The sequence below is a fragment of the Apodemus sylvaticus genome, chromosome 1, assembly GCF_947179515.1.
Source record: "Apodemus sylvaticus chromosome 1, mApoSyl1.1, whole genome shotgun sequence".
Taxonomy (NCBI): domain Eukaryota; kingdom Metazoa; phylum Chordata; class Mammalia; order Rodentia; family Muridae; genus Apodemus; species Apodemus sylvaticus.
This window is the reverse complement of record NC_067472.1, coordinates 58744399-58796913: the sequence shown is the minus strand read 5'-3', so window position 1 is coordinate 58796913 and position 52515 is coordinate 58744399. Positions and strand designations below refer to the sequence as shown.

Genomic DNA, 52515 nt, shown 5'->3' with positions numbered 1-52515 from the left:
CTTTGGCAAACTGCCTACTCGGTCCTGCCACAGATATTTATTGAGCATCTATTCAGTTCCAAATACTCCTGAGCACTGAAGAGAAAGCAGTGGACAAAGAGAAAGTGGTGATGTTAAAAACTCAGGACTAGGGGCTGGAGAGATGGCTCAGCGGTTAAGAGCACTGACTGCTCTTCCAGAGGTCCTGAGTTCAATTCCCAGCAACCATATGGTGGCTCACAACCATCTGTAATGGGGTCTGATGCCCTCTTCTGGAATGTCTGAAGAGAGTAATAGTGGTGTACTCATATGCATTAAATAAACAAATAAATAAGTCTTAAAAAAAACAAAACTCAGGACTAGAGAGGGGTTAAGGGCAGTACCGCTCTTGTGGAGGACCTAGGTTCAATTCCAACACCCACGTCAGGCAGTTCACAACTGCCTATAGATTTGGCTCCAGGGGACAACTTCTCCTTAAGTCCGATGGTACTTACATGGGCAAATGCACCACACACATAGGCATAAACCCAGTGTGAAGGGAATGAGTCAGGAGCATTGCAAAGGCTGACAGGAGGCCAGCCTGGGGTACATAGTGAAGTCCTGGAACACACACACACACACACACACACACACAAGAATGCTTGCTCAGGATTCAATAGGCCCCAGGTTCAATTTCCATCTGGAAAGAAACCAAGCATGGTGCCACAGGGTGGGAGCAGAAGAGTCCAAGGTCATTCTCCACTACATATTGAAACCAACCTAGCCGGGCATGGTGGCGCACGCCTGTAATCCCAGCACTTGGGAGGCAGAGGCAGGCGGATTTCTGAGTTCGAGGCCAGCCTGGTCTACAGAGTGAGTTCCAGGACAGCCAGGGCTACACAGAGAAACCCTGTCTTGATAAAACCAAATCCAAAAGAAAAAAAAAGAAAAAAAGAAAAAAGAAACCAACCTGCACTACACACACACACAGAGACAGAGAGACAGAGAGACAGAGACAGAGAGACAGAGAACGAGAAAGCCAACGTAGTGGTTCGTATATGTCTGTAATAACAGTACTAGAAAAGCTAAGACAAAACGATTGGGAATTCAAGGCCAGCTTGAGCTACATGGGAGATCCCCTTCCAAGAAAAAAGAAGGGAATGCAGATTCAGTGCAAGAAAGATTTTTTTAAAATCGCTTTAGCTGCTCCATGGATTCTGAATTGGAGGAAGCAATATAAGTTCTGAGCCTCAGTTTCCATATCTGAAAAGTGACAAGAACACCCCTCCATGTGGTGGGTATGGTGGGAAGTATGGAGGAACAGGTCCAAGAGTTTTGATGGCACGGGAGTGCGGGCTCGAATCCAGGCCACCTCACGAGGTTTGCACAGCTGGGCAGAGAAAGCAGCAACACACACACACACACCGACACCTCACGAGGTTTGCGCAGCTGGGCAGAGAAAGCAGTTACACAACACACACACATACACACACACCAGCCCTTACAAGCACAAGCCTAGGTTCTAGGTTCCTGGTCACAGACGGGGCTGTCGCTCACCAAGGTAACCTCTGGGTGGCGCCGCGAGCCCCACTACCCTCGAGACTCTGACGTGACCCGAATCAACTCGGTGCTCTGCAGCTCAGGCCTGCGGAGGAGGAGCGGGTGGGGCGGGGCGGTTGTAGAGGGCGGACCTTCGCTCCCAGGAAGACGGGGCGGGGCCTGTGGGGGCGGGACCTGTTTGGTGGGCGGGGGGCCGTGGCAGGCTCAAATGGCGGCGGCGCTGGGCGCCTAGGCCGGCGGGGGCCATGAGCGCCGCCCGGCCCCAGTTTAGCATCGATGACGCCTTTGAGCTGTCCCTGGAGGACGCGGGGCCTGGGCCCGAGTCCAGCGGGGTCGCCCGCTTCGGGCCGCTCCACTTCGAACGCCGTGCCCGGTTCGAGGTGGCTGATGAAGACAAGCAGTCCCGGCTACGCTACCAGGTGAACCGCCCTGCTCGTCTCACCCTCTCGCCCGGGATAGGGCGGGACCCTAGGTCGGATCCCGGAGAAGTCTAACTCTGGAGCCTTTGCCTAGAGACCCCAGCGGAGCGGAAAACTGTCCCCCAAGATGTGTCTGCTCATCCAGATTTATGTCTTTACTCTCTGAGCTCCGAGTTCGGTTCCAGTGCAACTGTGGAGAGCCGCAAACCCGCACTAGGAACTCAGGCCTCAGCAACAATGGCGAACCCATCTGTCTTGTAGACTGACACCCCTGTATCACTCCTCGGACTTTGGGGAGTACTTCCGATCTAAACCAGACCTTGTCGGTTCTTACAGCCTTCCTTGAGCCCCAGGCCTATGAAGAATGTGCATCCCCTCTACTTTGAGAATCACCCTAAAAGTGGAGGTCTCCACACGGGATGTGTTTGCCCATCTCTTAATTCCAACCACACCTGATAAATCATTGTCTCGGGTAGCCTCCCCCAACTCTGACGTTCTTTGGGACATAAGAACCAGAGGCCTGTGCTATGCTACACCAAATCCAGTCTATATATTGGGTCCCTGAAAACTCCTCAGAGCCCCATTTGAGTAGTTGCTTGCTCCTGGGATCCGTGCTGGTAGCCCACCACCCACTCCTGCTGGCTTCTGTGCTGAAGCCCCCAGCAGCCACCTACTTCCTACCCAGGTTTTGGTTTCTGAATCATCAAACCGGTTACGCTGGGAGGGCAGGAGAGCCGCTGCCAAACACGCCAGGCAGAGGCTATCTGGCTGTTTTTCTCCTTGCCCCAGAAGGGCGTGAAAAGGCCCATTCCTGAAACTTATCTGAACCTTCTGTTCTGGAACAGAACCTGGAAAATGATGAGGATGGAGCCCAGGCCTCTCCGGAGCCCGATGGGGGAGTCAGCACCAGGTCAGGGCCAGGTGGGGACCCACCCTGCATCCCAGACCCCATGTCTCAGACTCCTGTCTGCAAGAACCTGCCCGGTCCCCAACCAGATACACTTATCTGTCCTATAGGGATTCCTGGCCTATTTCCCTCATGGAATCTCCTGTCCACCTGGATCACCTTACCCTGTACCCCGGGCCTCTACCTTATCACTGCCAGGATTTCTATCTTCTAGGAATCCTCGGTTTAACCCAGTCCATGCCCTCCCTTTTTCATTCCTCTTAACACACACCTCATTCTATAATTCACTCTCACCTCCTACCCTTGACCTCTTTCCCCTCTATCCTGCAGGGGTTAACCTCAGTCCCTATATACACCTTGAGTTTGTCTCTCGACTTCTGTCCCTTTACCTCCCCCTCCCCCTCACCATCCTTCTGTCCTTCAGGGATTCTGGGCACATGTCTGTCCGTAGCTCTCAGTGGTCCTTCAGCACCATCAGCAGCAGCACCCAGCGCTCCTACAATGCCTGCTGCAGGTGAGAGCCTCCTCACTTGGGGTTCAGCTTCCAAGTACCTTCTGCCTGCCAGCTAGCCCAGCTCCCCGCCTGCTTCACCCCCCTGACCTCCATCTTGCTCTCCTGCCATCCAGCTGGACCCAACATCCTCTGATCCAGAAGAACCGCCGTGTAGTGCTGGCCTCCTTCCTGCTCCTGCTGTTGGGGCTAGGTGAGTGCCCTGAGGACCTGACCTCGTCCCTCCTGTGAGCAGGCTCTGAAGCTCGTTAGCATCCTAGGCCTCCCTGTTAGAACTGAGCAACTGGAGCTGTGAGGGGATTAGCTCCACAGTCCTGATCATCTGGCCAGAGTCACAAAGGGAGGGAAAAATGGAACCTGGTTCAGTACTTTTTAAATTATTTCCTTTTTTTTTTGTTTGTTTGTTTGTCTGTTTTGTTTTGTTTTCTTGTTGCTGATGTTGTTTGAGACAGGAGTTTCTCTGTGTAGCCCTGGCTGTCCTGGAACTCCCTATTTAGACCAGGCTAGTCTGGAACTCAGAGAGATCTGCCTGTCTCTGCCTCCCTAGTACTAGAATTAAAGGTATTCACTACCACCACCATCATCCAGCTTTTTAAAAAAGTTTTGAAAATTATTTTTTCATATTTTTGTTTTATGTATATGCAGATGTACCATGTGTGTGTGAGCTGTCTCCAGGGAAGTCAGAAAAGGGAATTGGATCCCCTGGAGCTGGAGTTGTAGAGGGTGCCACTGTTCGGGTGCTGAGAACCAACTCTGGGTCCTCTGCAAGAGTAATATGTGCTCCTAAGCTCTGAGCCGTCTCCTCAGTTCCTTACCCCTTCTTAAGTTTTTTTGAGACAGTCTCTTTTAGCCCAGACAGTGAGGTATGCTCTTAAACACTTGTTCGTTCTGCCCCTACCTCCATATTCTGGGATTACAGTTATATGCCATTATGCCCAGCTTACTTTTTTATTATTTATTTATTTATTTCCTTACTAATTTACTTATTGGGTTTTCAAGGCAGGGTTTCTCTGTATAGCCCTGGCTGTCTTAGAGCCTGCTCTGTATCCTAGGATGGCCTCAAACTCAGAGGTCCTGTGCCTCTGCCTCCCACGAGCTAGGATTAAAGGCATATGCTGCCGTGCCTCCCCCAGTTGTTTGTGTGTTTGTTTGTGTGTGTGTTTGTTTGTTTGAGTTCAACCTATTTAGTCTACTGGAGGATGGAGAGGTAACAGTTTGCATTTTTTCTGTGATGATTATTGGCAGGTCCATTTTTTTCACCTTAGAGAGGTAGTATGTGAGAAGCAGGGTTCATAATCTGTGCAGGAAGGCAGGCCAGCCAGGTGCTTGGGATACTAGCGTCCCTGAGTGAGGCCAGGTATCAGGCCTGCTTCTCCTGTGGTCTGTGATCTGATCAGGACCTTTTCCCACCTCACAATGTTCAGTGAGGGAAACTGAGGTCCAGCATTGGCAGATTCCACAGTCATGTATTTCTGTCTTCTTTATGGGACTGAGATACAATGTCCCAGAGCATCCAGGGTTGGGATCAAGACGGGGCCATAAAGACCAACTGTGGCTGCCTCTGTAGGTCCCCTTCCCTTCCTTCTCCAGGAAGGTCAAAACTCCCAGCCTCTAGGTCTCCTGTCCAGAAATCTGATCTTCACCTCCAGGTGTCTGAGTGCAGGAGACAGAGTTGCCGCTTGCTAGCACCGCTTCAGGTGGGCATTGGTGACAACTCCTGCTAGCTGCTCCTCAACCCAGCAGAGCAAGTGTTGATAGCTTCCTGGCTTGGGAAGTAAGGATGCGAGCTCAGGCAGGAGAGCGGGCTACCTCAGCTTGCAGCTGAAGAAGATGGCCTGGGACTGAGACCCACCCATGCCTGCCAAGCTTCGGGGTCACCAGAAAGCCACCAGAAGCTCTAGGGAGTGTTACTCTAAGAGAACAGAACTGAAGTCCCAAACCAGGGTCAGACAATGAGTGTGAGCCCTGCTTTTTGGGGTGCTAGCCCCCCGGCTGCACCCTCCCCCATCAGTGAGTCCTGCTATGACCTCTCCACCACAGCCCTATCCCTGCCTGGGACAACGTGCTGTCCCAGACTTCTCTAGCCCAGGCTCATCGCGTTCAGTCTCATCAGGCGCTGGACTCTCTTAGAGAGCTTCAGGTGCCCTCCAGACTCTGAGCCTGGGCTGTGCTGAATTCTCTCTGCCTGGATGGTCACATCTATGGCTCCTGTGTCCCATCGGGTCTTGGTTTAGTTTATCAAGACACTGCATGGAATGCTTAGCTCGGGGCCTGGCATGCTACATTCCTGCCATTCCTGCCAGGCTCCGAGGCCTCCATCTCCCTGAGCTGACTTAAGGTAGTCGTCTCAAGCTTTTCACACAGAGATCATAGCTTTTGGGATCGTGTTGGTCCGTCCACTGGCAGGGCGGTGGGACAGGGACCTACTGCCCTTCTATCCTGTTGGTTCGTTTGTGTGTGGTGACTGGAGGAGGGTACATGTGCCACAGCTCAGTGTGGTCAAAGGGTCACTTGCAAGAACCAGTTCTCTGCTTCCACCATTTGGGTCTGAGGAGTTGAACTCAAGTGGTTAGGTTTTATGGCAAACTCCTTTACCCACTGAGCCATCTTGCTATCCCCCATATGCCTTTTGCAGGGGGGATTCGGGTCTCTGTGTAGCCCTGGTTGAACTGGAACTCCATATATAAACCAGGCTGGCCTCAATCTAACTCCTGGGAATCTGCCTGTCTCTGCCTCCTGAGTGCTGGGACACCATGCCAGGCCCCTGTCTGCTTTTTGTGGTGGAATTCCCAGTACCAGCCATGCAGAGGGCATACCGTAAGTTTGTGACTGGAAAGGTCATACCAAATGGCAGTAAAAACTCCCATCTCATAGCTGCTTCCCAGGGCCTGCTAAAGTACCCTGCCCTGAAAACTCAGCTTGGTGAGTGAGCTTCCTGGGAGGTATTCTGCCCAGGAAACGTCAATTTAGGTGGGAGATGCATCAGGCGGAAGCCTGGCTGGAAGACCCTGCCCTCACCCCTCCTGTCCTTCCCCTCCACAATCCCATGTGTGCAGTGCTTATCCTGGTCGGCGTGGGACTGGAGGTGGCCCCCTCTCCAGGTGAGTGTCCGTCTTGTCTGGGTCCTCGGCAAACCCTCCCAACTCCCAGCACAAATTAGCCACCTTCCAGGAGAGAGGGAGGCCCTCCCAGGCAGCCGTCGTCCCGAGGGACCCTAGGCCTGAGCTGTCAGTTTCTTTCTACCTTAGGTGTCTCCAGCGCCATCTTCTTTGTGCCAGGCATCCTGCTGCTAGTCCCAGGAGGTAAGAAGGCAGGGCATGGGTGGGGGCGGGGCAGGGCCAGGCCCCTTCACTGACCGACACCACCCCCACAGTCTACCATGTGATCTTCATCTACTGTGCTGTCAAGGGCCGCCGGGGCTTCCAATTCTTCTACCTGCCCTACTTTGAGAAGTGAGCTGCAGCTGGCCAGTGGCTTTCCAGTGATCCAAGGCCCCCACATGTCCACAGGGGATTCCTCCAACCTACACCCGGGTCTGTTCCCTTCACTCGGAATGCAGAGGTCCTCTGGGATCCTCACAACCACCAGGCCCCTTTGGATTTGCTCAGGAATTTTGGGGCATGCCAGCCTGGGGATATTGCCCCTTACCTGATGTGTGCCTTAACTTATTCCTAGGCCCTGGACTCCTGGTTTGGTGTAATTTTGTGCTAATAAAAGGGTAATTACTTCTAGCAAGGACTGTTGTTCTTTTCTGGGCTACTAGGCCTGGCCCAGCACACTAAAGACCACAGCTCCCTTCTCCAAAGGTTTAGTAAAGGACTCACCTGGAGCTCTAGAGGACCAGCAACCTCCCAAGAACAACCTGGATGATCTCAAGTGTGCCCAAGGTCACCATTATGTCCTGGGCAGAACTGGATGAAGTAGTCCCAGCCTCTGCCTTCATCCCTGAAGAGATTCAACACTGCCCCCCCCCCAAACACACACACACACACACACACACCATAACAGTGGTCCTGGTAGCCCTAGCCAAGGGCACTGAGAGGTGATGTGAGCACAGGGCCTAGAGGATGGTACCCTGCTTCCTGCCTGGCTCTATAGCACTCGGCTGTCATAGCTGACTCTAAATGTGGGTCATGTAAAGATAGCAGTGCCCCCGCCAGGTGGTGGTGGCACACACCTTTAACCAGCACTTGGGAGGCAGAGGCAGGTGGATTCAGAGTAAGTTCTAGGACAGCCAGAGTTATACAGAGAAACCCTGTCTGGAAAAAAACCAAATCAAAAAAAGAAAAAACCCAAAAAAAAATCTTTTTAGCCGGGCGGTGGTGGCGCATGCCTGTAATCCCAGTACTCTGAGAGGCAGAGGCAGGTGGATTTCTGAGTTCGAAGCCAGCCTGGTACACGCCTTCCCCTCCTATCTCTGTCCCTCGTGAGTGTTAGAATCCAGGCGCTCAAACCTCAGTCCGGACTGGATTCCCCCGTGCCAGCTCACTGGCTTCCCGAGGCCCGGCTGAGTTCTGGACCACACCTCCTCTCTGGTTCCTTTGGAGATGAAGTTCTGCCCCTTTGCCTAGGCCTTCCATACAGAGGTTACTAGCATGAACCACCACACCACACACCACTTTTCATTTATTTGTTTATATATTCAACGGCAGGAGTGGGATGGGGGGGTGGGTGGACTACCAAACACTAGCCTACCAAAGAACAGCTTTGTGAAGTTGGCTCTCTCCTTCTACCACACAAACTTCAGGGATCCAATTCAGACTTACTACCAAAAACTTTTACCTACCATTACCAGACCCAAGTTCAGTTTTCAAAAACAACCCTTTATACACACCAGTAGTGGGAAGTGATCTAGCTACCCTCTCAATTCACCATGTTCTAAAATTCCCCCCAATGCACCATGCCTCATTTATTTGAATACAGCCAGTGGTGGGGAACTCCCTACCTCTCCAGGATCTAAAGAGATTCAAATCTTGTTCTCCAGTGAGAACTGCAACCAGCTTCAATTTTTTTCCCTCCACAGCTTGGGGGTGGGAGGAGAAGACAGCACAGGCAGACTCTGGAGTCGGGTGTGGTCAGAGGTGAACCAGCCTGGGGGGAGGGGGATCTATCTCTCCCACTGGTGGGGAAGGGTGTGGTAGTCTGGTTCCTGCTGCTGTCTTGGCCCCCGAGGGCAGTAGGTTGTCTGCCTCAGCCTGTAGATAGCATCATTACAAACTCTGCAGGAGAGAGGGGAAGGGAAAGGCCAACCCAGGTCAGGGATTGAAGGAGGTTCCGGCTAGCGGCATGGGAAAGGTGTCTGTAGGGTGACTCACCGTCGAAGTCTATGGTGCCATCCCCATTGAGGTCCATGTCTCGCAGCATCTCATCCAGTTCAGTGCCCTCTAGTGGCTCCCCCAGCAGAGCTGGAGCTGCCTGCCGCAGCTCCGCCACTGTGATCCGCCCATCCCTGTCCTTGTCAAACTGTGGAAGCAGAGAGGCCAAGTGTGGCTTTCCTGCCACGTTGTCTGCATACATACTTAGCTCTACTTGAATTGTTTTCTTTTTTTCTTTTTTTTAATTTAAAACAGAGTCTCACTATGCCATCCTGCCCAGGCTGGCCTCAAACTCACAGAGATTCTCTGCCTCCGACTCCCAAGTATTGGGATTAAAAGTGTGAAGCACTATGCTCAGCCATCTTCGGCTTCAGTTGATGGGTTTGTTTGCGTTGGTGAGACAGTGTTCCGTGTAGCCAGGCTGTCTCAGATGCAGCAGAGCCTTGACCTCCTCCTCCTGCCTTCCCCACCTCCCAAATCCTAGATTACCAGTGCGTGCCGCCATGCCTGGCTTCCTGTGGTTCTAGGGACCAAACCCAGGGCTTTGTGCACACAGCTGTACACTTGATCGGCTGAACTGCATCCTGCTTTTGGCTTTTCTCTCCACACTGCCTGCTGCCAGGCAATGGTGCTCCCCACCAGCCATCTAATCCTCCCCAACTTCAAGAACCAATGTCGTCTGTCTCCTATGGTGGGACGTTTCCCAGATGTGACAACCTGAACCGGGAGTCAGCCAGGCCATCCCTGCCTGACCCTGGGCCTCCTGACAGCTGAGGCTTCCTAGGAAGGATGTAGCCCATGCCACCCGTTTGCTAAACCCCTACACTTCTTACCTCTCGGAAGGCGATCCGTAGCTCCCGCACGCCCAGCATGTGAGCTGTCTCCTCCCTCAGCTTTGGGCTTATCAGCTCCACAAACTCTTCAAAGTCCACAAAGCCCCCCACTGTGGATCCAGGCAGAGCATCACAATCCACTGATGGCAGTGCCACACTCTGTCTTCCCACCAGGGCTCCGGACCCACTAAGGCACACTGAGTTCCTTGTTCATGGAGGGGTTTGAGGGGGGTGGGGGGTGTCAGGGATGCTCCTGATCTCTCCTGATCTCTATGAAGGCCAGTGGGCAAAAAAAAGCAGACAGCCCAAGTTCAAATGCTGTTGCCCTGTGAGACCTTGGGTGGCTTACCAACCCTCCTGCCCTCATCCTGGGATGGGCCTGGAAGAAGCTACTCCATGGGACAGGGCTGTGGCTGCTAGAGATCTAGGGCTGTAGAGCTGAGCGGGAAGCACTGCATTCTAAAGCACTGCCGCGCGTCACCAGACCCCAAGATGCCAATCGGCGAATAGCAGCTTTGGGGGGCAGTTTAGAAGATGAATGACCCAGAGTGCTCATTGTGCTTTTCGTTGTCTGAGGCAGGCTTTCTCTATTTAGTCCTCATGGGCCTAGAGCACACAGAACCTCCTGACTCTGCCTCCCCAGTGCTAGGATTAAAAGAAGGCTCTGCCACTCTGCTTGGGGGTTTTGTTTGTTTGTTTGTTTGGGATTTGGGGATTTTTTTTGTTTTTTTGTTTTGTTTTTGTCAACTTGATATAAGCTAGGGTCATCTAGGAAGAGGGAACTTCAGTTGAAGAAATGCCTCTATCAGATTGGCCCATAGAAAAGTCTGTGGGACTTTTTCTTGATTAATGATTGCTGTAGGAGAGCCCATCCCACTGTGGGCGGTACAGGTGGGAGGTGGTCGTCCCACTGTGGGCGGTACAGGTGGGAGGTGGCCGTCCCACTGTGGGCGGTACAGGTGGGAGGTGGCCGTCCCAGTGTGGGCGGTACAGGTGGGAGGTGGCCGTCCCACTGTGGGCGGTACAGGTGGGAGGTGGCCGTCCCACTGTGGGCGGTACAGGTGGGAGGTGGCCGTCCCACTGTGGGCGGTACAGGTGGGAAGGTGGCCGTCCCACTGTGGGCGGTACAGGTGGGAGGTGGTCGTGGGAGGAATGAGAAAGGAAGCCGAGGAAGAGCCTGGAGAACAAGCCAGTGAGCCACGTTCTTCTAGCTGCTGTTTTAGCTCCTGCCTCCAGGTTCCTGCCCTGAGTCCCTGCCCTGACTTCCCTCAGTGATGGATTGTAAAGCAATACAAAATGAACCCTCATCTCCCCGAGTCCCTTTTGATTACGGTATTTGTCACAGCAATAGAAAGCAAGCCAGGATATGCACATCAAGGGCAAATCCCATGCTTCTCTCAGAAATTGTAAAACTAAAGAAAGAAGCCATTGCAGCAGGTGCTTGCCGCCACGCCCAATGGCCTGAGTTTAGTAGCCCTGGAACTCCCGTGATAGAAGCGCCCACTCCCACTGACAGCTAGCCGTATTCGGACCAAATGCACACTGTGGTACATGCATCCCATCCCCCACTAGTAATAACTAAATGGTAACTTGGTCCACCCAGCCTCCAGGTAAGCAGGCTGGCTCCCAACCCAATCCCCCAGCAGACCCAGCACTGACTGCGCATCTTCACGTGCTGGGACACTTCCAGGAGCTCCATCTCCGTGGGCATGTAGCCCAGCGTCCGCATGCAGTCACCCAGCTCCCGGTAGCCGATGTAGCCATCCCGGTCAGTGTCAAACTCCTCAAAGGCAGCCTGGAGCTCTGGAGGGATTAGCAGAAGTCAGGCCAGGAGGCCGGACCCAGGTCACCTTCCACCTCCCAGCAACCCTGAGGGACACTCACCCTCCAGCTCCTCAGGGCCCAGCTCACGATCCTGTGTAGGAATAAGCCAGCATGTCCCAGTTTGCCACGGCCCCTCCGACCTCTGCAAGTGCACTGGGGAGGGCTGGCCCCACCAAGGCAGCTGGAGACTGTTGAAATCCTACAGACCCCACAGGCAGGCAGCAACCTCCTCCACGTGCTTTTGGAGCTCCAAATGAGCTTTCCCAGATATCTGCTATGAAGTCTGCCTCTGCAACCAGCTGGCCTGAAGCCAACCTTGTCCCACACTGGCTTTCCTGGTCTAGGATACAAAAGGCCACAACTCTACCCTCTCCTATATTTCCCAGTCTGAGGCACAAGAAGCAGGAGGCCTTGGCATGTAGGAGCAAGAAAGGATAATGATGAGAACTACCCTCAACCACCCACCCCTAGACCCCCACCCCTGACCTTTCCAAACATGCGGTTGAGCAGGGGCCCATAAGTCCTTTGGGCAGCATCCTGCTGGGGGTCAGAACGGTGTCGGTGGGACTGTCGGTGAGAGGCTTGCCCAGTGGGTACTGAGGATAGTCCCTCCTGTCCCACTTTGGTCCTTGGGGAGTCCTTGGTGCTTCCTGAAGCCGCAGAGCCCTGGCTAGAGGACCGCTCCCCAGAACTGGCTTTCTGAGACCCTGGGCGCCAAGTCTCCTTCTTGCTCCTTCTCCTGGTCAAGGCAGGGCCTTGAGCAGCACTCCTAGGAGAAACAGCTCCTTTAGGGATCTCCTGGGAGCCAGCAACCAGCTGTTCGCTATGCTCTGTCGCCATGTAGAAGACAGCAGGACTCGGCAGGCTGCGAGGCTCCCTGGAATGCCCTTGCTTCTCAGGGCCCAGAAAGCTGCTTATGGCCCCCAAGGCTTGAGGTGATCACCTGGGATCCACAGTGAGGGGGATTAGGGTAAGTGAGTCAGGCAGTCAACCTAATCCCTGCCCTCTGCCCCAGGGTGGCCTGGCAGCACCAGACGGGTCTTGAAAACTGTTCTCAGGAGTGAAGGTGCCAGGGCGCAGCAGCTTCAGCAAGCTCACACTTAAGCTCAGCTACTTCTTGCCTAGTAGAAGCAGCCAATTCATCGTTCCAAGTCTCAGTTTCCCCATCTGTGAAATGGAAACACATAGCTGCATTTATCCCAGAGTGCACCATATAGCTGAACTTCGTGTGGCCAAGAAGACTAATGAAGGCCCCTTAGGCAGGAGGAGGCATCTAGAAAAGGCTGAGAATTGTTACCTTGAGTCCCCTGTGGAGTAACATCCTGACTGGGGTATAGGACATATGAAACTTTAAAAAGAAGCCAAACCGGAGACCTTGGATGCTGATGGGGAAATGGAGAGGACACAGCCTGCTCGGAGCTGGAGGAGCTCCGAGCAAAGGGTCTCCACTGTCTGACCTTGCTGTCATGGGGTCCCTGCTGGCAACTTGGCCCTATGGGGCCACGGTTAAGGTTTCCAGGAGAGCAGACCCATGAATGATTGATGCTCCCTCAGCTTGGGTTTCCTGCCTGTCTGCCTCCAGATCGACACTGGGTACCACGTGGCACGCTCCATCCTGGGACCGGTTGGCGGCTGGACCTTGGGCAAGCAGGCGGCACCTGCTCCTTCTACCTGGCCTGCACCTCCAGGTAAGCCAGGCCCTGAGAAAGAGGCATCCACGCTCTGAGGCCAGAGGGGGCTGGGATTCATAGAGGGGAATCCGCCAAGAAAGAGGCTGAGGTGGGGAGCCGTGGGCTGCAACCACAGGTTCCAGGCACGGTCTAGGTGTGTTCCAGGAGCCAATCCCTCTCCATCCTCAGAGGGACGCTTTCTTTCCTCCACCAGTTGTATGAGATAGAGTAAGATCAGCAGAAGGCACTGGGTCTCCCCCCATCCCTCATACTGCTCTCCCCCCCAACACCACCACCCCACCCCCTCCACAACCCTCCCACCTCATTGTTATCACCCTGCTGAGCCACTGCCTCTCCTACACAGAACCTCCGGGGACAAACAGGGCCACCTTTGCTGAACTCTGAGGTGCAGGGAAGAAACAGACAGCAGTGCAAGACACTGAAGGGTCACGAGCTGCTCACAGGACCCTCGTAGCCACAGCCTGCCAGGGCCTGGAGGCTTAGCCCTCATCCGGTGGCCACTAATGGCACTTTCCTTCCTGGGATTTTTAAACATTTGGAAGAACAAAATATCAGGATCTTGTGAAGGGATAATACTGTACTTCTCTTTCTTTCTCTCTTGGGATAATGGCTTATGTTTATGAGTCTGACTTCAAACTCCCAAGAAGAGAAGTCTAGCCTTGAACTCCTGACCCCCTCACCCACTTCTCCAGTGCGGACATGCAGGTGTGCACCAGATGTTGTCCTTTTGTTTGACAGAAGCTTTTAAAACTCTGTAGTGTAGGCTGACCTTGAACTCATGGCAGTTCCCCTGCTTCCACCTCCCAAGTACTGATAGTAGCAGCATTACTACCTTTAAGAGGTTTTAAACTGTCTTGTGGAATACTAGGGGTTACCCCTACAGTCTTAATTTGGAGCACCATCTCTGCGCTCACACGGATGTCCCACTATCACTCTTTGTCCTAAAACGGGATTTACAGCTGAATCTGGACAAGACAGTGCACTCTCATGATCCCAGCACTGTGGAAGCAGAGGCAGGAGGAACTGTGGAACCCTGGCAGGCTGTGGCTACGAGGGTCCTGATCTGCATAGTGACACCGTGTCCGAAAGAAATAAGAGGCAAGGGTCAGGAGATGTGGCAACGTTGGCAGAATGCTGCCAGGCACTCAAGAGGTCTTGGGTTCAATTGTCAGTAGTGCATACACTGAAGATAGTGGTGCACGGCAGTAATCCGCCCACGCACTCGGCAGGTAGATTCAGGAAAGTCAGGAGTTCAGGGCCATTCTCAGCTCTGTAATGAGACTGAGGCCAGTTTTGGCTACACGAGATCTTATTTCAAAAATGTTAAATCAGGGCTGGACGAGATATACGGTTCAGCTGTTCAAAACAGTTGTGGCTCTTATAGAAGAGCGAGATTCAGTTCTCAGTGCGTATGTGGAGCTCCTAACTGCCATTAACTCCAGTTCCAGGAGACCTAACACCCCTTTCTGGACACCGGAACACACTCTTGGCTGGAAATCTCTATGTAGACTAGGCTAGCCTCATAATCAGAGAGTCACCTGTTTCTGTGCCTCCTAAGTACTAGGATTAAAGGCATTTGACACCATGCCTGGCCCCAGATAAATATTAAGAAAAAAAAAAAGTCAAAGCTGGTAGCGCAGGTTGGTAATCCCAGCATTTAAAAGGCTAACACAAAAGGATCACCTCAAGTTTGAGACCATTCTGGTCTATGCAGCAAGTTCCAGGCCAGCCAGGGTCCCACAGCAAGACCCTGTCTACAGACACCATTTAATAATCTCCCCAGTAAGGGCACTTGGGCACGTGGATTCCACATGGCAAAATGGTGTTAAGTTTAGTCTGAGTTGTTGACCATATCTGTAATCTTCACCAAAAACAGAGTTAGTGGACAATCATCTCCTCACTGGTAAAATTGATATAGGGGGACCACATGAGATTATCTAGTTAAGTGCCCTGCACAGGCTAATAAGACTCAAAGGTAATAATACTGGCCCAGAGAGGGGCAGTGACTTCCCTGAAAGTGCACAGCACCATCTCTCTCATACCAAGCCATCACAAATTTGTTGATTCAGCAGACTGGCAGCCCATGTCCTGCACTACGCTGAGGACCCAGAATGGACACTACTGTGGAAGCCGACCTGGGCGCTGCTGGCCACGGTCCCCGCACAGAGCTCAGTGATGGGGACTACTACCCTCAGGGCAGCTGGGACACAGTCTTTCTGGTGGCCTTGCTGCTCCTGGGACTGCCAGCCAATGGGCTGATGGCATGGCTGGCTGGCTCACAGGCCCGGCACGGGGCTGGCACAAGATTGGCCTTGCTCCTGCTCAGCCTGGCCCTCTCTGACTTCTTATTCCTGGCAGCAGCGACTTTCCAAATCCTGGAAATCCAGCATGGAGGGCATTGGCCACTGGGCACTGCCGCCTGCCGCTTCTACTACTTCCTGTGGGGTGTGTCCTATTCCTCCGGCCTCTTCCTATTAACAGCCCTCAGCCTGGACCGCTGCTTGCTGGCACTGTGCCCTCGATGGTACCCCGGGCGCCGCCCAGCCCGCCTGCCCCTCTGGGTGTGCGCTGGGGTCTGGGTGCTAGCCACACTCTTCAGTGTACCCTGGTTGGTCTTTCCTGAAGCTGCTGTCTGGTGGTATGATCTGGTCATCTGCCTGGACTTCTGGGACACCGAGGAGCTGCCTCTACGGATGCTTGAGATCTTGGGGGGCTTCCTGCCCTTCCTCTTGCTGCTGGTCTGCCATGTGCTCACCCAAGCCACCACTTGCAGGACCTGTTGTGGGCATCAGCCTAGGCGCATGGCCTGCCATGGCTTTGCCCGTGTGGCCAAGACCATTTTGTCAGCCTATGTGGTCCTGAGGCTACCTTACCAGCTGGCACAGTTGCTCTATCTGGCTTTCTTATGGGATGTCTACCCTGGGTACCTCCTCTGGGAAGCCCTGGTCTATTCTGACTACCTGATCCTGCTTAACAGCTGCCTGAGCCCCTTCCTGTGCCTGGCAGCCAGTGCTGACCTCCGGGCCCTGCTGCGCACCGTGCTGTCCTCCTTCGCAGCTGCTCTCTGTGAGGAACAACCTGGGAGCTTCACACCTGTCGAGTCACAGACCCAGGTGGCCTCTGAGGGCTCGACTCTGCCAGGACCAACAGCTGAAGGCCAGTCACAGTTGGATCCTGTGGTCCAGCCTGAGGTGAATCCTTCTGTCCAGCTACAGTCAGATTCTGTGGTCCAGCCTGAAGTGAGCCCCTCAGTCCAGCCACAGTCAGATTCCGTGGTCCAGCCTAAGTTGGACTCCCTGATCCAGCCACCATTGGATACTGTGGTTCAACTTGAGGTGAACCCTTTGACCCAGCCACAGTTGGATCCCATGGCACAACCTCAAGTGAACCCCTCAGCCCAACCACAGTCAAATTATGTGGTCCAGCCTCAAGTGGACTCCCTGACCCAGTCACAGTTGGATCCTGTAGTCCAGCCACAGTCAAGCACAGAGGCCCCGACCCCTGCCTGTGCGGCTGAGTCAGCCTCTAACCCTGGTGAGGAAAACTCCCATAGCCCATCCCAAGATCCCACTCCTGGGGCCCCTGAGAACCAAGACAGACCAGCTGCTCCCCAGGAAGAAAGCCCTAGCAATGGTCCCCCAAAAGAAGCCCCCAGTGCAGGACCAACTTGAGTGGCGGGAAGCCCAAGCCTGCCAGGGCAGTAGAAGAATCAGAGAGAACCAATGAAGCAGCTGGGCAGAGGTGAGAACCTGAAGAAACCCAGCAGTGAGAACCCCAGTGAGTCCCTGGAGCCCGCTGGGAAGGCTGAGGGGAAGTGAAATCAGTCAGCCAAAAGTCCCAGGCAGGGTGCCGTGAATGGCTCCTCCCCCCTCCCCCCCCCCCCTCCGTCTCACCAGGCTTTTCCATTACTACCCCAACCACATATAGCCACCCAACATCCCTGAGCCACTGACGATGGTCCTGCTGGGTTCTATTCTCCAGTTTCCCAAGATCCACACTTCCTTCCCCTTATTGCCTCTATCCTCCCGGTGGAAGACAGCAGGAGACACTTTCTCTGGGCTTGATCTGATCTCCTTTTAATCTTTTCCTAACTTTCCCCATTCCTGTCTGGTTTTCTGGCTTGTGCATACAAAACAACAACAACAACAACAACAACAAAATCCTATGGAGAAGAGAGGTTTCCAGGAGCCCACAGTCTCCAGTAGGAGCCAATTGGCCTGGCACAGCCAAGCTGTCTCCCAATGCTCACCTACCCCCATCACACAAAGAACACCAGAGACAGGATTTCCCTAGTAAGGTGTAACCAAGAATGAGGCATCCAGGCAAGAGACAGGAACAGCCAGGCCTGGATTCAAATCCAGCCCTGGCGCACCCTGGCTTGGTAAGCCACCATGCTCCTGCTCCCAGGGCCCTTTGAGGATTACATAAGAAGGTGAGTGCGGCACATGCTGGAGCCTGGCACACAGTGAGGCTCTGGAGCAGATGCCACTGACAGAAAAATGGCCCCCAGGGGCTGAGACTGCACAGCAGGAGGACAGCGCCACCATCTGACTGGAGTACCTGAGATCCCCTAACTGCTTGGGTGGCAGACAGCCAGGTGTCCTGAGGGTGCCTTGAGGGTGAAAGACTCAAGAAATCTTCAAGGTCTGATTTCATTCAAGAGCTGAACTAATGTCACCTGGCACTAGCCCTCAGGGAGGGCTGGGCAGGCTCTGGGAAGCTGCAGGTGCAGAGGGCACTAGGATTTGAACCCCAGGACACAGACGAGGAGCTGCCTAAAGGCACAGGCAAAAGCTCAGAGCTGAGCCTGCTCTTCCTCTACAGCTGCAGATGCTGTGAGGGAAAACCACAACAAACAGGAAATTCTGAGGATGGTTTCCCACATGTCTCTCTCCAGTCACCCGCCTCCTCACCCAGACCAGTTTTCTCCTCCCAGCCTCTGGTATTCCCAGATCAGGCCTCCCTCCCTTATCCTACCATCCTCTCCTTTAGTGATCAAGTGGCTGAGGAGAGGCCCTCAGCCCAGACATCCACGACGGTGGTGGTTTATGTGAAGCGGTTCCTGGGAAGCTTGCACCTTAAAAAGGCAAGGTGGCGGCTGTGCCGGCAGCTGTGAGGGTGCAGGCGCATCTGCATTGTCATTTCCTAATGTCATTTTTTTCTGATCCATATGATAGGGGAAATGTGCTGGGCATGGTTTACTCCTGTAATCCTAGCACTTGGGATGGATGCCAAAGCAAGAGTCTCATAAGTTCAAGGCTAGCCTACAAGGCCAGGGTGAGACCCTGGATCAAAAAATCAAGGGCTGGTGGGACAGGAGCGATGGCTTAGCAACTAAGAGAATATAATATTCTTGTAAAGGACCAACATGGGTTCTCAGCATCCACATAAGCTCCAGCTCCAGGGGATCCAACACCCCCTTCTCATCTCTGTGGGCATGTACACATATAGACAGATATACATATACATTAAACTAAATAAATATAAAGAAAAAAAGGCTAGTGATACAGCTCCGTAGTAGGGTGCTTGCCTAAAACACTCGAGGCCCTGGGCTCAGCCACCAGCACTACAAAATAATGGAGGCTGTGTTCTCTTGCTTGTGGCTACACATAAAGGCCACAGAATGGCCAAAGTAGTTTCAAAGCATGCTGGTAGCACGGAGGAACGGTAGGCCGTGTCTCAGTCACTAGTCTATTGCTATGAAGAGACACCATGACCAAGGCAACTCTCATAAAAGAAAGCATTTGACTGGGGACTGCCTTACAGTCTGAGAGGCTTTATTCATGATCGTCATGGCAGGGGATCATGGCGGCAGGCAGAGTGCTACAGAAGTAGAGAGCTACATCCCCCTCCCCCACTCACAGGCAGAGAGAATGAACTGAGCCACATGTGGACTTTTGAAACCTCAAAGACCACCCCCAGTGACACAGTTCCTCTCACAAGGCTCCTCCTCCTAATCCTTCTAATTCTTCTAACAGAGTTCCACTCCCTGGTGACCAGGCCTTCAATATATAAGCCTACGGAGGCCATTCTTATTCAAACCACCAGAGGCACTAAAGTCAGTGGGAGAGAGATTTCTGAAGTATTTGTTGAATTAATTCCTCTAACAAATATTTTTGTGAGCATTTACCAGATAGCTTTCTGGACAGCCTTTTGTTTTAGAAACATGTATAGGGTTCAGGGCGTCTCTAAGGGTTATTGGGCCCTGTCTCCACCACTCACTCATTCACTGTGTGGCCTTCAACAAAGTTATTTGGGGGACTTGCTTTGCCCATTTGTAAAGTGGGTATAATAATGATTGCTCTTTGGTAGAAAATAAGTCTTCAGTCACTGACTGTCATGATTCAATACGCTAATGGGCACCCTGAGACCAAATGAGACCTAGGCCAGGTAGCCTGGGAACCAATTATGGGTCCTCTTACACTGCCGTGGTGTCTCCTCTACAGGAAGTGTTCCCCTCCCCCCACCCTGTGCTGGACTTCACAGACTCTAAGGGCAGAGCCGAGATGCCTGTCACCCTTGGGGCTCTCTGCTCCCTTCTCCTAACAGGGGCCCCAAAGCCTTTTCAACAGGGCAGATAGATCAGAAAACAAAACTTCCCGGTGTCCAACTTCAGCCCACCCCATCTCTCAGCGAGTGAACCGGTCCTCAAAGGGAGTCTTACCCATGTGGGAGAATTGCTACTCAAAAGGAAGGTTTTCCAAGATAAGGAGGAGTTTCTTAGTGGCTCACAGAACCACTAAGGTTTCTGTTAGAGTTTATGTTAGAGTATCTGTTAGGGTTTATGTTAGAGAAGATAGAGCCAGAAGGGGAGACCTCTGTCTCAAAACATCCCTCAGCTCAGGCAGCTGTAGGGACTAGGTCTTGCCTTCTGAGGGACACCTGTCTTCTCCCTCCAAGTGAGATCCCAGTGTTTCTTCAAAGGAACCAGGTGCTGTTTTTGAGAGCTGTGAATATGAATATTTTGCAATTCTATATTCAGGCCTGCTCATTCACTCACCCAGCATGATGTGATTTCACGCTGGGTGCTCGCTGGGGTCTCCCTGGGTGGGCACTGGGCCGCAGGGCGGGGGTGGGGGTGGGGAGAGTGTACAAGACAAAGTCCCTGACTTTTGTTTGCTGGCATGAATCTTAGCAGGGTGCCAAATAATTACACAGTGTAGCATCTGGGACTGAGAACAACTAATGGGAACAAGGAACCGGGACTGGGTGAGAGGAGAGCTCAGAGGGAAGTGACACTTGAGGCCTGGGGTCACTGAGGGATGAGGCCTTCTCAAGGCCAGGAAGAGCTTTCAGAAGGAGGGAGGGAGCAGGACATGCTAGCCTGAGGTGAGAATTGAAGTTTGGTGTCACTGGGACACATGCTGAGAGGGGACAGTGGTGGGTGTCCTGGGGTCAGACAGGAATTCTGAGAGAGGAACATGGGACTGTGAATTTTATTTGAAGCGGGGTGATGTGGGAATGTGGGGGTAGGGAGTGGTATAAGGAATGCAGCCACCTGGCCTCATATGGGCTTCCTTTGACATCTGCCACCCAAATCAAGCCATCCTGCCCGCCTGGCTGCAGGGTTTACAGTGAGACATCCAGAGACCTTGGAAATATCAACCTAGGACTGAATCCCAGCTGGGAGGTCTCAACCAGGCACCTGTCCTCTCCAGGCCTGTTTCTTCAGAGTGTAGCGACCACTGAGATGGGACACGAGGCCACTAAGCCTTCCACACACAGTTGGGGCTTCATGGAGGCTGAACAAAGCACCGCTTACTCTGCTCTGCCTCTTCTCATGACCCTCTTCTCTTTCTGGGAAACACGGCCTCCTGTTACCACTGGTTACTGGAGGTAGACACAGAGGAATAGTGTTCTATTACTATTGTGGGTCCTAACAGGGGCACATAAGTCCTCCAGGAGAAGAGGAGATCCGGTGAATCTGGGGAGGCAAATCAGACTCTGATGAGATGGAGGGAAGAGAGGAGGGTTCACTGTCCTCCTCTCCTTCAATTTTCTCTAAGCCGGAGCAGGAACCACTGGAGTCCATCGAGACACACGAGATTGCCTTTCACCTCTTCAATGTGCATATTTAACTGACATGAACCCCCAACTTTAAAACCCGTACCAATGGCAAGGCATGGTGGCACATGCCTTTAATCCCAGCACTTGGGAGACAGGTATCTGTGAGTTCTTTGCTAGTTCCAGGCCAACAAGTGTACAGAATAAGATCCTGTCTCAAACACAAAACAAAAAACACGTGAAAACGTTGGAGGCGGAGCGAGAGAATCCTCTTGGGTGGAACTGTGTAGGGAAATCGGAGGTCAGGCTTCACCCCACCCCAAGAGACTCCCACAGTTTGTACCAGCGGCTCCAACCAGGTCCGCCCCTTTCAACTAGCTGCCCAGGGCCCTGAGACAAGGCCTTGCCTCGTGGGCGGGGCATTCCAAAGCCCCGCCTTCTGCGCGTGACCTTGCCCCGCCCCCCGCCCCACTCGTCTGTCACTTCCTGATTCCCGCTTCCTGCTTCCCAGAGGCCGGGATCCGAAGCCGCCTGAGGTCGCTGCCGCAGTCCCCGGCGCCCCTGGGGAGCGGAGAGCGGTGAGCGGTGAGCGGTGAGAGCGGCAGGGACGGACTAAGGGCGCGGACGTGGGCCTGGGGCGGGGGGGCGCGAGCCCGAAGAGCGCCGCGCCCCACCCTCATTCCCAACTCCTCCCTCCCCCCAGCCGCCCATTTCTCCCTTTCTGGGCAGGGATCTTTGGAAATTGGGTTCCTGGTTCACCTTGGACCGTGCTCCGAGGCCACTTTGAGGACCTGGCAGCATCCTCGACCCCTGTTCTGCCACGGTCCTAGGCTGGACTGCCTGCAGCTCTTTGCACAGTCCCTGGGACTCAGCTGCGGCCTAGTAGGAAGACCAGACAACCCCTTTTGCTGCCTCTTCTCCCCATCACCCAGCCTTCAAACTTTGGGCGTGGAAAGCTCCTTGGAACCATCTGGGACCTACAGAAGATCTAAGCTCTGTCTCCCTTTCAGCAGCACACCCCCCCACACAAACACACAGGGAGGGGCTTGAGGGGAGAGTCTGCTGGTCTGCACCAATGAACCCATTCTATAACTGGGGAAATAGAGACTCCCAGCGTTATCATGACCAATTCCCTGGTGACATGCGCTGTGTGTCTCTTTGGAGGGCAGAGCTGATTCAGGTGTCTCTGCCCTCACAGACATGTCCTTCCGAAAAGTTGTGCGGCAGAGCAAGTTCCGGCATGTATTCGGTCAGCCGGTCAAGAATGACCAGTGCTATGAGGACATTCGAGTGTCCCGAGTTACCTGGGACAGTACCTTCTGCGCGGTCAACCCCAAGTTCCTGGCAGTGATTGTGGAAGCTAGTGGCGGGGGTGCCTTTATGGTGCTTCCTCTGAACAAGGTGGGCCTCAGCGGGTCAGGGCAGAGAGGAGGACTGAGGACACACTGGCCACACCTGTGGGCAGGGCAGTGTGTGCCCTTTCTTGACCTGTGGCTACTGCTGGATTGTTGGTGCAAGTAGAAAAGTGTTTATTGCCACCAAGTGTGGATAAGAGGCTGCAGGCATTTCCTCATATGCTGGGTGGGGCAGAGTCACATCTGGGCCACCAGGAACCAGGGTAGTCACATCATTCTTGCACCTTGGAGGGCCCACAGATACTGGGAGGACTGGAGATCAGGACGATGGGTTCTTTTCTGACTGTCCTTCATGCCTACAGACAGGCCGCATTGACAAGGCCTACCCGACAGTGTGTGGGCACACAGGACCTGTTCTAGACATTGACTGGTGTCCCCACAATGATGAAGTCATTGCCAGTGGATCAGAGGACTGCACTGTCATGGTGAGCAAGGGATTGTTCAGCCAGGGTCTCAGGGTGTGGCTGAGGGATGCTCAGCCTGACTAGAACATAGCCTGAGCCCATCGTCCCTCTCCCTACCACAGGTGTGGCAGATTCCAGAGAATGGGCTGACCTCCCCTCTGACAGAGCCAGTAGTGGTGCTTGAGGGGCATACCAAGCGTGTGGGCATCATCACCTGGCACCCCACAGCCCGAAATGTGCTGCTCAGTGCAGGTTTGCGCCATTCCGTACCCCTTCCTCGCTGCCCTTCTCCAGGATGAGCCTGGAGCGTTCAGCAGCCTCTCACAGGCCAGGCTCACAGGGGAAGTGACGCCTACAAAGATGGTGACCTGGTTCAGTACAAGAGGCGGGGGCAGAGTGGGCGAGTGGGCTGATGGTCTTGCGAGTGTATGCCTGGCTGCCTGAGCTGATGACCGCTTGCCCATCAGGCTGTGACAATGTGGTGCTTATCTGGAATGTGGGCACTGCAGAGGAGCTGTACCGCCTGGACAGCTTGCACCCTGACCTCATCTACAACGTGAGCTGGAACCACAATGGCAGCCTCTTTTGCTCAGCTTGCAAGGACAAGAGCGTCCGAATCATCGATCCCAGGCGGGGCACCCTCGTGGCAGTAGGTATCCCCAAAAGGCAAAAATTACCATGTCCAGACTTAGGGTCTTGATCTGCACTGTACTGACCGCCTGTCCATCCTACAGGAACGGGAGAAGGCTCACGAGGGCGCCCGGCCCATGCGGGCCATCTTTCTGGCTGACGGGAAGGTGTTCACCACTGGTTTCAGCCGCATGAGTGAACGGCAGCTGGCACTGTGGGACCCAGTGAGTGACGTAGCAAGCCTAAGGCTTGAGACCTGGGCCTCACCCTGGGCCAGGCAGACAGATTAGCATGGAGATGTCTGTCTGTACTGCTTAGATTCCCAGCCTGGCTCTTGAGACTTCCCGGACCTTGCCAGCCCCTCCCTTCCCTGTTTCCAGCTCCCTGGCTCTCCCTAATGCTCCCCCAGTGCCTCCCACATCCTTATTTTTTGCTTGCACAAACCATAAAGGTACCCTTCTCCTTAGAGCCTCCAGTCCCTGGGTAGTCCCTCAACAGAGTGCTCCTGCATGATGAATTCAAGGGTCCTTTTGAGGCCTGGGCTGGCACCACCTGGGCCCCCACCCTTCCTGTGGCCAGATGTCTTCAGCACTTGCCCATTAGTTTGGGAATAGTCTTAAGGCCTGGGAAAGTGGGACATGGAAATAGAGAAAACCATTAGCATGTTGAGTGCTGCTAACTGGTGTGAGACTGGCGGAGGCCAGTCCAGCAGTGCTTGGAACAAGAGGATGCTGACTTGGCCCAATTGTCCCTCATGCACTTAGGAAAACCTTGAGGAGCCGATGGCCCTGCAGGAGCTGGATTCAAGCAATGGGGCTCTGCTGCCCTTCTATGACCCAGACACCAGCGTGGTCTATGTCTGTGGCAAGGTGAGGCCGGGTGGCAGCAAACCTGGGCTGAGCATACAGGAAGGACCTGGCCAAGTGCTGAACTTCCTTATTCCCACAGGGTGATTCCAGCATCCGGTACTTTGAGATCACAGATGAGCCCCCCTACATCCACTTCCTGAATACATTTACCAGCAAAGAACCCCAGAGGGGTATGGGTAGCATGCCTAAGAGGGGCTTGGAGGTCAGCAAGTGTGAAATTGCCAGGTATGAAGGTCTCTGAGGCAGCCATCTGTAGGCAGACTTTATTCAAGGACCCCGTCTGGTGGGGTGGTCAGACAGAGCAGGAGCCAGCTTGTCAGCATCCAAGGTGAAAGTTCAGATCTCGGAGGCTAAACTGGCTGTGGTGCCTTATACCTGTCATCCCAGCACTTGGGAGGTATGAGGACTGCCAGCACGGAGGCCACCGTGGGCCGAGTCGTAAGTTCAGGGTCAGTTTGAGTTGTATAGCATGACCCTGTCTCAACATAAACTCAACCACAAAGCAGAACTGGCATGCTGCTCGGTTGGTGGAGTGCCCGCCCAGCTAAAGCCCATGGTTCCCAGCACTGCACAGCAAAGGCCGTAACACATGCCTGTGATTCTCTCAGGAGGTAGACCTGGGGGGAGCAGAAGTTCAGGGTCATCCTTAGCTCTGAAGTAAGCTTAGTAGGCTCAAGGCCAGCCTGGAATATATGAAACCATGTTTCAAAAAATAAAGGGAATAGCACACTCCTTTAATCCCAGCCTCTTGCAGAGACAGGCTGATCTCCATGAGTTTGAAACAGGGCTGGTCTACATAGTGAGTTTCAGACTTGTAAAGCTACACAGTGAGACCCTTTCTCAAAGAGGGGAGGAGGAAGAATTTCAATCATAGCGTTGCCTGGGGTCATGCTCTAGGGGCCTTGGGGACAGGGAGGCCAGGCACTCACAAGGCAGCCTGTGTGCATGGTCTCAGGTCTACCTGTGGGAATGTCCAGATAGCCAGGTGGGGACACTGGGAAACTGTAGGAGGTTCCACCATGGCTCCCCTCCCTTTTCCAGGTTCTACAAACTGCATGAGCGCAAGTGTGAGCCCATAGTCATGACTGTGCCAAGAAAGGTGAGGCTGCAAGTAACCCTGTCCTCCCACTCCCTTCCCCAGCAGAAGGGCCACACCAAGGCAATGGGTGAGGCTGGTGGGTGGGTGTAGCCTGTGGGCTGTGCTGATGCCAGGGTGGCCTGAGTTCTAGTGAATTATTGGAGGAATGGCACAGGTGAGCCCAGCAGTGATAGACCAGGCACTTAAGAGCAAGATGGCAGGGGGACAGAGGGCTTCTCCTAGGAGGCCAGACTAGCTGTGGGGCTGGGATGGTGTTCTGTGGGAGGTGGGGCTAGAAGGACAGGGGCTCTGGTCATGAAATTCATGGGGAGGAGCCTGGAACACAGTCCCACTGTTCTCCAGTTGGTGTTTACAGTCTGCCAGCCATGTCCTGCAACAAAGCTCATAATCTACGGGCCATGGATACAGCTCACAGGACTCCACTGAGCCACATAGCTGGCCCTTGTGGTTTGCTGGAGATGGTGCCAGCAAGGGCTGTGCCAGGAAGGATCAGGCATTTGGAGGATGGGTTGGCAAAAGTACAAGTCAGGAGGGTGTTGAGGATGCAGCCACCCAGAGACCAGATGTGAGACCCTGGATAGGGACCTCCAACTGATTCTGACCTCCTCTACCTGGTGCGCAGTCTGACCTCTTCCAGGATGATCTGTACCCTGACACAGCCGGACCTGAGGCTGCTCTTGAGGCAGAGGATTGGGTGAGCGGTCAGGATGCTGATCCAATCCTCATCTCACTACGGGAAGCCTATGTGCCCAGTAAACAACGGGACCTGAAGGTCAGCCGGCGCAACGTGCTATCGGACAGCAGGCCTGCCAGTTACAGCCGTTCTGGATCCTCCACAGCCACTGCAGTTACCGACGTCCCCAGTGGCAACCTTGCTGCGGCTGGTGTATGTGCCCTACATTTGGGAGTGCTGGACCTCAGGCCTCTTCCCTAGGGTTGGGTTATGGCTGATGGCCTCTGACTTCCATGTCTTTGTAGGAAGCTGGGAAGCTGGAGGAAGTGATGCAGGAACTTCGGGCGCTCCGGGTGCTGGTCAAGGAGCAGGGGGAGCGTATCAGCCACCTGGAGGAGCAGCTGGGCCGCATGGAGAACGGGGACACATAGGACCACCAGGGACCTGCTCCCGACACTGCCTCCTCCTCCAACCCTTCCCACCTAGCTTCTGTGGCCAGGCCACACCAGGCAGTGTGATGCTCAGTGCCTCTGTGGTGGGTCATGGCCAGTTTGCCCCTCTCCACAGCCTGGGGCCCAGGCTGGAAGCACCACCTGGCTTTTGGAAGATTTTTGTACCAAGGCAAATTCCCAAGTACTTTAAGGGACCATCTCCTCAACCTGCCCAACCCACTGCCCCTCACCAGAAAAAGCAGAGATGGGTTCTATATTTTCATTCCAAATAAAATGCTCTTTCTAAAGCCAGGTTTGACCTTCTGTTGTGGAAGGATAGGGGTGGACGCTAGGAAGGGGAACTGCGACCCTTACATGGAAAGTAGCCCCTGCATGCCAGAACACCACACAGAGAAACTGAGGCAAAAAAGGCTAGGGCAGGGTGTGGGAGATGGGTTGGTGGGTAAATTCACTTGCTAAGCAAACCTGGTGACCTGAATCCAATCCCTGGGACCCACAGTGGAGAGGCATCTGCCATCATATGTCCCCCCACAGGCAGACATGTGCACAGTTTTGGTTTTTTGTTTTAAGGCTAACCAGATACCCACTTTTAGTCCCAGCACCAGAGAGTCAGAAATAGGAGGATCTCCAAGTTCCAGTCTGCCAAAGCTACATAGTATATAGGTGGATTTCCTGCTTTGGGTTAGCTGCATACTTCCTCCCTTTGGAGTTCTGGTCACAGATCCTGTGGCCCAAGCCTCACCTAGAGAGGCATGGGAAGATCTGGTGTGGGTCTGGGTAATCCTAAGAGGCTGAGACCCCGCAAGGGTCCTGTGATAGGCAAGAGTGGGTGGGGCATTTGGGGCAGGAAACGGAAGTGTCAGTAACTCCTGCTAGCTGCTGTACTGAGCGCTCCGGGGTTCACTTCTCACTGAACAGCCAGAGTCAGAGGCGGTGCCCGAACAAAGGCCATCGGATCAATGGTGAGTTGTGGGACCCTCTGGGTTCTTAGGGTGATGTGGGCTGGGGATGGAATATCGGTTCCAGGAGTTAAGGGTCTCCTTCCATAGCCTTGGGTAGCAAGACCCAGGACTAGGATGGGTTGGAACTTAGCCGTTACCTCAGATCTGGGCTCTCTGGGACTAAAGGCGGGTCCTCAAGCTCCTCACTCTAAAGGCATGACCCTATTCCAAGACCCTTGGGATTAATCCCCCATCTGGTCCCCTCATGAGCTGAGTTTGGGTGTAACTCCTTCCCCAGAGCTTGGTGTGCAACAGGGGAGCCTTGTGCCCAGCACCCCTCCCCCCCCTGCTACCACACACCCACCTGCTTTGTTCCAACCGCAGGCTTCCTCTGATAGCTACACATGCTCCCCCCAAGCCGGGTGGCCCTGCACCCCTGAGGCCCTTCAGGGTAGCGTGGGGAGCTGAACGGAAACCCTGCAGCTGGGGCAGCCCCAGGGTTGAGAGGAGGGGCCTCAAAGACCCCTAGGACCAGTCAACCTGAGGTGGTCTATATATCTCCATCATGGCCTCCAGAAAGCCACCTGCCACCAGCCTGAGCTCAGGCCCTGCAGGGCAGGCCACATATCCAGCTGATATCCACTAAGCATCTATGGGTTTAGGTGCTTCTCTCTAACCCCCACCCCCCCACACACCCCAGTCCAGGCACTTATGCTGGTGGGAAATGTAAGGCAACAGACTAGATCAGCAGATGATTCTCCAGTGTGGGATTGGGTGGGAAAAGAGTAATCAAGGGACCTGAGGTTGGTGAATGGGTGGGCTGAGGCCAAGTTAGCTTAGAAGTCTTGCAGGTGTGGGAGGAGGCCACCAGGAGGGGGACAGTGATCAGAATATTGTGAATAAGTTAAAATAAAAAGTCTGGCAGGGCCTCATCAGCCAGGCCTACCTAGGCCATGGCTCGCATGTAGCCATGAGGCTCTGGAAGTGTCTAAGCAGAGGGAAAGCCAGTGCACAGGCCTCAGGCAGGCACAGGCCTCAGGCAGTGAGAAGTGAATTACAGGGTTAAGGTGAGCACGCCAGAGCAAGGACCTGACCAAATATGGGCAGCGGATTTTCTGCTTGACTGTCCCTATTTTGCCTGAGGCAGCTGAAGCCTTTGTTAGAATTCAGTTGGTCCAATCAGGTGACAACTTCTCCCTACTGTCTCCCATAGGCTCTGCCTGGTACCCTCAGATTTGGGGTGCTGCTGGCTCTGCCAGGGGCGTTGGCCTCTGGGGCAGGCTCAGAGGATGGTACGGGCTCCAGTGTGCTCACCATCATCCTGCTGCTCTTGCTCCTACTGCTGCTGGTCACTGGCCTAGCCTTGGCTTGGCGTCGCCTCAGTCGTGCCTCAGGGGGCTACTACCACCCAGCTCGCCTGGGTGCTGCCTTGTGGGGCCACACCTGCCGCCTGCTTTGGGCCAGCCCCGCAGGCCGCTGGCTTCGAGCCCGCACTGAGCTGGGATCCCCAGAAGAACCAGAGCCACAGGATGATGAACAGGATGCAGAAGATTTCATGATGGATGGTGGTCCTGAGGAAGCTGATGCCAAGGAAGAGGAGCAGCAGTGCCCAGCAGAACAGACCCCAGATGCACAAGACACAGACAGTGAGGGGGGCCTGGGCCTCAGCTCTCAGGGTCCTGTGGGCTCAGGCAGCAGCGCAGAGGCCCTTCTGAGTGACCTGCACGCTTTTTCAGGCAGTGCTGCCTGGGATGACAGCGCTGGAAAAGCAGGGGCCCAGGGCCTCCGCATCACTGCACTGTAGGAGCCAGCTTGTTGCCCTGTTCCTGCCCCAGTTCTGACTCTCTTCCCATGTTGTCATGGTGAAACACAAACTGCCCTGGACCTTCGTCACCCCACCCTCACAGGAGCTCCTTAGACTGACACCCCCACCAGTTCCCCAGAGTGTGTGCCTCCCAGACAGGCTCTGGGCAGACACTGAAAATAAAACTTTGTAAGCACCGAGGTCCGTGGTCCTTTAGGTTCCCCTCCTCTCCCTAGACATGCCACTCTTGTGTCCTGGAGTCCAGCAAAAGCCACTCTGCCATGATTCAGTCCTTTACTTCTGCAAGGGCATATGTCCACAGGACAGGCCAAGTCCCTTCTGATGGATGGGGGTTGGGAACCACCGCCAGTGCCTGCAGCCTGCAGCCCTCTGTGTACATGATTGTAAGGCTTACCCTCCCACACACAAGACACACTCTCATCTCCTGAATATCCACAGGTCGGAGCCAGCCGGGTTCTCACAGCTGCCCTCTCTCTTCCTCTACTCTCCTAACGCCCTGGGCGGCCCCGTCCCTTCTTGGACTTCTTGGTTCCTGAGGGGGGACGGATGGGAAGAGGGGCAGTGCTTGTGGGTGGTGGTGATGGTGGTGGTGGCAGGAGTGGAGGTAGAGATGGCTCCATGGGCTCCGGTGGGCCAGGACTGGGCCGGAACCCCTCAAAGGGAGAGAACTTGAGCGGACTGCAAGAGAAACCAGGCTCCAGTCAGCCTTCTGGGCTCAGTCAGGAATACTGACTGGCAGCAGTGAGGGAAGTTAGGCTCTTTATCTCCTTGGGCACATGAGTTGTGGGTCCACACACTACCACTTGAGCAGCTTGTTACAGATGTGCAGGGACTAGGGTCCTACAATGAGCAGGAGAATGAGGCTAGCCTTAACTAAGGAAAAGCTTGGGCAGAGCAGCCCACAGGTACTGTCTGTGCTAGGGACCCCTGGCCCAGCCACATGCCTGCCCTAGGGACCCCTGGCCCAGCCACATGCCTGCCCTAGGGACCCCTGCCCCTGCCACATGCCTTTCCTAGGGACCCCTGGCCCAGCCACATGCCTGTCCTAGGGACCCCTGGCCCAGTCACATGCCTGTCCTAGGGACCCCTGGCCCAGTCACATGCCTGTCCTAGGGACCCCTGGCCCAGCCACATGCCTGTCCTAGGGACCCCTGGCCCGGTCACATGCCTGTCCTAGGGACCCCTGGCCCAGTCACATGCCTGTCCTAGGGACCCCTGGCCCAGTCACATGCCTGTCCTAGGGACCCCTGGCCCAGTCACATGCCTGTCCTACGGACCCCTGGCCCAGCCACATGCCTGTCCTAGGGACCTCTGCCCCAGTCACATGCCTGTCCTAGGGACCCCTGGCCCAGCCACATGCCTGTCCTAGGGACCCCTGGCCCAGCCACATGCCTGCCCTAGGGACCCCTGGCCCAGCCACATGCCTGCCCTGGTCCTGGGTACCTGATGGGGGTGCGGGGACTGCTGTTAAGGCGTCTGGGGGAACGCAGCTTGGGCTGGAAGGAGAAACCCTCTTTGATGCTGTCCAGGACTGAAGGTGCCACGTATGTGAAGCCCTGTGGGGAGAGGCCAGGCCAGGTGATGCTGGCATCTCCAATCCCTATCTACAATCCTTGGTTCTGGTCCCCATAACCCCCAGGCCCTCACCAGGAAGGCTTGGTTGGCACTCTCACTGAGGGCAGTGTCATCTGGACTGTCTACTGGTGTCTGCCGTGTGAATCGTGCATCAAACTGGCTCACGTCCTCCTCCGACTGCTGTGGGAGACCCATGTGGGGATTAAAGGAATCCAAAGGGCAGAACCTCCACATGCCACCTGGCCAAAAAGACCGCCATATACTCACCAGACTCGGCCTGAAGGGAGGGTCCACGCGGCGAGCCAAGAGGTCATCCCAATTGATGTGCCGGAAAAAGGGGTGCCTCTGAGGGTAGAGGGTGCCCAGGAAAATGTCAGTTACTCACCTTGCCGAGCTCCCTGCTATAGTCCACTTCATCCTCTGGCCCCACTTCCTTGTGACAAACCCAGACTCACCTGCACATCAGCAGCGTCCCCTGGGCCACCCCCAATCCGCTGACTGGGATTCCGCTTCAGAAACTGCACGAGGGTGAGGTAAGGGGGAAGGAGTTGATGGTGTGTGCCCAGCCTCCAGAGTGGGGAGAAGGCGAGCAGAAATGGGGTATAAGACCTAGAACATGGCCTCTGCCCACTGAACCCCTCAACAGTGCTCAACAGTGAGTTGGGTCAACAGTGCCCTCTTCATGAAGCCTTGATGGCTTTACCCTTCCCTTACCAGGCTGGTCCTGGCCTTTCTTATGGAACAGGGCTCACTCACAGGAACACCCTGCTGATAAGGACACAAATCCAGTCCTGCTCAGGGCCAGTGGTCAGGCTCTCAGAACCCAGGCCTAAACTCAGGGCTTCAAATCCAAAGCCAATGTTTCTGTCATTCCCAGAGACAAATTGCACGGGCAGGCAGGGTTGGGGGATGGCCTGGTCATCATATGTGCAGTCAACATATGTGCAGACTTGCTGACAGGGCTTAGGGGAAGAGATGGAAACATGTCCCTGGATGAGAAGAAGTCCCACCTTTTTGGCAAGGTCCCGGGCATCCGGGGTGAGGTAGGGGGGCAGCACCAGCTTCCCTTTAATGATTTTATCCATAGTTTTCTTCCGGTTCTCTGCGGTGAAGGGCGGCTGGAGAAGGCAGAAGGTGAGGGCAGCCTAGGGGTCCTCCCACCCAATCCTGCCCCAACTGGGAAGGGATTTCCCCAACACCCACCCTGCTCCCAAGGAAGCTGGACTTGCCGATCCAGTGAGCATGTCATACATCAGGGCTCCCAGGCTCCACCAGTCCACTGCCCGGTTGTGACCAATGCGCACTAGGATCTCTGGAGCCCTGGGAGGCGGGTGGAGTTATCAGTTAAGGGCAGGCCCTCTCCGGGTATTCTCCCAGACGCTGGCCAGCCAGGTGCTACTCACATGTACTCGATGGTGCCGCAGAAGGTGTGAGTGACAGCACCCTCATGAATGGACTCTTTGCAGAGTCCAAAATCTGTCAGTTTGATGTGGCCTGAGGAAGAATGTTGAAAGAGATGCCCTGGGATGACATATGGCCGGGCCTACTTGGGGCTCTCGGTCCTGCCCTGAAGACCCTGGCAAGACAAAGGGTGTAATGCCTGGGCATGCATGCAACACTCTCACCTTGGCTGTTGAGCATGATGTTCTCAGGCTTGAGGTCCCGGTAGATGATGCCTTGGGAATGGAGATGTCCCAGGGCTAGTGTGATCTCTGCCAGGTAGAAGCTGCAGAGACAGGACAAGGTAAAGGCAGGGCAAGGGCTGGGGTGAAGGCAAGGACAAGCACCCCCAGACACCCACCAGGCTGTGTCTTCCAGGAAGATGCCTTCTCGCTCAAGATGTGTGAAGAGCTCGCCACCTGTGACATAAGTACATCAGCAGCTGTGCACTCGGGCCCAGCCTCAATACTGTCTGAGCATCAGTTTCTTCTAGAGAAAAATGGGACTTGTTGATCCCACCCTACCTGCCTCCCAGAGCTGCCGTGGGGACTCAATTCAATCAGCAAACATCTACCGTCGCCTACTCACTCGGTGCCTGGCCCTGTGCTGCGTGAAGCTGGGGCAGAGTTGAGGAGACCCAGCCATTGCCCTCAGGATGCTCAGTCTAATGGGAAGACAGACATGTGGACACTGCTCTAGGATGCCAGGCACAAGTCATAGCTCTGGGAACTTCACAGAGCCTCACGATAGAGGACAGAGGAAGCTAATCTCAATACAGTGATGGAAAAAGGGCAGTGAAGGTGTGACTCTGTGTCCTGATAGAGTGGAAAGGGGTGCCAAGCATGCAGGAAGAGGCTGTAGGGCCCAGCTGGTACTGGGGAGACAGGTAGAAGGAATGGGTCTCAATCACTCTTGGTGAGCAGTGGCATGAGCAAAAAGACCAAGGCTTTGTTTGGGTGTTTAGCGATACATGCTCTAGGAAGATGGCCTTTGCAGTTAGTGGAAATGATCCAAGAACCCAGGGAAGCTGGTTTAGAAGTGGACCTGCTGGGTGTAGTGGCACATGCTTTTAATCCCAGACAGGGGCAGGGAATATCTGAGTTCTATGTAGTGAGTTCCAGGCCAGCCAACGCTATAGAGTGAGATCCTGCCTCAAAAAGACAAAACAAAGTGTGTAGCACAAGCCTTAAATCCCAGCACTTAATCTCCTGAGTTCAAGGCCAGCACGGTCTATATAATATAATAAGTTCCAGGCAGGCCAGGGCTACATAAGCAGACCTTGTCTCAAAAAAACAAAAACAAAAACAAAACCTACAACAATAACAACAAATAAACCTTATAAAAACAGTAACCACCCATGAAATGTCCAAGAAGAAGGATACAGCTCGGTGAGACCTGACTGGGCGCCTGGCACACAGGGGACAGGCAGGAAAGGTAGCAAAAGTGGATGACATTCTCTCTGAACATGACATCTATACAAACTCCCACCAGCCCCACCCACCCCATAAACACTAGGCACTGGATGGATGTTTGCTGAATGAATGAACAAATGGAGAGACAGACAGATGGACACATGGCCAGGTATGGTGTGTGAGCCTCCTAGCCATCCTCCAAGTTCATGCCTCTCAGGATTCCCTAAGTCCCCACCCAGTTTTCCCGTGCTGGCTCCCTGCCACACACTGCTCGGCCTAGCCCACACACCTACCACTGAGGCACTCCAGGATGAGGTAGAGTTTGCCACCTGTCTGGAAAGCATAGGCCAGTTCTACAATGAAGGGATGCTTCACAGATTCTAGAATGTTCCGCTCAGCCCGGGTATGTGCTGTGTCCTTGGCACTGCATACAATCTTGGCCTAGAGATGCAGGAGTTTGTTGGAAGGTGAGGCAACCAGAGTGCCTACCTTTTTGCTCTGCTGATTTATTGTCGCAGAGCGCTCAACCTCGATAGTCAACTATACAAAGGAGGAGCTAGTGTTCTAGTACAAGGAAGTCATGACTCTTGTTTCAAATAAACATTGAAACACACCTTGGGTATGTAAGTGTCTAGACTCTAGGTCTGTACAGACCATGGCTGTGCAGTGATATCAGTCATCCTACCAGTGGCCAACCCAAAGAGTCCCGATACCAAGGGTGGAACAGTATCACAACAAGCCCCTTTTCTAGAAGCTTCTTCAATCTGCCCTCCACAGATCTGATCATGACAAGGACAATGGGAGGACTGGGCACTAGACTCAGAGGTTAAATGCGCACACTCATAAAGAGCTGAGTTCAAATCTCCAGTACCAATATAAAAAGCCAAGGACGGCTGTGTGTGCCTGTACCACCCCCCCACCTCCCACCCTTCCCCCTTCCCCCCCACCCCCACACTGTGGGAGGTAGACACAGAAGGATGATCACTAGGCTTGCTAGCCACCAGCCTTGCCCCAGGCTCAGTGAGACCTTGTCTCCTGACAGTAACTGAGAGTAAAAGCAGTAAGCTTAGCCAGGCGGTGGTGGCGCACACCTTTCATCCCAGCATTTGGGAGGCAGCGGCAGGCGGGATTTCTGAGTTTGAGGCCAGCCTGGTCTACAGAGTGAGTTCCAGGACAGTCAGGGCTACACAGAGAAACCCTGTCTCAAACAAACAAAAAGTAGTAAACTTTTCTGGAACAGGTTTATCCTCTCATTTTCTCACCCTTGATACTTCTTTGTTTGTTTTGTTGAGACAAGGTATCATTACGTAGCCCAGGGTGGCCACCACCACTCCGATCCTCCTGCTTTACCCCTCCAAGTCCTGAGACTACCTGTGTATCCTACCAAGTTCAAGAAAACTTGACACTACTGACACACTGAACTAGACAATTCTTTGTTGTGGGTTCCTGCTGAGCTGCATCCTTGGCTTCTATTCACAGAATGCCAACAGCACTGCTGGCCCTCATGAGTCCTGCCAATCAAAACTTGTCACATGTGATCTAGCAGGCAAGTTGCTTCTATTTAAGAATTATTCCAAAATAGTATATATGGAATAGTATATATGGAATAGTAACAGACAATAGATACTAAGTCAGAAAGTGCCAAGATAAGGACGTTCTTCATCATGTTTCCAGCTGTCTTTCCAAGACCTGGCACAGGTTGCTGGGGACAGCAGCTACTCTGTCTTTGCTGGCTGAGCAAATGACTCACCTTCCTCAAGACTTTCATGGCATATATTTTGCCCAAGTTGGTGCCTTGCACTTTTCTCACCTGGAACACCTGTAGGGCAGGGGAGACAGGATTAACTTCCCTGACCACATCCCATCTTCAAGGAGCCCCACCCTAAAGCTCTAGTATTGGGACCAAAAGGTCCAAGCTCAGCTTAAAGGTGGACCAGTGAAGATCTCCATCAGATTTTGAAAGGATCTGCCCTTCCCTCCCTCAGGTTTTCAGCTCTGAATCCCATCAAAGATTCAGTAGATTTACAAGTTTATTGGGTGTGAAGGCTGGTATGCAGTCTCAGGCCAGAGCTGAGGTCACCAAGTGGGAAAGGGATGCTAGTACCTTGCCATAGCCCCCCTTGCCCAGTACACTCAGTAACTCAAAGCAGTGGGGTCCGATGCGCTCAGGACCCGGGTTCACGCTGCTCTCTGTCAGCTCCACTTCCTCATAGTGTCCCACTGTCCTAAAGGCATAATAAATTAATGAGGGAAAGACTCTAGAGTACCCAAGTCCCATCCCCTACTCCATGCCCCCATCCCCCAAACAAGTCCCTCACTCACTCCAGGCCAGCAGCCCTTAACTCGCCAAGGGGACACACGTCCTGTGAGAAACCAAGTGATAAGAGCCATGGAAAGTGTCAAAATATCCCCTCCCAGGCTAGGCTGAACTGCTTGGCCCAGGGGAGAGAATGAAAGATAGGAAGACAGCAGCAGGGATGGGGAAAGGTTGAGGAGAGACCAAGGATAGAAAAAGGGAAGATCGGGTCCAGGGACTGGAGTTGGGATTGGGGCTGGATCTGGGTTTGTAGGGGTCACAAACCATTCAAAGTAGGGAGCGCCAGGGCTTTGGTTAACCAGGGGGATACCTGGGTCTGGTCGCGCCCGGAGGGAAACACTCACCGCAGGGCTGAACTCCGGTTCTCCCTCGCCCTCGCTCCCTTCCTCGGTCTCCAAGTCTAAATCAAACACGGCCGCCATGGCCCCGCCGGTCCCGCGGGACCCTTGGCCCGGACCAGGCGGAGCTCTGACTGACAGCCCCAGGCTTGGGCTTACGCCATCTCTCCGACAGCAGCCGCGCGCTTTGATGACGCAGGCTAGCTGCAGCCACTCTCAAGTCGGGTGGGTAGAAAAGATGGCGCCTGTCGGAAAGCCTCTCGGGAATCGTAGTTCCAGAGATCTGGGCAACCCATCCTGCAGCCTTATGAATAGGCTTTACTAGACCATCTTCCTTGTCGGTTTCTCCTGGGCCAGCTCTCGACCTGAGCTGCGAGCACAGAAGCTCCCATTTTGACTCTGGGGCAAGTTCAAGATTTAATGGGCAGAAGTACAGGTGCTTGAACGTTTTTTAAATGGCAATTCCTTAGCCCTTCTTAGAGCTGTGAGCTGCCCAGAAAGAAAAATTATGTCTGTTCAGTTGTATTAGGGACACTCCTTACAACCTCCCTGAAGCTCATAGACCCTGGAGGTCTGACATTTTCTGGGTTTTGTTACAAGGCTCCTGTTCTGAAGGGCTCAGCACACCTAAATATGGAATTTGCTAATTTAAACATACTGAGTATTCGCGCTGCCTAGTTCAGAATAGATATTTTAATAGAATATGGTTGAAAGGACGGATGAGAACTGGCAACATGGTTCGGGGGTAAAATCACTTGCCACACAAGCCTGACTGCTTGGGTTCTAGCCCAAACTAAGCCTGTGCATTTTGATTGGAGCCTGGATACTCTTTCCATTGCGCAGGGAATGCCCACTGGGACACAGGGTGTGAACTCAGATGAGCAAACTTTAGAGGTATCCAGGTCAGCGGAGGAATTACTGCCTGAATGTGACCTAGGATTGTAATTAAAAAAAAAAATCCTCAAACATACATGTAGGTATAAGGTAAGCCCCTGGCAAAGGTCAACCCTGGGGCCCAGCCGATAGGGTGCTTTTCCACCCCTCCCTCCCACTTCCCAGCTCCCCACCTACTGAACCTGAAGGGGGGGGGGCTGCTATCTAAAACAAACTGGATTCCAGATACTTGACTAGTTTACAAGTCTTTATTTGGGTCCGCATGTTTCAGGAGCTGTCCATGGCTCCCTGCTGGGCAGAGACAGGTGTTTTCAGGATAGCTAGCTTCCTAGAATGAGGAAAAGTATGCACACAGAAATCTCAGAGCCAAGCTAGTTAGGTAGGCCAGAGGCCAAAGCAACAAAGCTGGTAAAGAACACGTGTGGCATATGGGAGTGAGGTGTGCAGAAGTCTGAATGCTGCTTATAAATGAAGACAGAAAGAGAGGAGGGCTGGACAGATGGTTCAACGGTTAAGAAAGTAGAGAGGACCTGGAGGCTGACTGAGCATGTCAAACAGTAAACAGAGAAGGCCGGCCTTTGCATTCTGTCCACATCCACTGTAATAAGACCTTGGAGGCATTTTTTCTCTCTGAGCCTGCTTCCTCATTGTAGCATGGGGGACGAGGGTCTGCCTGAAAATGTGAAGGGAAATGGCTACTCCCAGTGCTGATCACAGATGCTTGCTTTTACAGCTCAGGTCAACAGACACAGTAAAAGCACTGCCAGACATTTTCAGCAGGCTCTACAACTGTCCAGGATTTTGCATAAAGACTGGTGTGCTAATCTCAGATTTCATGGCCTTTGTCCAAGGCTAGGGGTTAGTGGAGGCTCTTTCCTACAAAAGTGACAGGAAGAGACCTACTGGGAGGGTTGGAGGAGTAAAGGAGGAGGGGCCTGGGTTTCGCCCACTCCCGTCTGGGCTGGACACTGACATTGTGGTGAAGCTGCTATCTGTTAGTTCTTTAAAGGCTAGAGTCCTGGGGATACCTAGGGCTAGATGGAGGCTTTCTGGAAAGCCAGAGGACCCAGCAAATTCCTGACACTTGTTTTATGGTCCTTGAATCCAGAAGACTTTGATGTCAAAACGGCTCTATGGTTCCGGAATAGACCTGAGGCATGGGAGTGTGCTGAACCAGGTTTGGGACAAAGTGACAGAAAGAGGAGCAGGGAAACAGCACTGCAGCCCCTCCTCCCTGCACTGCACCCCTGCTGCTCCTTGACCCTAGTGCTATTTGAAATGAGACAGGAAATGGGCGACTGGGTAATTGGGTCTGTCGATGCCCAAGCCCTGACAGATGCCTAACAGGCGGTGACGGGCCTCAGCAGGGCTAGGCCCAGCACAAGCCACATTGCAGTAGGGCTCCTCATACTGGCCAGGTACCAAGGCTTCCTCCAGCAGGTTGAGTCGTAACTGGCCCCGGTCATGGAGGGCCTGCAGAGTCTCTCGACTGCCAGGGGAACTCAGCATCTGCAGGTGCTGGGACACCAGGCACATGATGCCCACCAGGTAGCCACGGGCACGAGGATGGGCAGGCAAGGCAGGCTGCAGGCCACAGGCCACCATTGTAGAAGCCAGAAGCAAATCCACACCATAGAGCTCCAGGATCCAGTCTCGAAGGTAGAACCCTCCCATGCGAGGGTTGATCTCAATGAGCCTCGGCCCAGCCCTGGTCATCTTGAGCTCCACGTTGAAAACCCCATCCAGCAGCCCACAGCCCAGGCAGCAGCGGAAAGCCGCCTGGACCATCTGGGCCTCCTGCTCTGGTGCTAGCCCAGTGGGCATGCAGGCTGCAGTCTCTGTGAAGCCAGGCAGCCTTGTGGGGCCATTATCAGAGACAAAAGCAGCCAGCAACCGTCCACCGAACACCACCAGGTCCACATCATGCTCTGTGCCCTCCACAAACTCCATCAGCAGCATAGCATTGCCCCAGCCCAGCCCAATGCCTGGGTGGTCAGCCTCACCCTGCAAGTCCTGGAGGATCCGGGAAAAGTGCTCATGACACTGTGGCCCGTCCTTCACCAGCTGCACGCCTACTGCTCCTGACCCAAATTCCAGTTTCATCACACCCGGCAGGGGTACCTGGTAAATGGCTCTCTCCACATCAGCCTCACTCTCCAACGGGCAACAGGCCACGGCATGGAGAGAAGCCGGAGGCCAGGGTGGGCCCTGGCATCGCAGCAAATGTAGTTGGGTGTGGCTCTTCTGCTTGGCCAAGCTCATGGCAGCTGGGGGGCTGCAGGGCAGACCCAACTCGCGGCAGAGCAGAGAGGTGAGCACCAAGCAGTCATCCCAGAAGGAGAAGCAACCATCCAGCTTCAGGTTCCGCGCCCGTACCAGCTCAGCCAACAGCCGCGCGTTCTCCTCATCCCTGCGGTGCTCCGTCACATCGAAGTGGATGAAGGTCTGTACCAGCTGGGAGGCAAAGTGGTTGGGGTCCGACTCCACCAGGTGCAGCTGAAACAACCGGAAGGACATCCATGTGAGCAGGTGCTGGGCCATGGAAGATGCGGGATGGCTTTACTACAGGGTAGACACCAGGGGCTCGATTTGTGTTTACTGATGACTTGAATAAACATACAGAGATGAGACACCTACTCCAGCCTGGATGGGAGGGAAGTTGGAAGAAAAGAACTTCAGGAGGAAAGGGCAGGTTGGGTGAGAGGAGCGGGGTGCAGGAGGCGTACCCAGCGGGCGTATGCTCACAAGCAGCTTCCCTGAAGGGCTTGAAGACCAAGGAAAGAGCCATTGCTTCTCATTCCTTCCACGTGTTCCTTTGTTTTTTTTTTTTTAGGTTTATTTATTGTTATATCTAAGTATACTGTAGCTGTTCAGACACACCAAAAGAGGGTGTCAGATATCTTTATCTAAGGGTTGTGAGCCACCATGTGGTTGCTGGAACTTGAACTCGGGACCTTCAGAAGAACAGTCAGCGCTCTTAACCGCTGAGCCATCTCTCCAGCCCCTTCCACATGTTCTAACACTGTGATATGATGTGCAGGACTCCTGAGGAGCCCCATGTCCCCAAAGTGTGTGTTTTGCGTGGTAAACAGAGATACAAGGCAGCTGCTACTCAAGGCACAAGCATCCACTGATAAGGGAGGAGAAATGGCTGTGTGTCAGGTGACTGGCATCAGAAGTCTGTCAGTCCTTCAACTGGCATGCACACTATCAGGTAGGAATTGGGATGCCAAGGCTGTTGAGAATTCCCCAGGGACTGTGCATGGTGGAAAACGGGCAAAGAGGCCACTGTGGTGGACTAGAGCCAGTCTGAGAAAGACTCAGCTTTCTTACCCGTTTCAGTGGGAATGATGTCTATCACCTGGCTAACTCCAGAGCTGACAAGGTGAGTGCCTGCCTTCTTCCAACAATAACCTTAACTCAATGTCAATAAAATGTTCATGGCCCTCCTGGAGGAGCCTATGTGCCAAGCTGTAAGAATTCAGCTTCAGAGATCTTTCTCCCAAGACAGAGCTAAACTTCTTCCTTACCCAGATGTTCAAGACCTAGCAGCTACAAGGTTCGATGGTACATACTTGTAATTCCATCATCTGGGAGGCTGAGATAGGAGGATTGTGTTATGAAGGCCAAGTCTGGGCTACACAGTGAAAAATCTGTCTGGAGAAAAACATGCAGAGGGGCAGCTTAGGAGAGTAATCCCAGTACTTGGGCGACAGAGGAAAGAGGATCTCAGAAAGTTCAGGGCCATCCTGATTTTCCTATTAAGTTTCAGGTCACCTTGAGCCACAGAGTAAGACTATGTCTGGCATAAATCAATAAATGCTAAAATAAACAACAATATAAATATAAAATAACACTCCTAAAATCCCAGAATCTGGAGGTGCAGGTAGGAGGATTAATTCAAAGCAAGCTTCTGCTATATAAGGAGTCTGAAGCCATCATGAGTTATATGAGAACATATCTCAAAGATCCCAAAGCACTGAGGGCTGGAGAGATGGCTCAGGCATTAAGAGCACTTGGTGCTTTTGCAGAGGACCCACATCATGTGACTGTGATCTGATGACATCCTCTTCTGGACTCCACTGACACCTGCACACACTTGTACATACATCAGACCCAAACACATAAAAATTAAAAAGTAAAATAAATCGGGGCTGGAGAGATGGCTCAGCAGTGAAGCGCCCTGGCTGTTCTTCCATAGGACCAAGTTTGATGCTCAGCACCAAAATGACAACTCACAACAGCCTGTAATTCCGGTTCTAGGGGACTGATGCCCTCTCCTGGCCTCTGACATACATGCAGGCAGAATACCCATTCACATACAATTAAAAATAAGTAAATAAAAATAACGAAATCCAGGGCTCTAGCTCAGGGAGAGAACTTGTTTCCATAGTGTATGCAAGGCCCTAATTCAATCCCTAAAACAGCAAGAAAAAAAATCTGAGCGTGGTGGTGCACACTTTAATTCTAGAGTAGGATGGAAGAGGCAGGAAGATCTCTGGGAGTTTGAGGCTAGCCTGATCTACATTGCGAATTCCAGTCAATCATGACTATATAGTGAGACTCTTTGTCAAAAATAAAATAGAGAAGTAAGCTCCTCTGTTGACCTGAAATACCGCCAGTTTCCTGCCCATTCCAGCCTATGTATTCCACCTCTTGTTTTCCTTTGTTTTTTCTGCAGAGCCTCTTTCACAGCAGCAGGGCCAGCCCCTCGCCAGGAAGACACACACACACACCACACAGACACACACAGATACACACACACACAGACACACACAAGACACATACACAGAGACATACACACACCACACAGACACACACAGATACACACACACACACACACACACACACAAGACACACACACACACAGATACACACCCGGAAAGCAGCCACTATGGTCCGAAGAACTGGTCCCGCCCATTCATAGTCCGTCCCCACCAATCAGAACACGATTTGGGCCGCGTCCCGCCCACCTTCAGTCCGTAGTCCCGCGCCGCCTCCCACACGAACTTCTTGCTGACACCGCCCGCGCCGATCACCAGCAGCTGCTTGCCGTCCATGAGGTGGCGCCCTGAGCGCCGCAGCATGGTCTCCACCAGCGGCGCTGCGGCTGCCTCCTCAGCTGAGCGCCTCAGGCGTGGCACGGCCCACAGCCCCTCAAGCGCGCCGCATGCCTCTAGGCACCGGCCACTGTTCAGCTTAAGGACCACGGGAGTCAGCGTGCGTCCGACCACTGTGAGAACGAAGTCCACGCCTGGGCCGGGCGAGAATGCGCGGAATGAGCTTTCCTCTACCCGGTCCCCAAGCTGCCCAGGCCGAGCTGCGCCTCCCATCCTCACCGAGGAAGTCGGTGTGCACTTGGCGTCCACCACGCTGCTCCACACTCAGTCCAGCCTCCAGGGCCAGCACTGCGGCCAACGCGGCTTCAGCTGCTTCTTTGATGCTCTGTTCCAGAAGCGCCACCTGCGCCTCTTCTTCCAGGCCGCACTGGGCCAGCGCCACCCCCAGTGTCCTCGGCAAGGTATAGTGGTGCCGCACGGGTCGATCCCCGCGGCCCACGCCACACACCACCTGACCACAGTGCAGTTCAGAGGGGCTGGCCTGGGAGAAGCCCTACCAAAGCTCACCCTTCTAAGTACTCCTTTGGCCCCTGTGCTTCTTCCCTATGCCAAGATCCAGGCCCCACCTTCCCTGCACTTCAAGAACCCCCTACTTCCATCAAGACCTAAACTTTACAAATCACTCTCAGCTTCACTGGCCATCTGGTGCCCAGATCCCTCGGGGTTATGCAGGCTTCCAGGTCCAGCTCGGAAGATTCTAAGCATGTTTGCTCCAACCTGCTATAGCTACCCTGGTTTTGCCTAGCCTTAGCATGTCTCTTGAAAAACCCTCATCATCTCTCCTAGAGTTCTGCTGAGTACCCAAGAGGTACCCCAAGACTTCCTGGGTTCCTCAGCTTGGCACCTTCCTATGGGACTGACCCTGAGTTAGTTTCTTCTGTAAAGAGAAGCATTCTAGGAAAGGAATCAGGCCACCAAGACAAGGAACAAGGATTAAGGACAAGGGGTCCTGATACAGAAGGGTTAAGGAAGGTTGAAGAGGAAGAAAAAAAGTGTCAACCCTAGGAGTCCCTGCGGAAGTTACCAGAAGCCCACCACCACCAAATCATATCCTCTCTGCACCAGGCAGACCCTCATCAGAGCAGGGGTTAGACAGAGCTGGGGTGGACAGGACTGTGTCCTACACCTGAACCATTCTCACCTTACTCAGGAGGGGCCTATCCCCCTGAATCCGACACACCACTGCACAGATACGCACAGCCAGCTCAGGGCCAGGTGCAGGACTGCCTGGAGGAACATGAGAAGGCTAAGCCCAGAAGTGGTCTGGGGGCCCATCTCTGCTCCCAGTTTCTGGCTGGCTCAGGCGAGAACCTGGTAAAGGCAGCCGGACAGGTGGGCACATGGCCTCCACAAGGACGCTCTCCTCCTCCTCCAGCTTCTCTAGCAGTGCCAGCACCGTGTTCACCACTGTGGATGGCTCTACCCGCAGGTGCAGAGGCAATGCCTGCTGTCCCCGCCAGCGCCAGCCACTGAGCCTCACAGCCACCTACAGCAGAAAAGGGAAAGGACCTTCCTCACCACCACTACCTCATGTGCCTGAAAGGTAGGATGCTCATGCCACAGGTGCCGGTGAATAAACTGAGGTAGGAAGGCACAGGGTGCTGATATGGAGAGGAGAGATGGGACAGTGGCAGCGCTAAGAGTTTGGGGTTATTTCCCAGCAGGACTTGGTAATCATAACATGGGTTCCCTCCTGCGGGGACCCACCCAGACCTCAGTGCAGAGGGGGTCCTGTTGTTACCTGTGAGGCATCACCCAAGGCCTCAGAGTGCACAAAGGCCTCTACTTCCTCTTTCACCAGTATTTCCTGGCCCTCTTTCCCACTGAGCTCCACCAGCCGTAGTCCAGGGCTGGCATCCCCTCCCCGAAGCAGCCCTGGAGGCCTGTAAGTGAAAGCCAGGGTAGCTGGCACAGCCACACCACTCTGCTGGGACAGCAACCACCTCATCAGCAGCCGGTCCTCCAGCAGCCGCACCAGCTCTGAAGAGGTTCCTGTAGGGCAAGTGAGATTCCGAGCCAGCTCTGCTGCCTGCTGGCCATGGCCAGACTCTGGCCCCAGGCCTGCCAGGAAGTAGGTGGCGTGCCGAGGGGGGACAAAATCATCCAGGAAGGTCAGGCCCCCTGGATAGAAGCTCACGGCCTTGGAGACCAACAGGGCTGCCTCACCCTCTTGGCCTGGAGTTGCTGCCTTCACCAGCCAGGCAGGGGACAGACAAAGGAGCATGTTTCCTGTGGGCAGAGGGAGGAAGGTGGCCAGGGAATGCTTGCTTGGTAGTGCCGCCAGCCGCCACCCCCCCAGGCCTGGCTTCAGTGTCGTGGGGGTCGGTGACTTCCAGAACCCACCCCTACTCAGAGCATGGCAGCTGGTCCTGTGGAATGCAGGCAGTTGCCAAGGTTGGTGGGTATTTTGGGACGTGGCTGGGCAAGGGCAGGGCTGCCCTTTCTGTAGGAGAGGGTGGGGAACTAGGACACACACTCACCAGGGCTCTGGACCCCACCCTCCAGCAACAGAGATAGGAAGGTGCTGGGGGAACCCAGAATGCACAAGGTCACCTCTGCCCCAGGGCAGCCTGGGGGAAGAGAACATTGTGGCGTTCACCAAGGGTTCTTCGCTCTCTGCCCTTCTGCCCACTTCCCCTGCCTCCACATTCCCACCTTCATTCACCCTTAGACCTCCCAGGTCCTTCTTAGGGATCAAATGAGAAGAAGACAGAGGGAGCTGAATATGAAAGGGAGGTGCCCGGCATTCCTGCCTTGAGACTGGCTCTGTTTTATCTGCATCTGATCCAGAAGGCACTGGAGGATGAGTCTAACCTGGGTTTGGAATTTGCTCATGACCTTAGAAAGGCCACTGTTTCTCTAAGCCTCAGTTTTCCAGTCTGTGTGATGGGAACGAGTCTGTGATTCTCATGTATTCTAGTTGAAGATCATTTGATCCACACAAAATTATTCATGACCCACCTGATCTATGAAACAAGGAGGCATCTTGGGATCGCAACTGCTCAGCTGCATCCATAGCATCTCCTAAGACACCGCTCTAGAAGTTTCAGCTCCACAGAATATGCAAATGATATCGTGGATTTCCAGGGAGCAGGATGGGTAGGGTGGGACATGGTGGGGAGCCCTGACCTGATGTCCTTGGAGACAAGACCTGCCTGCCCTAGGCCCTCTGGTTTTGCCTGTAGATGGAACCAGAGCCTGGGGGAGGAGCCAGCCTGGACAGACAAGGGGAAGCAACTGAACTGAAGATCCCCCCCTGTCTCTGGGAGACCCATTTTTCGGAGCCCTGAGGCACCTGTACGAGGTGCCTGGCTGCGATCCTGGGTCTCAGGAAGGCCAGCTTGCTGCAGACAGCTCTGAAGGAGACCGTAGTAGTACACAGTCCAGGCCCGAGCCTCAGCCTCTTCCGGGGAACTCTTGCAATCCAGGCTAACATCCTGGCGCCAGGGCCCAGGGAAGCAGCCTGTGGGTGGCAGGCCAGCACCTCCTTTCCGTGGTTCTTCCTTCCCATCCAGGTCCTTGGAGCCCAGGGGATAGTCCCACTCTGTACCCAGTGGGTCCAGGCAGAGCTGAGCAGAGGGCAGAAACAGTACATCTTGGGCAGGATTGGCAAAGGGGTATCTTAAATCACTCAGTGGTTTAAGCCAGCCTCCCAGTCCTCCCGCCTGGGTCAAGTTCAAAGGGCCAGAAGAGGAAGGAGTTAGGGGAGCGAAGGCTTGCCAAGTGGAACTGTGGCTAGGTACAGTACACTGATAAATGTGCTGTCTTGGGCCAGGGAATGGAAAGGGACGTACTCCCCACTGAACTGCTGACCCCTATCACACCTAGGGTCTGTCCTAGCTGGGATCACAGGAGCCTGTGCTTTGTCACTGCACTCCCAGCTGCACACAGTGCGGACACGCAGTAACTGGTCCACAGATGTTTCCTAACTGAAATATTTCAACCATTGTCTGGCCCTGTTCTCCCTGGGACTCAGTGATTCAGCTACCATCATGGAGTTTGCTGTTACATGTTAGGGGAATTCATTTTCTCCTCATCACCCCGATGTAACACCTCTTGGTGAGGGCTGGCATCCTTTTTATTATTGGTGTTTTGTTTTGCGACAGGGTTCTGTGTAGTGGAGAATGACCCTGAACCTCTAATCCAAATCTACCTCCTGAGTGCTGGGATTATCACTGGCATGTTCCACCATGCAGGTCTACGTGGTGCTGGGGATAGGCCTCAGCCTCCTGTAAACTGAGCTCGCACTCTACCAACTGCCTGGCGACTTCAGTCCCTCCGTTTGTTCCTTTCTTTCCTTTTCCTTTCCTTTTTTTTGAGTCAGGGTTTTGCGTTTTAGATCTGGCTCACCTCAAACTCAAGGCATTCCGCTCCCAAGCAGTGCGATTACAGGTGTGTACCACTACGTCTGATTTCATAGGGAGCTGGGGATTGAACCCATGCTAGGCAAGCATTCTCTAAACTAATTAGTTTGTCTGGTTGGTTGGTTGGTTGGTTGGTTGGTTTGCTATGTGTCTCAGGGTGGCCTTGAACTGGCAATCCTTTTGCTTCAGACTCCTGAGTGCCCAGGATTAAAAGCACGTGTCACCACACCTGGTTCAACATGTCTACAAGTATATGGGATTCTGGCACTATTTCCTTTGCAGGAAGTCTACAGGAAGACGACACCCCTGCCCCCTCTCTGAGGCTGGGAGCCTCAGGATGATAGAAATGGGGACATTACTCCTTGCAGTGCCTTGGCCTATACAAGTCTGGCAGCTGGGCCTGTCTTTCAGGAGACAGGCTGAGCCTTTGAGCAGGTTGTTAGCTCTCTCTGGCTTGGTGGCTACCTGGTGTCTGTCTTATTCCCACCCCATGGGTTCTGCCTTGCCTGGGGGAATCATCTGTTGGCTCAAGAACTGTAAGCTATGGCCCAGACATCTGAGGTCGGCCCGTAGACCTTCACTTACGTCTCTGGACACCAGGGCTGACTTCTTTGTCCTTTCCTAGGAGAGTACTCTGATGTCATGGATTCATGGCTCATCTTTGTGTCCCCAAACTCAGACCAGTGCTGAGCAGACAGGTGGCACTCCATAGGTGGTATTGGAATGAGGAACTGATATCGGGCTGACAGCACCTACCTCCTGGGGATAATGTGGCACAGGCGAGTGCCTGGTACACTGGGTAGGGGTCAAGTGGTGGAGCTGGTTATGGGGTGTAAGCTGACAGTCCTCGGGGCTAGGTTTCTGGGTGCCAGTCCTTGCCCTCCCTCTATCCAGGGACTTGGACCTTTGTGGGAAGGGACCACAAAAGACTCACCATCTTGGAAGTAGAGAGGCAGAGAGACTAGGGGACAGAGAGATAAAACAGGGATCAGAGCAACCTGGTTCCTATCTGAACTTTCAGCCCTTAAGACTTCAAGGAGCCCATACACCCTCTGTCCTATCCCTGCCCCACCCCCATCCCCACCCTCAAGGGAAAAGAGGAATTTCTGTTCCATGGACCCCAAGAGCCATGCATCTCTGAGTCCTCCAACCCCTGGTTACACCAGGAACTGGAGTGTTGGCTTGGCCCCTACAGTGGTGGTGGTGGTGGGGTGACCAGAGTTCCCATGAATGTGTCAGATTAGTGTTAAGCTCTGCAAGCTCTCAGGGTCCCCGGCCCATACCCACTCATCCCCGCTCCCTGGCTCCCATGGGGTAGGGCAAGGGTACCTGCTGTTGGCAGCAACTGGACCAGGCTAGGCAGGCGGGCAGGTGAGCAAAGAACAGGGGAGCTCTGCAGTGGTGGAGGCACAACGCACCGTGGCGAGTGGCTTGTCTTTATATAGTGAGCCTGGCCGTGCCCAGGGCGGGGCAACTTAGGCTCCTGCCAGAGCCCCGCCTCCCGCTTTCCCCAGCGGCTCCCTCCTCCGCAGCCCAGGCTTAGGACAAGAGACTTGTGATCCGGAGGGTGATCTGAGGGCTGACACAGAGGCGATCCACAGAACAACCACAGCCCCGAGTCAGAGCCTACGACTATCCAGACAGACAGATGTACAGGGGGAAAAACCCAGAGGGAATGCTATGGGCTGCGGGGAGAGGCTTGGTGGGGAGAGCGAGCCCAGCGGGTTACTGGAGCCGTCTGCCTGGGACACTGGCTCCACCCTGCCCTTAGATGGAGCAAAGCTCCCAATGCTCCCAGCCAGGCAGCTGTCAGTCCTAGTCAGGAACCCCCGACTACATGGCACAGTCTCTCAGTGTCCTTCCTGAGCCAGGATCTCTGCCAGTTAGGTAGCATGAGGACAGCTGATTAAAAAGCTAGTGTGAAGCCAGCAATATATACTCCTTACTGTGGCAGGGCCAACATCCAGGAGCAGGGCTTCCAGACACCCACATACCTGGTTTGTGTAAGAGTATTTACACCCACAGTCTCCCTGAGAACCACACAATCATACCTGGAGGCTCATGCCATCTGCCAGTGTGTATCACACTAGTAGGTTCCAATCTCGATTCTGGGCTGCAGGACCTGGAGAGTTAAGGTTTTAGTCCTGAAGCTCACTTTCCTTCTGCCCTCAGCCACAGCACCTAACTTCCCAGGTATAAACACCCTGAGCCTCCCTCCCCTGCTTGCTCCCCAGGACCTCCACTGTTCTCAAGAACACCGTGGGCAAGGAGAGTCTTAAGGAGCCAGCAGCACTGCTTGGGAATGGAGGTAGCAGCTTTCATAGTTTCCTGGAAAGTACAAGCATAGAAGTCTAGGAGGAGCACTTCTGCCTCCACCACTCAGAAGGGAAGGTGACCTATCCAGGGCTCCCTAGTCCCCCATGTCCCCCCATTAGAGTTTCCAGAGCTGCCCAAGGTCCATGTGTGCCTCAGGTGACAGTCCCTACCCTACCTGATTCCTGCAATGAGGGGCAGCCAGCCCAGGAGCCTCACTTCCTTGCTAGGTGTGGGTCCTAAGCTACAGAGGGGTCCTGCTGTAGGGACGAGGTGGAGTGCAGATGGCTTCTGAAGACCCGGCTTCTCATCTCATTTTGTTTGTTTGTTTCTCTTTCTTTCTTCCTTCCTTCCTTCCTTCCTTCCTTCCTTCCTTCCTTCCTTCCTTCCTTCCTTCCTTCCTTCCTTCCTTCTTTGGATTTGGTTTTTTTGAGACACAGTTTCTCTGTATAGCCCTGGCTGTCCTGGAACTCACTCTGTAGACCAGACTGGCCTCAAACTCAGAAATCCGCCTGCCTCTGCCTCCCAGAGTGCTGGGATTACAGGCGTGCGCCACCACTGCCCGACTGGCTTCTCATTTTCAAATGATGATTCTTGTGCATTCTTTACAGGTAGAACTTAGTGGGGTGAGCTTGTGATTTTCAGCAAGTGCTTATTCTTTTTGTCTTTTCTTTGTTTTGTTTCATTTTTGGAAACAGAGTCTCTCTGTGTAGCCCTGGCTGACCTGGAACTTCCTCTGTAGACCAGGCTGGCCTTGAACTCAGAGGTCTGCCTGCCTCTGCCTCCTGAGTGCTGGGATTAAAGGCATGTGCCATCACACCTGGCCTGTAAATGTTTATTCTTGTAGCAGGTACTGTATGAGAGCATGCAGGATCTCAATTCTTAACATTGTGAAAGCTGTTATGACTGCCTTTATGTAGGTAAGTAAGGCTCAGAGAGCTGGTGTGATCTGACAAGAAGCCAGCTAGCTGGGATCAGACCTGCACTCCTACGTGTGCAAGCTGCCCAGGGAACAGCATGGTGCTGCCCCACTCCCAGATAAGCTTGGCCGGGGATCAGGCTACTTGTGTTTGTGTAAAAACAAAACTTGAGGGTTTTTTGTTTTTGTTTGTTTGTTTGTTTGTTTGTTTTGAGACAGGGTTTCTCTGTGTAGCCCTGGCTGTCCTGGAACTCACTCTGTAGACCAGACTGGCCTCGAACTTGGAAATCCACCTGCCTCTGCCTCCCAAGTGCATTAAAGGCATGCACCGCCATTGCCTGGCAAGATGTCTTATTTACAAGTGGTGGAGGGGAGGGAAAATAGAGATGGGAACCAGTTAGCAGCTTTCTAAACATGTTGAAAGATTGGTCCACACCCGACGAGTTTAACCATGAGGGTGCTATTATTTTTACAGTCTAACCAGGTAAGAAGCATTATTGCCCAGCTGGATGGTGCAGCCTGGAAATCCCAGCCCTGGGAAGAAGGAAAATGGCTGCGAATTCCAGCCCATCCCTGGCTACTTATCAAGACATTGTCTTAAAAAAATAATGATAAGCTAGACCTGGTATCACAGGCCTGTCATTCCCAGATACTTGACAGTTTGGATTAGGAGGATGACAAGTTCATATCTGACTGGACTACAAAGCAAGCTCAAAGCCAGCATGGGTAGCTTCATAAGACCTTTTCTCAAAACGACAAGGCTCAGGGTGTATAGAGCTTGCCTGGCATGGTGAGGGTCTGAGTTTAACTCCAGTATCTCAAACAAAGCAATATAGCCAGGCAGTGGTGGCACTTGAGAGGCAGAGGCAGGTAGATCTTTGAGTTTGAGGCCAACCTGGTCTACATAGTGAGTTCTGGGACAGCCAAGGTTACACAGAAAAACCTTGTCTCAGAAAACAAGCAAACAACACCAACAACACCCAACAAGACAAAGACACTGTAGCTGGGCATGGAAACACACTCAGGCAATCTCAGCAGTCAGCAGGCTGAGGCTGAAGACGGTGAGTTGAAGACTGGCTTGAGTCAGACATGGTGAGCCCACCTGTAATCTAAGCACTCTAGAGGCTGAGAAAGGAGGATTGGGAGGAGTTCAGTTTACGCTATGTATGGAGTTTGAAGCCGGTTTGGGTAACATCAGAGATTTTGTTTCAAAACACAAGCAGATAAGGCTTTGTCTCAGTAAAACAAAACCAGCAGGTCAAGGTGGTATTCACCTGTAACCCTAGCTCTCATGAAGCTGAGGCAGTAAGAGCACCAAAGTTGTGCCTAGATTTTTCCACACAGCGAGTTTCAGCCCAGCATAGGCTACCTATCAAGATCCTTTCTAGAAAAAGAAAGAGAGGGCCTAGTATACACCCCTGTAATTCTACCACAGGAAAGATGGAGGCAAGAACGGGTATTAGAAGTGCAAGGCCAGCCTTGGCTGCATAGAAAGTTCAAGGTTAGCCTGAGCTATTTGAGAGCGTGTTTCAAAAACCACAACAAGTGGAATTTATGAAGAGATAGATGGCTTAATGGTTAAGAGAACGACTGTTCTTCCAGAGGACCTGGGTTCAATTCTCAGCACCTACACAGTAGCTCTTAACTGCTTGCAATTCCAGTTCCAGGGTCTCTGGCACCCTCTTCTAACCTCCTTGAACAGGCAAACACATGGCACTTATAAGCAAAACACTTATAAACAAACAAACGAAAATGGCTGATAAGATGGTTCAGTCCATAAACACAGTTGCCGATAAGGCTGAGATCAAGCCTGAGAGTTCAAACCCTGGAAGCCAAAGAGCTGACTCTGGCAGGTTGTCTTCTGACCTCCACGCACATGCCACGCACAGAGACAGACACATGCGCACAAGCAACAGGAAACAGAGCCTGTGTCTCTTTGCATTTGAGCTCCCTTACCCCAAATTTTGCCCCATATGCACAGCCCAGTCCTTTTTAACCATAGTCAATTAAATCATTTATACTTTCTTTCACACCAGTTTTCATGATAAAGATACTCTGGCTTTGTAGATTCTGGAGCTGTTTTTCCAGGTGCTATTCAGCGTGGCTGCTGGATGGTACCAGAACTGGTCCAGTCTTCTGGCCAGTATCATCATGTTGGTTCAATAAGCCATATTATTTCATGAAAATCTCTATCTCAAGAGTTGTGAAAGGGGTGACCAGTCCAAGTTGGGCAACTTCAGTTTGTGCTCAGGGCACTGAGATGTAGGGCAGGCATGTGGGCAGAGCTGTCTCAATGTCTTTGTCAGGAAAGAGGTAATGTCACCCAAGGCTGAACTGGGTCGAGTTAGGATAAAGTGACATAAGGTGACTCTGCCCAGATGTCATTATGAGTGAGATGGGCAGGGAAACTAAGAAGGAATCTGGGAAAGGAGTAGTAACATGCCCATTATCTGAAGGGGAAAACTGAGGGTCTGAAAGATCTTGAAAGTCTTT

At 53.5% G+C, this 52515-nt stretch overlaps 7 protein-coding genes across 18 annotated transcripts; 4 read left to right on the top strand and 3 right to left on the bottom strand.

The window, feature by feature from the left end:
- Positions 1-1691: 1691 nt before the first annotated feature.
- Tmem134 (transmembrane protein 134) lies at positions 1692-7086 on the top strand. 4 transcript variants are annotated; one of them, XM_052193793.1, is made up of 7 exons: positions 1692-1937; positions 2783-2847; positions 3269-3358; positions 3472-3548; positions 6412-6456; positions 6604-6657; positions 6764-7086. In XM_052193793.1, exons 1-7 carry the CDS (start codon positions 1764-1766, stop codon positions 6802-6804), a joined length of 546 nt encoding a protein of 181 aa, XP_052049753.1. In that variant the 5' UTR covers positions 1692-1763; the 3' UTR covers positions 6805-7086. The 4 variants fall into 4 exon arrangements, with proteins under 4 accessions (XP_052049753.1, XP_052049744.1, XP_052049767.1 ...); XM_052193784.1 differs by having other exon boundaries at positions 6729-7086; XM_052193807.1 differs by lacking the exon at positions 6412-6456.
- A 921-nt stretch (positions 7087-8007) lies between these two features.
- LOC127693054 (calcium-binding protein 4) lies at positions 8008-12167 on the bottom strand. Its single transcript, XM_052193758.1, has 6 exons — positions 11814-12167; positions 11388-11418; positions 11163-11306; positions 9504-9613; positions 8671-8818; positions 8008-8574 (listed from the first exon to the last, which is right to left on the bottom strand). The coding sequence occupies exons 1-6, from the start codon at positions 12165-12167 to the stop codon at positions 8546-8548; spliced, it is 816 nt and encodes a 271-aa protein (XP_052049718.1). The 3' UTR covers positions 8008-8545.
- A 2962-nt stretch (positions 12168-15129) lies between these two features.
- Positions 15130-16838, top strand: Gpr152 (G protein-coupled receptor 152). 2 transcript variants are annotated; one of them, XM_052193605.1, is made up of 2 exons: positions 15130-16209; positions 16354-16838. In XM_052193605.1, exons 1-2 carry the CDS (start codon positions 15130-15132, stop codon positions 16687-16689), a joined length of 1416 nt encoding a protein of 471 aa, XP_052049565.1. In that variant the 3' UTR covers positions 16690-16838. The 2 variants fall into 2 exon arrangements, with proteins under 2 accessions (XP_052049565.1, XP_052049557.1); XM_052193597.1 differs by having other exon boundaries at positions 15130-16838.
- Positions 16839-21494: 4656 nt separating this feature from the next.
- On the top strand, positions 21495-26851 carry Coro1b (coronin 1B). Of its 4 annotated transcripts, XM_052193661.1 has the most exons (12): positions 21509-21614; positions 21752-21904; positions 22221-22423; positions 22740-22862; positions 22964-23093; positions 23309-23490; positions 23576-23695; positions 24236-24340; positions 24420-24565; positions 25382-25439; positions 26062-26325; positions 26418-26851. In XM_052193661.1, exons 3-12 carry the CDS (start codon positions 22223-22225, stop codon positions 26541-26543), a joined length of 1455 nt encoding a protein of 484 aa, XP_052049621.1. In that variant the 5' UTR covers positions 21509-21614; positions 21752-21904; positions 22221-22222; the 3' UTR covers positions 26544-26851. The 4 variants fall into 4 exon arrangements, with proteins under 4 accessions (XP_052049614.1, XP_052049604.1, XP_052049631.1 ...); XM_052193654.1 differs by lacking the exon at positions 21752-21904 and having other exon boundaries at positions 21495-21607; XM_052193644.1 differs by lacking the exon at positions 21752-21904 and having other exon boundaries at positions 21498-21614.
- Positions 26852-27411: 560 nt separating this feature from the next.
- Positions 27412-29509, top strand: Ptprcap (protein tyrosine phosphatase receptor type C associated protein). The gene is made up of 2 exons (XM_052193770.1): positions 27412-27526; positions 28719-29509. The coding sequence occupies exons 1-2, from the start codon at positions 27524-27526 to the stop codon at positions 29307-29309; spliced, it is 594 nt and encodes a 197-aa protein (XP_052049730.1). The 5' UTR covers positions 27412-27523; the 3' UTR covers positions 29310-29509.
- An 80-nt stretch (positions 29510-29589) lies between these two features.
- Rps6kb2 (ribosomal protein S6 kinase B2) lies at positions 29590-36591 on the bottom strand. 4 transcript variants are annotated; one of them, XM_052193611.1, is made up of 16 exons: positions 36419-36591; positions 36080-36120; positions 35862-35982; positions 35508-35576; positions 34051-34198; positions 32707-32764; positions 32531-32631; positions 32309-32399; positions 32135-32225; positions 31916-32023; positions 31620-31673; positions 31361-31423; positions 31173-31250; positions 30978-31085; positions 30774-30886; positions 29590-30008 (listed from the first exon to the last, which is right to left on the bottom strand). In XM_052193611.1, the coding sequence occupies exons 1-16, from the start codon at positions 36494-36496 to the stop codon at positions 29819-29821; spliced, it is 1512 nt and encodes a 503-aa protein (XP_052049571.1). In that variant the 5' UTR covers positions 36497-36591; the 3' UTR covers positions 29590-29818. The 4 variants fall into 4 exon arrangements, with proteins under 4 accessions (XP_052049571.1, XP_052049585.1, XP_052049575.1 ...); XM_052193625.1 differs by having other exon boundaries at positions 30978-31082; XM_052193615.1 differs by having other exon boundaries at positions 31620-31670.
- A 949-nt stretch (positions 36592-37540) lies between these two features.
- Positions 37541-48207, bottom strand: Carns1 (carnosine synthase 1). Of its 2 annotated transcripts, XM_052193584.1 has the most exons (10): positions 48120-48207; positions 47725-47751; positions 45722-45995; positions 44907-44996; positions 44168-44655; positions 43738-43912; positions 43568-43653; positions 42646-42877; positions 42280-42560; positions 37541-39802 (listed from the first exon to the last, which is right to left on the bottom strand). In XM_052193584.1, the coding sequence occupies exons 2-10, from the start codon at positions 47725-47727 to the stop codon at positions 38576-38578; spliced, it is 2856 nt and encodes a 951-aa protein (XP_052049544.1). In that variant the 5' UTR covers positions 47728-47751; positions 48120-48207; the 3' UTR covers positions 37541-38575. The 2 variants fall into 2 exon arrangements, with proteins under 2 accessions (XP_052049544.1, XP_052049548.1); XM_052193588.1 differs by lacking the exons at positions 45722-45995; positions 47725-47751; positions 48120-48207 and adding an exon at positions 45388-45531.
- Positions 48208-52515: the final 4308 nt, after the last annotated feature.

What these genes read in the sequence shown, in the direction of transcription:
- Carns1 (XM_052193584.1), bottom strand. An exon ending in AGTGCACACCGACTTCCTCG is followed by an intron (nt 42,561 to 42,645) that starts GTGAGGATGGGA and finishes CGCCCGGCCCAG; the next exon opens with GCGTGGACTTCGTTCTCACA. An exon ending in CGCGGGACTACGGACTGAAG is followed by an intron (nt 39,803 to 42,279) that starts GTGGGCGGGACG and finishes CGGTTGTTTCAG; the next exon opens with CTGCACCTGGTGGAGTCGGA.
- Gpr152 (XM_052193597.1), top strand. Translation starts at nt 15,130, where the DNA reads ATGGACACTACTGTGGAAGCCGACCTGGGCGCTGCTGGCCACGGTCCC.
- Coro1b (XM_052193654.1), top strand. Translation starts at nt 22,223, where the DNA reads ATGTCCTTCCGAAAAGTTGTGCGGCAGAGCAAGTTCCGGCATGTATTC. An exon ending in AAATGTGCTGCTCAGTGCAG is followed by an intron (nt 23,094 to 23,308) that starts GTTTGCGCCATT and finishes CTTGCCCATCAG; the next exon opens with GCTGTGACAATGTGGTGCTT. An exon ending in GGCGGGGCACCCTCGTGGCA is followed by an intron (nt 23,491 to 23,575) that starts GTAGGTATCCCC and finishes TCCATCCTACAG; the next exon opens with GAACGGGAGAAGGCTCACGA.
- Rps6kb2 (XM_052193611.1), bottom strand. Translation starts at nt 36,496, where the DNA reads ATGGCGGCCGTGTTTGATTTAGACTTGGAGACCGAGGAAGGGAGCGAG. An exon ending in GCAAGGGGGGCTATGGCAAG is followed by an intron (nt 35,577 to 35,861) that starts GTACTAGCATCC and finishes CCTGCCCTACAG; the next exon opens with GTGTTCCAGGTGAGAAAAGT. An exon ending in AGTCCCCGCACCCCCATCAG is followed by an intron (nt 30,009 to 30,773) that starts GTACCCAGGACC and finishes TTTCTCTTGCAG; the next exon opens with TCCGCTCAAGTTCTCTCCCT.
- LOC127693054 (XM_052193758.1), bottom strand. Translation starts at nt 12,167, where the DNA reads ATGGCGACAGAGCATAGCGAACAGCTGGTTGCTGGCTCCCAGGAGATC. An exon ending in CCAGCACGTGAAGATGCGCA is followed by an intron (nt 9,614 to 11,162) that starts GTCAGTGCTGGG and finishes CTGGATCCACAG; the next exon opens with TGGGGGGCTTTGTGGACTTT. An exon ending in TACGGATCGCCTTCCGAGAG is followed by an intron (nt 8,819 to 9,503) that starts GTAAGAAGTGTA and finishes CTGCTTCCACAG; the next exon opens with TTTGACAAGGACAGGGATGG.
- Tmem134 (XM_052193784.1), top strand. Translation starts at nt 1,764, where the DNA reads ATGAGCGCCGCCCGGCCCCAGTTTAGCATCGATGACGCCTTTGAGCTG. An exon ending in TCCTACAATGCCTGCTGCAG is followed by an intron (nt 3,359 to 3,471) that starts GTGAGAGCCTCC and finishes CCTGCCATCCAG; the next exon opens with CTGGACCCAACATCCTCTGA. An exon ending in GGAGGTGGCCCCCTCTCCAG is followed by an intron (nt 6,457 to 6,603) that starts GTGAGTGTCCGT and finishes TTTCTACCTTAG; the next exon opens with GTGTCTCCAGCGCCATCTTC.